The sequence below is a fragment of the Rhinolophus sinicus genome, linkage group LG02 (assembly GCF_036562045.2).
Source record: "Rhinolophus sinicus isolate RSC01 linkage group LG02, ASM3656204v1, whole genome shotgun sequence".
Classification (NCBI taxonomy): domain Eukaryota; kingdom Metazoa; phylum Chordata; class Mammalia; order Chiroptera; family Rhinolophidae; genus Rhinolophus; species Rhinolophus sinicus.
The window spans coordinates 150743263-150810754 of NC_133752.1; the positions used below are offsets into that span (position 1 = coordinate 150743263).

The 67492-nt window shown below is 49.7% G+C and overlaps 5 protein-coding genes and 1 pseudogene across 10 annotated transcripts; 4 read left to right on the forward strand and 2 right to left on the reverse strand.

The window, feature by feature from the left end:
- Positions 1-4038: 4038 nt before the first annotated feature.
- On the reverse strand, positions 4039-9223 carry WNT1 (Wnt family member 1). The gene is made up of 4 exons (XM_019724381.2): positions 8695-9223; positions 7724-7977; positions 6774-7039; positions 4039-6246 (listed from the first exon to the last, which is right to left on the reverse strand). Exons 1-4 carry the CDS (start codon positions 8796-8798, stop codon positions 5758-5760), a joined length of 1113 nt encoding a protein of 370 aa, XP_019579940.1. The 5' UTR covers positions 8799-9223; the 3' UTR covers positions 4039-5757.
- Positions 9224-14918: 5695 nt separating this feature from the next.
- Positions 14919-21385, forward strand: WNT10B (Wnt family member 10B). Of its 2 annotated transcripts, XM_019724675.2 has the most exons (6): positions 14919-15504; positions 15763-15972; positions 16890-17009; positions 17139-17401; positions 19172-19545; positions 20195-21385. In XM_019724675.2, exons 3-6 carry the CDS (start codon positions 16936-16938, stop codon positions 20651-20653), a joined length of 1170 nt encoding a protein of 389 aa, XP_019580234.1. In that variant the 5' UTR covers positions 14919-15504; positions 15763-15972; positions 16890-16935; the 3' UTR covers positions 20654-21385. The 2 variants fall into 2 exon arrangements, with proteins under 2 accessions (XP_019580234.1, XP_074181854.1); XM_074325753.1 differs by lacking the exons at positions 14919-15504; positions 15763-15972 and adding an exon at positions 16217-16473.
- Positions 21386-24826: 3441 nt separating this feature from the next.
- ARF3 (ARF GTPase 3) lies at positions 24827-42013 on the forward strand. Of its 3 annotated transcripts, XM_074325756.1 has the most exons (6): positions 24912-25058; positions 25833-25903; positions 36865-37105; positions 37922-38032; positions 38265-38389; positions 39118-42013. In XM_074325756.1, the coding sequence occupies exons 3-6, from the start codon at positions 36958-36960 to the stop codon at positions 39277-39279; spliced, it is 546 nt and encodes a 181-aa protein (XP_074181857.1). In that variant the 5' UTR covers positions 24912-25058; positions 25833-25903; positions 36865-36957; the 3' UTR covers positions 39280-42013. The 3 variants fall into 3 exon arrangements, with proteins under 3 accessions (XP_019580239.1, XP_074181857.1, XP_074181858.1); XM_019724680.2 differs by lacking the exon at positions 25833-25903 and having other exon boundaries at positions 24827-25058; XM_074325757.1 differs by lacking the exons at positions 24912-25058; positions 25833-25903 and adding an exon at positions 25072-25335.
- A 6759-nt stretch (positions 42014-48772) lies between these two features.
- Positions 48773-52326, forward strand: FKBP11 (FKBP prolyl isomerase 11). 3 transcript variants are annotated; one of them, XM_019724678.2, is made up of 7 exons: positions 48773-48912; positions 49124-49332; positions 49513-49578; positions 49963-50050; positions 50355-50388; positions 50762-50832; positions 52076-52326. In XM_019724678.2, exons 2-7 carry the CDS (start codon positions 49204-49206, stop codon positions 52291-52293), a joined length of 606 nt encoding a protein of 201 aa, XP_019580237.1. In that variant the 5' UTR covers positions 48773-48912; positions 49124-49203; the 3' UTR covers positions 52294-52326. The 3 variants fall into 3 exon arrangements, with proteins under 3 accessions (XP_019580237.1, XP_019580238.1, XP_074181856.1); XM_019724679.2 differs by lacking the exon at positions 48773-48912 and having other exon boundaries at positions 49199-49332; positions 49454-49578; positions 50320-50388; XM_074325755.1 differs by lacking the exon at positions 48773-48912 and having other exon boundaries at positions 49199-49332; positions 49454-49578.
- Positions 52327-52677: 351 nt separating this feature from the next.
- Positions 52678-60466, reverse strand: DRC2 (dynein regulatory complex subunit 2). Its single transcript, XM_019724676.2, has 8 exons — positions 60130-60466; positions 59400-59567; positions 55804-55973; positions 55147-55285; positions 54138-54335; positions 53731-53949; positions 53215-53367; positions 52678-53101 (listed from the first exon to the last, which is right to left on the reverse strand). Exons 1-8 carry the CDS (start codon positions 60259-60261, stop codon positions 52784-52786), a joined length of 1497 nt encoding a protein of 498 aa, XP_019580235.2. The 5' UTR covers positions 60262-60466; the 3' UTR covers positions 52678-52783.
- A 1742-nt stretch (positions 60467-62208) lies between these two features.
- Positions 62209-62435, forward strand: LOC141568675 (thymosin beta-4-like; annotated as a pseudogene).
- Positions 62436-67492: the final 5057 nt, after the last annotated feature.

Consider the following 67492-nt stretch of genomic DNA (forward strand, 5'->3'; position numbering starts at 1 on the left):
GTTCCTTCATGGCCACATTAGTGTGACCTCTGGATGCTCTTTCCTTCAATTGCTCTTCTTGCCCTTCCCCTGAGCTCCCTGACAAACCCTTTTCTATTCTCTCCCCAACCTCCACCATCATACTCATAGCCACTCTGCTAGCACTGGTAGCTTTAGGGACCTCCCCAGAGTATGCCTTGTCTGGGTTGGGGCCTCCCAACACCCTAGAACTCTGGAGGCTAGAGGGTCATAAGGGCAGATCCACAGAAGGGCCTCATGAGACCCTTGCACCACCAGCCCAGAGATGAGGAGTTAGAAAGTCCAGAAAACCAAAGACCTCAGACACATGCACCTTTGGGGCCTGAGGGCTCTGCCAGTCAAACCTGTCCCCAGACAGGCTGCCTTCTTTTCTCATGTATTTTGAGGGGACCCGGCCTCTCCTTAGCTGCTGCTCCACAGTGGTGGCTGTGGGAGACACTAGTTGGGAGGTGAAGCGTTGTGGGACATTGTCCACTTTCCCGACATGCTCCAGGGCCCAACTTAGCCCTTGGTGCGTTTGGGAGAGGAGGGAGGGTTGGTGCTGAGAGTGGGAGCCAGGCACTTCGAGGTCCCAGGAGTGAATGCCGCATTGTTGGCCAGGCCAGAGTCACAGATAATTACCTCAATTAGTGACAATGGGAGAGTAATAAATACAGGCTTAGTGTCTCCTACCCCACCAGGGCTCCAAAGATTAATCCAGGCTGACGGGCGGGCCCTGAAAGACGTGATGGACAATTCATTAAACTCCCCAAATGCCGCACAACCTGGGCGTGAAGGCTGAGTTAGCCCCCTGGGGGCTGTGCCTTTGTCCCAATTGTGTGTCTCCGCCACAGCAGAGCCGGGCAGCCCCCAGAGATCGGGGAGGTGAGTGGGGCTCCCTCAGCCGGGCCAGGCGGCAGGGGGATTAGGCCTCAGTCCGGCCCTGGTTGCCCTGGCACAGCAGCCCAGCCGGGCTGGAATGTCCGTGGGGGGGAGCAGGCCGAGCGGAGGGGCGGGGCCGACAAGGTGGGGTAAGGGGGGCACACAAAACCGGGGGCAGGAGGAGTTAATTAGACGCCAGGCCAGGAGGGTGAGGGGCCACAATAGGGGCCTCACTTCCGAGGATTAATAAGAAGGAGGGAGAAAGGAGGGGTTCAATCCTGGGGGAGGAGAGCTGGAAGCTTCCCAGGGTGGCACTGCCCTCTTTTGCCCAGCTTGGCACCTACTTGGCAAGTGGCTGGGAGGCAGGAGGCTCTGGCAGCCTGGGCAGGTGCCCCTCAACATCCCACAGAGTGGCTCTTTTTTGCCTCGCATGGTACCTACGTTGGGAAGATGATTGGGCAGGGAGGAGAGAAAGGACTCTCATTTATTAGGAAGTAGTGGAAGCAGGAATGTTTAAGGGCCCTGTTCTCAACCTCCCACCCCAACCCTTATTCTGAGGCAGAACCAGGAGCCCGAAGTTTTACCCTTCCTGATGAAGCTGCCAGGTTAAAGCCAACGAGTCCCTAGCAAGGGCGGGAGCTGGTGTAAACACATGGCAGAGGGGGCCGCTACATGTGTGCACAATTGCACGTGCAGGTATGCTTAAGCACAGGGTCTGGCCTGCAGCAGGCCCTCGGGAAATGCCGGCTGAATGAATGGATAAACTTGGGTTTTGCTGAGAGTAGATGGGCCTGGCCTGCACCATGACACAAAGCAAGTGGCCTTGGGCCCTTTCATTCTGAGCTCCCAGCCATGGCCCAGGAAGGACTGGGACCCTACCTCTGAGCAGATGAGCAAATGTCCAGGAAAAATGAAGTGGCAGTTGTTCCTTCCCTTTGAAAAGGGAAAAAAAAAAAAATGCAGTAGCCTCTTGGAAGCCCCACTTCCTCCTGTGCCCCAGGGAGCAGGGCAGCCCTGGCTCCTCCCTAGGAGCCACCCCACCCTATCCCCTCCCAGGGGATGACAAGGGAGCGAGTTGGCGGCAGTTCCCTGGGCATATTTATAACCTGCTGCTCGCTCACCAGCGTCTGCTTTTAGCCCAGACGGGGGAGGGGGCAGAGGGGTGGTCTGTCTCATGCTGGGCGCCCCGGCTGGGTGTGGAAAGAGTGAGTAAGGGTGAGTGGTGGGCAGCTCTGCATGGATATTCCTGCTCACACCACAGCCAAACAGCTTATTTTCTCCTCATTTTGTTATTTTTCTCCCTCTGGCCTGGAGAGGAGGACTGAACCAGCCTGAGGTGTGTGTGTGGGGGGTGCTGGACCCTGGGGTATTTGCAGCCCCACTGACAGGGTTTTTCCAGGGTGCATGTGGCAGGGTGTGTGTGGTGCCGGCTTGCTGACCCCCCAGGGACAGTGCAGTCCTGCCATCTCTGTCCTCTCAGGTTTTCCGCTCTCCCCCCCCCCAACCAGGATATTTCAGGACCAGCACCTCCCTCATTTGCTGAGGCCAACCATGTGTTGGGGTCCCTGGCAGCCTCAGACTCCCCTGAGTGTGTGGCACCTGGCACCTGAAGATCAGAGGTGGGTGGGAGGATAGCCTGGGTGGAGAGGGCAGGGCTTAGGCGTCAGGCCCATTCCTGATAGCCCTTTCCTATGTAGAACCCCCTGAGCTGCTCTGGGCCCTGAGACCTTAGTGAGGCCTCGCTCCAGGCACAGGTGCCTTTCTTCCCAGGATTTACCTGTTCTCGCTCTGCGTGAGGTTGGCATAGATGATCATAAAAAATAATTAGCTCCTATGTGGTACTTTGCAGAACCTACAGCCCCTTCACATGCTTTGTTCATTTTCTTAGTGCATGTCCCATCGAGAGTCAGTGCTCATTCTGCACTGCCCTACCGCCCCCTCAAAGTCCTGCCCCCCTGGAAGTAAGGGGCCTAAATGCTGAGGACTTGACTCTGGGAGTCTGTCCTTAAACCTCATGTATGTGCAGAGGGCGTTACACTTCCCTGAGCCTCCATTGGACTCCCCCCATCATACTGACAATAGCTGTTGATGTGCTTGACTCCCTGGCCAGACCACAAACTCCTCCAAGCAGGCACTACAGTGGTACAACACTGTATCTCCAGCATTTGGCATATGCCTGGCACAGAAGAGGTGTCAGCAAGTGTTCAAATGACCTGAGCTTTCAGGTATGTGATTGCCTCTGAACATCATCACCTTCCTGAAGAAGACTAAGTACCCATAACTGTCCCTGTTTAATAGACAAGACAACTGTTGCTGGGAAAGCAAGAGATTTGTTGAAAATCTAGTTTGGGTCAGAATAGGATTCACCGCTTCCTCTTGCTCTTCTTTCAGCTCCTACAGCTCCTACGTGTGGGCTCATCCCAGGGCCAGTTAGGAGTTAGGGAGAGTGGTTGAAGCCAGCTGCCAGCACTTTGACTCCTTACCCTGCTCAATCCCCAACTCTGGGCAGTGTTCAGCGGGAGTCCAAGTCTCATCTCCTGCCTCTGGCAGCCCATTAACTTCTTGCTTTAGGAGCTGTTCATTAGATTACAGATTGGGCGTTCTCTGCAGGGAGTTCTTTACTGGAAACCCAAGGCCTGTCAGGTGCCTCCTACTCTGATCAATAAGGTTTCTATTCTCCTCCTGACTGCCCATCAGAGTTGAGCTGGTGCTAGCTTGGTGGATGGAGAGAAAGGGAAAGGGATGGCGTTGCAGGGTTTAGCAGCTCCTGGCTCCTGGCTCCTTATCCAAAAGGCCAGCTGGGGTCAGAGTTCACACATCCAGGGAAAGGTGGGAGGCAGCAACAACAGCAAAAGAGTCCTGGGGAGAGGGGGATATTCTCCAGTCCGGATCAGTTGTTGCCCTTGGGGGTGGGGTGCTTCATAGTTCACCCTGCCCTTCAGGTCTTCCCCTAGGGGGAAGTGTTGGGATTAGGGACAGGCATTAGAGTTGAGGAAGGGGTTAGTGTTCATCAGAAGTTAGGGTTAAGGTTAAGGTCACACTTAGAAGGGGAGGGGAGGAGGATTTAGAGTTAGAGGTTAGAGATAGGTATAGGGCTGTGGGCAGGGTTAGTACTCCACCGACTCTGGGGAAAGCACACACAGAGATGTCAGTGTTTATTAGTGACAGAATCATCAATGGGCTCTTTATGGGAATGGCTAGCTTCATGGTTTGGTTATGGGCCACACTTGGGTGTCTTTTCGGTTATATTGGTTTAAGTCTAGGTTGTATTTGGATTCTAGCCCTCCTGCATCTTTCTTCTTCCCCACCATCATCTCTGAGCTTCTGGGTCTGGGACTACTGGGGTCCTAATAAGGTGTTTCCTTAGTTTTTTGGAGGGTGCCTTCCCCATTGCGCACTGCGCTGACCACAGCTGAAGCAAATACACATAGACTTCAGGGACACACTGGGGGGAGTAACATCCTTTCTGTTTCGGTTTCTCTTTCTTTGGTTTCTTTTCAGAATGCAGTCATGGCTATCATTCAATTGTAGCTATTTTCACACCGACTCTTCCAGCTAGGAAAGGCAGGCTCAGAGTTTGTTTCATCCCCATTCAGCAAGGAAAGAAAGTGACACGGCCATGCACTTGCCCAATATGACATAACCAGTTGGTGTTCAAATAGGAAAAAGAACCCTGCAGGCTCTTTGGGCTACTGACGAGGTTCTTCTGGAGACCTGGATCCCCAGTGGCCTTATTAAGGTCATCCCAGGGTTGGAATCTTAGGATTCTCTTGCAGGGCCAGGAAATCAGCCCCCCAACAATGTATCCTATTTGTTTAAGAGAGGTCAGCAATGATGTGTTCTGGATTCAAGGAAAAGCCATCAAATCATTGATAAAAATAGAGATTTTATTCTGGAGAGGAAGGTGCTACATCGGTGGGGGCAAGCAGCCACTAATAGCTACAGTGGAAGGAAATACTGATTCCAGGAGGCAAAGGCATCTTTGAAAAATTGAGGAGGGGGGAAGAGGGAGAAGAAATGGCTAGAGGGCAAAAGGAGAGAATGGAAAGGGATTGGGTGGGGTGGAAGTGGTCTCTGCAAACCAGGCTGGAACCCAGCACAATAAATAGTTTTATTTACAACAACCAAACTCGTGGCTTTGTATCCACGTTTCAGTGCAAATTATTTACACACTGATGAGGAGGCAGGACAGGAAAGGGTAGGAGGTGACCGAGGGAGGCATGGCTCACAGCTGTTCAATGGCTCCACGACAGAGGCTGGGAGAATGGGGATATTTCTGCTGGGTCCCCCAACCTCATTTTCCACATCACCACAGCTGCAGCTGCCCTTTCACCCTGGAATCTCCCGCTTCAGCTGTAGGCGGGGAGGAGAAAGACCCTGAGCCCAGGTGTGTGTTCAGGGTCTGCACGCTTGGCAGGAGAACGGGAAAGGGCATGTGGGGACCTGGAGAAAACAGAGGAAAAGGGGGAGGGAGGGAGAGAGGCAGAAAGGTCGCTGGCCCGGTGGCAGAGGTTGAGCAACACTATCTAGAGCTGATCCCTCAGGAGAGAGGGGACGAATCCATTTCTCACCTCCTGGCCAAGCAGGGGGCAGTGCAACGGGGTCTCCCGCGGAGAGGAAGGGAGGTAGGTCCGGGCAGGTCCATCAGGATGGCAAGAGGGTTCGTGCTGCCCCAGGCAAGTGGTTGCGGGAGTCCCCAGGTAGGAGAAGGTGGGAGAAATGATCGGATGCGTGTGAATCGCTGGGAGTGTGGCTGAACGGACTGGGTGTGCGCATAGCAGGGTCTTAGGTACCAGCGAATCTGCCGGGGGGTGGGGGGGCGGTGTGGGGGGGAGGGGCTTGAGGAGAACGCTCCTGAGGGCGAGTCCGCATAGCGCTTCACAGACACTCGTGCAGTACGCGCGTGTGCGTGCAGTTACGGCAGCTGACGTGACAGCACCAGTGGAAGGTGCAGTTGCAGCGCTCGGTGACGCGTTGCGTGCGCGTGCGGTGGCCGCGGCCACAGCAGAGCAGCTCGCAGCCGTCCAGCGCGGGCGACGAGCTGTTGCAGGCGCGCCCTGCCGTGCCCGCTGTACCCAGGCGTCCACTGTATGTGCAGAAGTTGGGCGATTTCTCGAAGTAGACGAGATCTTGGGGAGAGGGCGGCTTGTGCGCAGGGTCTTCCGGCTCCAGGCGGAGCAGTTCGGCTCGCGAGGCGCGGTTGCTGCCGCGGTTGCCGTAGAGGACACGAGAGGCGCCGTCGAAGCGGTCACGCAGCACGTCTCCCACGGCACGCAGCGTGGGCAGCCGCATCCAGCACGTGCGAACCGTGCACGAGCCGGACATCCCGTGGCACTTGCACTCCTGGCGCATCTCGGAGAACACGGTCTGGGGGGAAGGGAAAAGAAAGGCTATCTCACCGCACTTCCAAAGAGAGCCACCGTCCCTGATACCGCCCCCTCCCGGACGCCGCCGGGACCTCAGCAAAGGTCCAGGCCTAGCTGAGCCCAGGGATGAGAGGCAGGAATACCTCGCAGAGATTTAGACACCAGGACCGACTCTGCTCCGCACGGGAGAATCTGTCATGGTCTCTCAGCCTCTTTTATTTATTTATTTTGCCTTATTCTTTGAATCTGTACAATGGAGGGGCTGTAGGCAATATGTTCTATGGGTTGCATGACTTCTAACCTCTTCTAACCTATTCCTCAGTGCAGGAATCCCTTTGCCCCCAGCCACTATGTCTTACATTCTCTGGCTTCCTTCCAAGCTTCCCGCTCCCTTAGGACGCCCTCTCCTGGTTCCCTACCCTAACCCCTGGCCTTATCACGGACCGTTACTTTCCAAGTCCGAGGTTAGCCCGTGCGCAGATCCCTGCCACTCCGCTTCGGGTGCGGAGCCCCTCACAGCCCGCTCACCGTGCGGCCCGCCTCGTTGTTGTGAAGGTTCATGAGGAAGCGCAGGTCCCGCCCCTTTTCCCCGGAATCCACAAACTCTCGGCCGAAGAGGCGGCCGAAATCGATGTTGTCGCTGCAGCCTCCCCAGTGCCAATCGGGGCCCCCAGGGCCGCGCCGACGATAGTCGCACGTGCAGGACTCGATGGAGCCCTCGGAGCAGGAGCGCGCCACCGAATGGGTAACACCGGCGGAGGTGATGGCGAAGATAAATGCTGTTTCCCGACAGCCTGTGGGGGAAGACACCGGGGATCAGCGAGGGGACACGCGGGGTGCGGCCAGCACCCTCAGCGGAGGGCTTGGGACCCTTGAGTCCCACGCCCCGCCTCCGCCCTTGGAGTCCTGTGAGCCAGGCGGCGGGCTGTGTTGGGAAGCTGGTCTCACAGGGAAAGCACGTGCGTGGGCATGCAACCACGTCCACGCTTTAATCACGCGTTACTGAGACCGAGGGCGCTTCAATAGAAGTAGGACAGCTCCAGAGAGAAAAACTGAAAAGAGGGGAGCGAAAGAACTCTGCAACGCTAAGACCTCTCCGCAGCTCAAATACCGCCCATGTCAGCGATGCAAGCCTTCCTGGGCGCGAGGCAAGACGCACGCCTGCAGAGAGCAGCTTCCCAGGCACCTTTGAGGAGGTTGGGGGGGAAGCGGTCGCCGGCCAGCGTCCACGACTCAGAGCTCCCTTTCTATGAGGCAGTGGCTCAGGAAAGTTAAGCTTCGTGCCCAGGGTGCCCGGCTTGAAAGCATCTGGTAGACCGAGTCTGGTCCAGAGCTGGCGCTGAGCATAAAGTTCCTGGCCGGTTGATCGCGTGACCCTGCAGGAGCCTGGGATATCTTCCCTGCATTCGCCCACCCATGCCCTGAGGGTGACCCCGCGTTCCCCTGGTCCCGGAAGCGTCGCCTTCCAGGGTACCCACCTCGGTTGACGATCTTGCCGAAGAGGTGGGGCCCCGAAGCGGTGGGGCAGTTCCAGCGGCGGTTCCGGAACTGCCACTTGCACTCTCGAACAGCGCTCTGCAGACCCCCGCTCACACTGTGCAGGATCCCCGGGTTCTGGCGGATCAGCCGCCGCTGTTTGCGGCTCAGCAGCTGCAGACTGGGTTCCAGCACCAGTTGCAGACTCTTGGAGTCGGTCAGTAGGTTCGTGGAGGAGGCTACGTTCACGATGCCCCTGGTGAGACCCATGATAACTCAGGCTCTGGAAGGGGACTTGCACCCTAACCAAAAAGGTCGTGCCCACCCTGCTCTCTCCCTGTGGCTATTGGTCCCGAAAGAGTGGCAAGTCATAAGGTAATGACTTCGAGCTCCCGGGCTCACTAGATTGAAAGGACTGGTCGTCCAGACTTTTGTGTGCCCAGGAGTCCTAGGGCTGGTCGGGGCCCTGGGTCCGGGGACTGGACAGGGGAGACATGAGGGCTCCGGAGATTAGATGCCCACCTTGGCTCTCAGAGCCCGCTTCCCGGCAGCCTAGGGAAGAAATCCTGGCCCGCAGTTCATGCCCACCCAAGGAGTGATGAGATGCTTAGGAGTCCCACCCTCTTCTTGCCTTCTAAGCGCACGCCTGACCCTTGGCTTCCCGAAGCAGGGGCACCTGTGATGTGGCTACCGCTGTGAGGCGGGGTTTGGGGCTCAAGGAAGAAGGGCGGTGGGAGTGGGCTCCCTGCCTGGAGTACAGTGGACTACCGCGGCCGGACCATTCACCCCACTTCAGCAGAGCTGGATTCTCTGGAGCAACTCCGCTCCAGAGCGCCCCTTGGTGTCTCGGAAGGAAGTCCGAGCGCTGGAGGGAGCCTGCCTGAAGACGGAGCCCAGAGCGTGGGAGCTGGATAGGGCTGGCCTCTGGCTCTGCGCCCCGGGACAAGTGGCGACCCCGCACCAGCTCACTTACCACCATCGGCCACTGCTGTTAGCGGCCAGGGCTGCAGGCAGAGCGGCCAGCGCCAGCAACAGGGTAGCAGAAACCCAGCCAGGCAGCAGCGCCCAGTGCCCCATGGCCTGCCCGGCCTTGCCTGCTCTGTGCTGCAGTTGGGGCGGCTTTGGCTGCTGCCCGCGACGGTGGGACGGGACGCGGCGGTGGCGGCAGTGGCGAGAGTTCGCAGTCTGGCTCTAACAGCCCTGGGGGCGGGCGGCGGGCTGCATGGCTCGCGGTCCCAGCTGGTGGGCTGAGGCAGCCACTGCGGGCGGCACCGCCTCTTATAGTTGCGGCGCTGGCTGAAGTGACGATGGGAGGCTGCCCCGCCGGGCCTCACTGTGGCACCAGGGCGCACCGGTCAGGGGCGCAGACAATGGGCAGCGAGCCGGCCGTGGCTCCCGCCCGTCTGAGCCGAGAGCTGACGGGCTGGCCGTCGGGGCTCACCCCCGCCCCCTGCACGGTGACTCCCGCCTCCGGGCCTGCACTGGCCGCCGACCCCTCCCCTTAGGACGCCCTCCCACGCGCGCCCGCCTCACTCCTCTTCGCGTCCGGAGCCCGTCGGGGACTAGCGTCCGCCAGGGGGCGCGGCGACAATGTGCTCTGGTTTTTCTTGAGAATCCGTGGGAGCCCAGCTGCTTTGCCTCCCTCCTTGGGGCTGTCCCCTCGACGTCACCCCTGGCCCCGCCGGCGTCCCCTCTCTCCCCCATCCTAAGTGGAGGAAGGAAAGCTGTGGTTCTGGGCAGCGACTCCGGGAGACGCCTCCCCTCCCAGGAACCCCCATGGCTGCATAGAGAAGGAAAAGGGGGAGACAGGGGGTGGAGGTGGGGCTGTGGTCAGGGAAATCCCGGGGGTGGGTTGGGGGGTGAGCTGACCAAACAGAGCCTGGCCATGAAGAGAAACCTGAGGAAACAGCAGTTTGTGCTTATGGGCCAGAAGGCGCACACTAGTGGCTGTGTCTGTGTGGTGTGTGTATGTAAGTGGGACAGTGCAAATGTGAGTGCATGGGGGGAATGTGTGTGAATGTGTTGTGAGTGTACACACTCATATGTGTCCTCATGTGCAGAAACTCCATGTTTTGAGGAGGGATGTTAGAAACCATTTTAAAGAATCTTGGAATTTGGCTCAGGTCAGAAGGGATCAAGTCATCTTGTCACAGCCACCACCCGGGGCAGTGCATCATCTCTGTGTGGGAAGGAGGTGGCAGCTACTGTCAGGAGAGACCCAGTTGACTGAGGTATAGAGAATGTCTGGGACTGAGTGGAGGTGGGTGGATGGGTAGATGAGTATGTGCGTGGGGAGATTAAATATGCATATGTGTGTCACTCTTGTCCTGTGTACCTTACATCATTCTATGGTGTGTCACCCTGTAGCATGTGTCAACCTGTGCATGTCACTGGGAGAGGAGGCTGAGCCAGCAGCCAAGGTGAAGAAGACCCCGAACGGTTGAATCTCCGAGGAATAGGCTCAGAAAGAAAGGGCAGTGGAGTAGATGTCAGTTGTGTGTAGGGTGGGAGAGGACTGAGAAGAGAAGGGCTGCTGGCTACACTGAACCCATAATAGGGAACTTGTGCCTCCATGTGTTTGATTCTTTTGGGATTTTTCTGCCAAGTTTCTGTCTTCCCCCCAAAATCTGGATCTCTCCACTCTCACTATGCTGGGATACCCAGAGCACCTGCAACCATCCCCTCTGTTGTATGCTGTTCTCTTCCCTCCCGGGGATTCCAGCTCAGCTTCAAAGCCAGCTTGGCCTCCTATTGAAGAAGTGGCTGCTGTTGCCTATTCAGGGTATAGCACTGCCAGCCTGGTTATTATGCCCCACTAGCACACACAAATGGCCCCTGGAAGGAGGGAGGATCTCCTCCTTTACATTTTCCCCCCCATTTTACAGAGAATAAACTAGATTAGATAGTTATCCAAGGTCCACAGAGCTGATAAATGATTTAATGGCAGAGCCAGGCTAAAACCCAGACCATTTGGACTCAAAGCCCATGCCCTTCCTTTCCACCTGACCAGCTACTTGTGAGTGTGCAGCAATAGCAGTTGGGGGCTTCCCAAAATTGACAGAAAAAAATGATCCCCAGCATCATCCTGCCTCCCTTTTAGATCCTCTCTTTTTCATGTCCCTTGCTTTTAGGATTCTTTCTGAGTAATGTACCCAGGCCTGATCCTAAAGAGTTCCAAGTCCCATAAATGACCTCCCCTCCAAGGAATAGGTGTCTGATAAATTTAATTAATCTTCCTGGGGCACTTGCATTTTAAATGAGATACATATTAACCCAAATGGATCCTGATGGCGGTTATTTTGGAAGGGAATGTCCTTCCCAGGCCTTTTGCCCAGTCCATTGTACCTTGCTTTTCTAAGAATTCAACCCAGAGAGACAATGTGTACTGGCCCAGCATCCTCCACAGGTCCAAAAACCAGTAGTCTCTGCAGAGGGCACCCAGCACAGATGGCTCGAATAAATAGACAATGGACCACAGGCAGCTTGTCCTTTATCCTTAGATGTTTCTTCTCACGGTGGCTAGGTCAAGAAGTCTTTTGGCCTGGTGGATTGATAAAACCCCAGGGAAGTGGGAGATGGGCCAAAAGACAGAGAAGACTTGTTTGTGACCACTGGTGACAAGCAGAGGTGGGATGAGAAAAGGAGGAGCCAGTATCCTTTGTTCCATCATTCCACCCACCAGTAGTGGGGAAGAGCGGAAGGGCTCTGGGTCTGGGTCACGCTATGTATGACCTGGCCCAAATTTCTATTTGGGGCAAATCATCACTCTAGTAATTGTCCTCTGTTTCTTTCCTGCGTCATCAACTTACTTCTTTATTGGATCACACCGTCAGCGTATAAATTAGCTGTAATATCTTCTGTCTAAAAAAAATCCAAAAACTTTATTTCATTCCACACTACTACCCAATATTGTCCCATTTGTCTGTTCTCTTTCACTGCAAAACTCAAAAGGTTGCTTTAATCACTAGCGCCAATTTCTTTTCTTTATTCTCTCTTTCTACCCTAATCACACCTTTGAACCCATCCCACCTCCTTAGCAAAATCATCCATGACCTCTGTGTTGCTCTACAGTTGCATCTCAGGGCTCATCCTAAATAGCGGACAGAATTGAACACTCCCTCCTTCTTGAAATAGTCTCACTTGTTTTCTGGAGCATCATTCCTACCTCCCGGGCTGCTCACCTTCTCAGTCTCCTTAATCTGGTTCCACCTTGTATACTCAATATACCCTCTAAACTAAATTGGGACTGTGCCACCAATTCAATCTGGAGCTTCTTCTTAGTCTATACCCACTCCTTTGGGGAACTAGCCAGTCTCATGCTCCCTAATTTATTTCTCTAGCCCCGAACTCTGTACTTGCCCATCTTACACTGGAATAAGCATCTCAAAATGCACATGTACAAAACTGAACTCCTGAGCCTTCCCTCAGCCTAACCTGCTCTGTGATCAGTCATCCCCATCTCAGTAAATGGCAACTCCATCCTTTAGTTGCTCAGGAAAAGAATATTAGAGTCATTTTTGACTCATCTGTTTTCTTATCCTGCACCATCAAATCATTCAACAAATCCTGTCCTTCTGTCTTCAAAATATATGCAGAATCGGATCCATTCTTACCACCCTACTGCTACAACACTGGTCAGAGCCACCATTACCTCTCTCCTGTATTATGGCAATAGCCTCCTAACAACTCTCCCTGCTTCTGCCCTTACTCCCCCCAGTCTATTCTCCACCCAATAGCCAGATCCATTCTTTCCAAAATGAAAGTCAGATTATTTCATTCCCCTGCTCAGAATTTCCCAGTGATTCCTCATCTTACTCAAAGGAAAATGCAAAATCCTGACAGCGGCCTACAAAACCTGATATGACCTCACCCTTCTCCTTCCTGTCCTCTAACCTCATTGTCTGCTGCTCTCTCCCTGGTGGATTCCTCCCTCCAGCTACACTGTCCTCCTTGCTAATCCCTTAACTATACCAAGCAAGCTCCTGTCTCAGGATCTTTGCACTTGCTTTCCTGTCTTCTGGAATGCCCTTCCACAGATATCTCCATGGGTTTGTTCCCTCAGTTCCTCTTCCCTCCCGTATGTAAAATGGAATCCCACTACCTATCTTTTTCACTCTGCTGTATTTTTCTCTGTATCACTTTTGACAACGGATAAACTTAAAAGCTTGAAGTAGAAAATCAGTAGCTAACCACCAGCTCCCTAGGATGGAAACAGAAGAGAGTGATGTCAGAGGGGAAAAGCGTTTTACCTTGATCTTGGGGTCTGGGGAGAAAGCAGGAAACTATAAAGCTGAGTTTGCCGGCAGAGGAGCCTACTTTCCTTTGAAGCACCAGCAGGCGGCACTGCCTCCTTGGACTGGGAAGGCGTCAGCCTCTGGTAGAGAAGGGGGCAAAGTTCTGTCTAGAGTAATCCCACAGACTTTTTAGGGCCATCTGCTGAATGAGGGGGTGCTTTCTGAGAATCCAGCGCCGTCAGTCTGCGGACGCTTTGGTGCCTCCAGGTGGTGGCCTGTGGTGCTGCAGCAGAAGGAGTGAGAAGCGGAGGGTGGGCAGCGCAGCTGAGCTCACCGCTGCGGGCGCATCCATCCCTCCCGGGCCTATAATTTGGGTTCCCCGGGCCTGGCCGCCCCTATCAGCGGCTCAGCAATAGATGACTCACCCGGGACCCTGGGCCAAGGCAAACACAGCGGGAGGAGGAGAAGGAGGTTCCCAAGGCTGCTCTCGCCTTTAGCCACCGCCTCACTTGCTGGATCCCCCAATCTCCAGGGGCACCCACGATTTTCTTTGACCCCCGCCCTCCAGGGCCTCAGTGTTCTTCCCAGATTTCTCCCACTACACCCTCCATCCCTATAATAGGAAGGCAGCCCTCCACTCTTCTCATCAAGGGGAAGGGGGACCAGCTTGTTCCCACTTGCTCCCTCAAGTAATGACAACCCCTCACTTTCCCGAGTCATGGCCCCAACCCTTGTCAAGGTCTCTCTGGTTCCCGCCCCGCCCCTTTCCTGGAGCTGGCCGCGTGCTTGGGGTATTAGGCAATGGGTGTGTACCCACAGCCCTCTCCAGGCCCCGCCTGCCCCACCACCCTCCAGTCGCCTGCCTGCCTGCGGGTCAGTGCTCAGGCCAGCCGGTCGGGCTGAGGGCACTGGGGGCCAGCTCAGGCCACCCAGTCTGCCTGCCTGTGGCCTCCTGTCCCAGAGCTAGGCTTCTACGGGGTGAGGGAGCAAGAGTGAGGGTCTTTGGATGTGGGACAGGCCAGGTTGGGGAGCCCTGGGGTCACTGAGAAGTTAGAATCCATAGTTCTGACCCTGGCTCTTCCTTGGCACCTGACTATGCTGCAGCTCAACAAGGGTAGGATCAGAAGAAACAATCCCAAACCTGAGGGAGACCCAGAGACACATAAATGTCCAAGCAGTCCCCATGGGAGAAGAGGGGCATAGGAAACCTCGCCCCCCTCTTTAGGTGTAGACCTGGGTGTAGTTCCAGGCTGACATGCAGGAAGAGGAGAAGGACACTGGCAAGGATCACCAAATCCAGGTGGAAGGACGAACGCTACTGACACAGGGTTTGGGGATTATGGTGTCCTCAAAATCCACACATAGTTTGGTTCTTGGCTCCTAAACAGGAAGGATGAGGCAAAGACTCCAGGGTTCCTTCCCTCCCTCTCCTGCCCCATCCCCACTCAGGTGGGAAAGTGAAGAAAAGCAACCTTCTGTGGTCACAGCTGTCCAGTGTCAGGAACCATGGCACATTCACCTCCCCATCCTGCTCAAGGTCTGGCAAATAAATATGGTCAATAAATATCCCAGTAGATGAAAATCACTGATCTCTCTCAGAGGGCTCTGCCCCCTAGACAACAGTGCCCCCTACAGCATGGGGCAGGACTAGCAGCAGCACAGGCGGGAAGCTGGCTGCCCAGCGAGCTGCATGGTCACCACCAAGGAAGAGATGACTGTGGCTGTGGGTTTCAGCCCCGTGGCTCTGCTTCCCTGGGGGGCCTGTCTCTGAGTCAACGTGCCAGCCTTGGGCTTGCAGGGCCAGCCGTGCCTTGGGCTGCGGTCTGGCAGGGGCGGGAGGGGGGGCGGCTGGGAAGCCTGGGGCCCCTCTCTGGCAAAAATAGCCCAAAGTGGTTAGAGCTGGGAGGGTGAGTCAGGCAAAAGTGCAGTGGTGCCTAACCCCTTCGCTGCCACCGGAGCTCCCTAAGGTGGTTTGGCTCCGTCTGTGCTCCCCAAGATCAGGCTCTTTCCCTGCTCTCCTAGGGCTGGACTCAGTTTGGGATCCTGAGGCCCTCCTCTTTCCATGTGAAACAAGTCTGCGAGCCTGGAGCAGGAATATGGGCCACCCAAAGTGCGGATCCTGGATCCCAGGAAGGGCAGGAGACCTCTGCCAGCAAGGATGCCTGCAAGCCAAAGGAAGGACAGGAGCAGGCTGAATATCTTTGGGGTTACCCCAGCCTCTGCTAGGGCCAAACTCTGAGGCCAAAGCTGACCCCTCCCAAGGGGCAGGCACAGGGCTCAGAGGTGGGTGGAAGCCAAGCCACCCAGAAGGGAAGTTCTCCCACTGGCTCCCAGTGCCCTGCGGTGCGCTCTTGCTGAGGGCTCAACACGCAACTGTCCAACGAGGAAGTCAGTTAGCTCCGTTTACATCCTGTCAAAGGCACCCTCCAGACATTCAGCGCTCTGTGGAGGAAACTGAGGCAAAGAGAAATGACCACTTGGGACCAGGGTCCTGGCTGCCTAGTCTGGGTCACTACACCCTCCTTGCAGCCTTGGCGACTCCAGAGCAGGTGAGAGGAACTCTGGTCACCTCCTCCTTCAGTGGTGCCAAGCCTGAACCCGGGCGTCGGGGGAGAGGGTGTGTGTGTACGCTGGGAGGAGGGGGAGCGACTGCGCGCTCGGGGTCAAGGCGGGGGGTGCAGAGGAGCCGGGTGGGGATGCCCCGGGCTCGGGGAGGGGCCGCAGCTCTGTCAGCCACAGCAGAGCCGTCCGTGAGCTCCGCGCGATTAGAGCCAGAGCCCCCTGTTCTTTGCTCGCCCGCTCGCTAGCTTTCTCGATCACTCCCTCCCTTCCTCCCTCCCTTCCTCCCGGCGGCCGCGGCGGCGCTGGGAAAGCGGCGAAGAGGAGTGGCCCTGCCCTGGAAGAATGCGGCTCTGCCGAGGGGGCAGAACCCGACGCAGTCTCCCCACTGTTTGAGCAGCCCGAGCCCAGGCGACCCGATCCCGCCGGTCGCGGACCCTGCACCAGAGCAGCTGGAGGTAATCGGAACTGGGAAAGCAGGGAGGGCAGGGACACGCACACCGGGATGAGACAGGCACTCGGATAGTCAGACAGACAGACATGCATCCTCCCACAGGGGCACAGAGATGCAGAGAGAGCCAGAGATATTGCCAGAAATAAAGACCCAGCAAATAAAGGAGTGCCCCCGGATTTGGAGGGCAATGAACGCGAAAGCAAAGGGGTGGGTACTGAGGCTGGGACCTGTGAGGACCAGATGGGCGACGCGGAGGCGGAGAACATGTAGTTGGGAAAGGTGACAGACGAGGAAGAGGACTGAACCTGCTCCACGGTCCCTTCCAGGAGGGAACCAGGTCCCCTCCCTGTCCTGGCCGCACCTGGAGCCTTCCCTCTCTCCCTACTGCGGGCGGAGGACTAGGATAGAGCCGGCGGGGAGCCCATTGCTCCACGCTTCTCACGGAGGCTGCCTGCCCTCGACGGCACCTGGAGGCGACACTTCCCCCACCCCCACCCGGCTGGCTGTAGGTGGTGGGGAACCCCCTCCCAATCCCGCCCTCTAGCCCTGTGAGGGCGTGAAGCTGTGTAGGGTGGGGGAAGCGAGTCGTGAGGCCCTCGAAGAGGGAGCAGTGGGCGAGGTGGTGGAGTGGCGTTTGTGAGTCTGTATGTCTGAGTTTGAACGTGAGTGTGTGCCTGTGTGCCTGGCGTCGTGTCTGGCTGGGTTCGCTCCCGGGGAGCTCGAATAAGTCCCAGTTGCGGGGCGAGGATTCTTCCTCCAGGGCCCAGGAACTCTGGAAACCAAGGGGGTGATTCTTAGTGTATCGTTTGGGGAGGGACGAGAAGGATTAGCGGGGTGACGTTGGTGAGTTAGGAGCTCCCTTCGGTTGGCCGGGCGAGCCACCCTCTTCCGGAGCCGTCCTTAAGTCTCCCTGTCCCGCAGGCTCTGATCAATTTGCCCACCGGCGCCTTCGGGCCCGGGCTTCGACATGCCGGAGGAGCCCCGGCCGCGGCCTCCGCCCTGGGGCTTCGTGGGTCTCCTGTTCCTGGCCTTGTGCAGTCGGTGAGCAGTTTTCCCTCTCACCCAGCCCTGGAGAGAAAGCCTGGGCTACAAGCACACCCCGGGGCGGGAGGAGTCGGAGGGGACGCGAGGCCTGGACCACAGACCCTTAAACGCCTTCTCCGTTCCCAGGGCTCTAAGCAATGAGATTCTGGGCCTGAAGTTGCCCGGCGAGCCGCCGCTGACCGCCAACACCGTGTGCCTGACGCTGTCGGGCCTGAGCAAGCGGCAGCTAGGCCTGTGCCTGCGCAGCCCCGACGTGACAGCGTCCGCGCTTCAGGGCCTGCACATTGCTGTCCACGAGTGTCAGCACCAGCTGCGCGACCAGCGCTGGAACTGCTCGGCGCTCGAGGGCGGCGGCCGCCTGCCGCACCACAGCGCTGTCCTCAAGCGCGGTAAGCCTGGCGGGGCGAGTTTGTGCCGCCTCAGGGGCGGGGGGTGGGGGCAGGCCGAGGCGAGAGGAGGAGGGAAGGGATGGGTTCACGACTGGGAGAGGGGCCTCTCTGGGAATTCCCCCCGGGAGCCTCGCAGAGCTGGGTCTGGCCACCCGTCTGGGCCCCTGCGCTTCTGACTTCCACCTGCTCGCTGCGGGCAAGGCAGCTGGGTCCCTGCTCCCCTACCCGAAGGCCCCCTTTCCTGCCTCCACCCAGCTCGATCTGGGTTGCACCTGTGAGCAAGAGATGCCCCCAGCCCTGGAAGCTTCAAACGCCCCCCTCATTTCCTCCCCCAATTTTCACCCCCTCCCTCTCCGAGGGACAAGCCCAGGCTGGTGTCCCCAGAGCTTCAGCGGAGGTGGGGTGCCGCCCCCAACTGTTTAAGGGTTAAACCTACTCCCCTAATTGCTGGGGTTCCCAGGAGCTGAGGCTGGGAACAAAGACCCTGATGGCTTTGAAGCAGGGGCGCAGCCTCCTCCTCTGTGCGTGGGGGCCCCAGGTGGCTCACCTGAGCAGGTGAGGAAGGCTGGAGAGGTGGAGAACAGGTCACTGCTGGCCTGGTCTGGGAGGCATTGCTGCCTCTTTCCAGACCATGCTGGAGTTTACTCCATGGAGGAGTAAAGATCCATCCTGGGCTGAGCCCAAGGGTGGGGGCAGTACTTCGGGGACTACAGGGTTAATAGGCAGCTGCCATCTGCGGGGGAATTCCCAAGACGTGTGCAAACAGCTTCACCCCTGGAGGCTTGGGGTTGGGGGGAATCGGGAGGCTGAGCTAGGAGCCCTGCATCCTGGGGTGGGAAAAGCCTGGCCCTTAAGGAGGTGCTGTTTCTCATCCTCTCTGTGTTCCAGAGAGCCCCTGCCTAAAAGGAAGTGAGCGACCCCCTCTTTCTCCACAGGACATGGTATAGGGGAAGGCTTTGATGCCCAAATAAGAAGCATATATACCTAAGCCTGGGAAAGGCTTGTCATCCTGAGCCTCTGTGACCCCTAAAACAAAACAAAGGAGCCAATATTTTAAGAGGGCCTTAGGGAAAATCACCGCCACCTCTCTCCCCTTCCCAGCGTTTTATAGAGTAATAGCAGGTTAGGATAAACATAAAGGGCAGTTTTAAGGACAAATATAAAACTAGAAACTGGAAAAGGGAAAGACAGCTCCACAGCTCCAGTGCTTTGGGGGGTTTTGGGGTGGTGTAGGGTAGGTTGGTTAAAAGACTGATTAAAATAACCCTGAAAAAGAAAGAGGAAGAGGAGAAGGAGAAAGAGAGAAGGAAGAAGAAAAGAACCCCAAGGGCCTCTGCTTCCACCCCACTCGAGCTCCCTGCAGGGCTGGGGAATTTCTGAAGCTTTCAGATGTAGAACTCAGTGAACACATCTTCAAAGACCACAGGGACTCCCTCTTAGTCATCTCGCACCCCCCAGGGATCTTTCCCTCTAGGCTAGCTCTCTCATCCACACCTGAACATCCCAGATTCTGGAGCCAGAATAGGCCTCAGAGATCAATCTTCTCAACCCATCCTCTCACTTTATAGATGAGGAAACTGAGGCTCTGCATTTTCTGTTCCTTCCTTCTCCTGTGATTTCTCCCAAATTACTCAGCTAGTAATGGCAGGGTCAGGATTCAGTTAGGAATTTCTGGAATCGGAGGGTGGCTGTTTGTTTATTTCTTTCTGCCTTCCTACTTTCAGCTGCCTGTCAACCTCACCCCCACCATCACACCCTTTTCATCCCCAGGTTTCCGTGAGAGTGCTTTTTCCTTCTCCATGCTGGCTGCTGGGGTCATGCACGCGGTGGCCACAGCCTGCAGCCTGGGCAAGCTGGTGAGCTGCGGCTGTGGCTGGAAGGGCAGTGGTGAGCAGGATCGGCTGAGAGCCAAACTGCTGCAGCTGCAGGCGTTGTCCCGGGGCAAGAGTTTTCCCCACTCCTTGCCCAGCCCAGGCCCTGGCTCAGGCCCCAGCCCTAGCCCCCAGGACACATGGGAATGGGGTGGCTGTAACCATGACATGGACTTTGGAGAGAAGTTCTCTCGGGATTTCTTGGATTCCAGGGAAGCTCCCCGGGACATCCAGGCACGAATGCGAATCCACAACAACAGGGTGGGGCGCCAGGTACGTGTGTGCAACTTGTCCTGGGTCTTCCAAGCTTTCCAGGCCTGGTTAGAGTTTGAGAGACACGGCAGACTAAGAGGATGAGGTGTAGTGGGTGGTTGTCACCATCTGGGTGGTCTCTAGCATGTCACTTAACCTCAGTTTTGCATCTGTAAAGTGAGTCTGAGGATACCTCCCTGACAATGTCATTAAGACTGGGCTAGCAAATAGAGGCCCTAGCTGAGTGCCTCCATCTTTGGCAGGTGTTCATGACACAGTAGCTATGATTACAGCTGCCTTCCCTACAGAATTTAGGGGTGCTCTGGGCCAGACTCCCCATTTTAGCAGTGCTTATTCGGGAAAGAGCACTGGATTGGGAGTCAGGATGACTGGAGTTGAGTTCAGTTACCAGCTAATTACCAGCTGAGTCTCTGTTACCAGCTAGTGATTAAACGTGGGCAAATCCCTCTGCTCTGGCTTCAGTTCTCCAACCATAAAATGAGGGAGTTAGGCTATCAGCCAGCCTCACAGTGCCCTTTCTTTTCTGATATTCCACAGTCATTGGTTATTCTTACCTCCTTGAACTCTCTGTTCCCTCCCCTCTCCTGTGCCTCTGTGCTCTATCCATTTGCTGCTCTTTCCTTTACCTCTTTCCCGTCTGATGCTCTAGGTGGTGAATGAAAATCTGAAGCGGAAATGCAAATGCCACGGCACGTCAGGCAGCTGCCAGTTCAAGACCTGCTGGAGGGCCGCCCCGGAGTTCCGGGCAGTGGGAGCAGCATTGAGGGAGCGTCTGGGTCGGGCCATCTTCATTGATACGCACAACCGCAACTCTGGAGCCTTCCAGCCTCGCCTGCGTCCCCGTCGCCTCTCAGGAGAGCTGGTTTACTTTGAGAAGTCTCCTGACTTCTGTGAGCGAGACCCCACTGTGGGCTCCCCAGGCACGCGGGGCCGGGCCTGCAACAAGACCAGCCGCCTGCTGGATGGCTGTGGCAGCCTGTGTTGTGGCCGTGGGCACAACGTACTCCGGCAGACACGAGTTGAGCGCTGTCATTGCCGCTTCCACTGGTGCTGCTATGTGCTGTGTGATGAATGCAAGGTCACAGAGTGGGTCAACGTGTGTAAGTGAGGGGCCTCTCACCGCAGGCTGGGGGAAGGGAAGGGCACTGCTCAGCTTTTTGCTCTGATTTCTGTCCAAGTTCAATCTTGTCCCCCGGAAGCTCAAAGTGTCTACCTAGAAAGAGCTTTGTGGGGGCTGCGGGTCAGATGGAGTCTGTGATGTGTGGCCGTCTTCCCCACAGTCGGAGGGCCTTGAGGGGAAGATGTCACCCCTCTTCTCCTTAAACACCTGAATGGACTAAGATGAAATGCACTGTATTGCCCCCCTCTTCCCAACCCGGGGCTCCCTTTAACTCTGACTCATACTCCTTTTGGGAGTCCCTGTAGTTTGACCACGCTTCTCCTTTGAGGGCTAGCCCCAGGCATTGTGTGGAGCCATGAGACCTGTATCCAGAGAGACCACTCACTCCATTTGCTGTTCCCAAACTCCTCTACTGCAGCCTGAGCCCCCTCTTGTGGGGTAATGGGAGACAGTCATAGAGAGGTTTTTCTTAGGGAAGGAACAGAGTGCGAGGGGTACTCTCCCTTGAGTCCTCAGAGTCCTCTGTTCAGGCCTTTAGAGAAGCTGTCTTCCCTCATTCAGATGGTAAAGGGGACCCTTCAAAGGAAGAGTATTACCTACAACTCTCTGAGCCTCTTTTTCTTTCTTCAGCAGGAGGGGTGGGAATAGATAATTTATTGTACTGAGACTTGTTCTTGGTTCCTGTTTGTAACTAAAATAAATTAAGTTTCTGGAACAGTGGACGCAGATGGTGATATTTCTGCCCACACTTGGGATCCCAGTCCATGGCTTATTTTCCAGGTGAATTCTCTTACTCTCTTACACTCAATGACTTTATTTACATATAGAGGCCTGTTTCCACAAAGGATTTGAAATGGTCCTCAGTGACTTAGTTAGCAACTTTGAATGTGAAAAACCAGGGGAGGCTTCTAGGTGTAAGGGGCTAGAGATCCAAACATAGGCTGTATTTACTCTCTATGTGCCTCAACTCCAGATTTTGCATTGGTCACTGCCCTAGAACAAGGACTGGCTTTTTTTTTTCCTTGTAAAGGTCTTGATAGTAAACATACTAGGTTTGTGGGCTTTGTCTCAACTACTCAACTCTGCAATAATTACTCAACTCTGCTGTTGTAGATCAAATGCAGCCATAGACCAGACATAACCCAATGGATGTCCAATAAAATTTAATTCACAAAAACGGACTGTAGGACCAGATTTGGTCCTCTGGCTGTAGTTTGTTGACCCCGCCCTACACCATGAGGTCACCTCTGTTCTGGGGTTTTCAAGTCCTGAAGGTATCCCAACTTTGAACCTGGACCCAAAAGAGCAGGTGCTTTTCTCTCTGGCTCCAAATCAGAGAACTTGCAAAGTAGATACAAGACTAATGGGAAACATATAAAAGGGATTCCTATGCTCCAAAAGGGAGTTTTTTTCCCTCCCCTCTGGAAACCTGCAAAACCAGCATGTTCTCCCACTGAATTATCTGCATATGTATTTTGTCCTTCCTTATTCAGAGCTCTTCTGCATTTAATCTTAGTGAAATAATTCCTTTATCTTTTAGGAGATAACCATAACTAAAGAAAATAATTTATTTCATTCCAATCTTTATATTCCTAGCCCTATATCTTTGAAACCAAACCATTATCTTTCAGTTAGAAAAGGGACATGCACCACACATTTAGAACTTTACAAGTGACTGTTTATGGGTTTGTAAGATGCTGACTCTTAACAGGTCATCTCCTTGGGCAGGGAATGTAGAACTATGTAGTTCTCTCTATGCCTTTAGGCAATAGATATATCTGCTCCCCAAATTACTCTCAAAATCAGGTGAAATGATGGTAGCACCGGGGTAGAGAGGACATTTCAATGAATGTTGTGTCAGGGCAGTACTTTATGGCAAAATTTTATGTCCCAAATATCCACTTGAGCACTGAGAATTCTGGGTTTCAAAATTTGATAGAGGCAGGAAGGTATCTCATCCTTATTTCAGGTACAGACTGAGTCTAGTGTGGGAGAGAGGGAGGCAGCTAGAATGGACATAGGATATGAGAGAGAATAATGCTAAGAAATATCCAGAAATTTCACACACTTAGGAAGAGCAAGGAGAATCTCCAATGGAGACTATTTCAGCTTTTTCCTGTTTCCTTCCTCTGTACTCCCTTTGGCTCCTTCTCTCTTTCTAGCTCTCATCTTTCGTCAGACACACTCTGTGGCAAACTTAAGCCCCAACCACAACCTTGAGAAATTCCAAATGGATTTTGTCAGCAAGGCCAACACCCCACCCCCCCACCCCTGCTCCAGGCACAAGAGCTGGGCTCAGGCCCAGGCCCAGGCCTGGGGTCAGTGGCGGGAGTGGGAGTGTGCAACCCACAGAGCAGGGTGGCTACAATTTCAGCTTTTACTTAGCTCCACTGGAAGCCAGAGGGAGGGAGAAAGACAGATGAATTGTAAGTCAGGCCTCTTTGCCTCCTCAGCTCCAGATGAGCTCTTCTCCCTTAGCCTTTCAAGTGGTTGGGAAGCTGGGGAGTGGCAGTGGCTGGCTAATTTCCAGTTGGGCAGCACTCCTCCTGTCTTTGCTCCTGTTTGTTCCATGGGAAACACTCAGTGATGCTACAACAGATACTTTCCTCTCAAGACTCTACAGTGGTGAAGGACAGAAGGGCTGGGAGAGTCTCCAGTTCCATTCATCAGTTCTGACTCAAATACTATGGTACTTGCCGCTAACCGTATTAGGCTGACACCATTTCCATCCTTCTGTCACACCTGGAACCCAACCACTAGAGGACCTGAAGTCTTGGGCTGGAACACTGACGGAGTCCCTCAAGGCATGTTGGTATGTTGGTATGGCTGGGTACTTAGGAAGGGGGCTTGTAAAGTTTAATGTTTGTGATCAGTGTGGGGGCATCACCTGGTGCTGTAGTCCTAGAAACTTCTAGGAAAAGAAATGGAAAGAGTAAAGTAATCATGTGGCGGTATCACAGGGCCCAGTCTAGGAGTCTGGAATAACACTGGAGGAATCTTCTGCCATTTAAAACACAGAGCTTAGCAGGGCAAACGCCCTTCATGGCAACAGCCTAGGACAGATACCATTGTTATAAACATGCTTCTTGTCATCCATCGCATTCCTCACCATCTGAAGTTAGGGTCCTCCTGGCTTCACATCCTTGGGCCATGTTATTTTCCTGGTTAAAATATGAGAAAACAGACTGGGATAAGAGGAAGAGACTGGTGAACGCATACACCAGGGATTGAAGGGGTAGACATAGTGTGGATATCTACCAGTCTAGTTCTCGGAAGGAGACAAGAAACAAGGCAAAAAAAAAAAAAAAAAAAAAAATTCAGAAAAGCAACAATTTTGGTTGAGGCCTTAGGGAATCATGTGTTCCCTTGTACTGCTGTAAATGTAGAAAGAGGGCACTTAAAGAATCTTCTTCTGTTCTCAGCATTACAGGTGCCTTCTTCTACCACAGCCATACTATTCTAAAGTGGCTTTGCATGTCTAGACCAGGTACAGAAATGAGTGTGAGGGAAGTGGGGGTGGGCAGGAATAGAGAAACATGGGGGCAAAGTCTTTCATTTTCCTTGGGATACTAAAATTCATAACTATCTAAGTACACTTCCTCAAACCACACCTCTGAATATGAGGCTTCAACCATTTGTCTTTCACATTCCAACCTCTTAATTGGCCCAGAGTTCAGTCTCCTTCAGTCTCTTAAATTCAGCACTCTCCCTTCTCTTCCCTACAGAAAAGGATCTCTTGATTCAGACCCTTGAGTAACCTAGTCTTAGATTAGGCGTGGTAAGCAGCGACACTGGTGTAGGAGGGCTCTCCGGGATGCTGCGAGCTTTGGTTAAGAAATAAAGATGAGGTCTGGAGGACCTAGATTTGCCCAAGGAGCCCCCAGGCCTCTCAGCCCAACCCCAGTCTCCAGTGTGGCCAGCACGTGGCCCCAGTCCTTAAATTCTAGGTATGACCCTGGAGCTTGGTATTGTCACTTCAGTCCTCACTGATTCACCCCTATTCCCTGGCTCTCGCCTCCGCCGCCCGCAGACTCCAACCCCCACATCGGACCCCGCCCGGGGTTCAGCTCTAGCACCCGGCTGCCTCTGCTGCAGCCGCTGCCATGGTGATAGATCTCGCGAGAACTGCCGCTCGCTGCTGCGCAGCTCTCGCGTGACTGGGGAGGTGGGAAGTATCTCAGTCTGGGGGTGGGGGTGCGCCGCACAGCTCCTGTCGCCGTCGCGGCTTCCGGTGCTAGGTAGAGGGAAGGAAGGAGGGAGTCAGGGAGCGGGGCCAGGGGAGCAGCCGCGCTGAAATCGGCTGGGGGAGCCGGAGGGAACAGAGCAAGAGCCAAGCGGAACCTGCGGGGGCGGAGGCGGCGGCCGCAGCGGCGAAGCTTGAGAACAGGAACAGGTGAGGGGTTGGGGAGGGAAGGCGGATCCCGGTAGAGGAGAGGCTCGGGGTGGGGGCTGAGGAGATAGAGCCCCCCTGTCCGGCAGTGCCAGGCCTGGGGCGGTGTGGTCCTTCCCACCCGGGAGCTTGGAAAGGGGCGCCGGGCCAGCCTCACTCCTGCCCCCGCATTTGAAGGACGCGAAGCTGGGGTGGGGGTGGGGGGCGCACACAGATTTGTCCTCCGCCTCGCACAAGGGGGCGACCTGGGCTTCAGTTAGGTTCCCTTCGCCTGCAGAAGGTGGGCTTTCGAGGGGTCAGGGTTAAGGGGGAGGAAAGCAGTCCAGGCAGAGGTGATGCGGGGGCGGTGATGGCTGTTTGTATCCTTTTCCTGTTAAAGGGCTAGAATGCTGCTTTTTCCTTACCCCATCTTCCTCTCCACCTTAGTAATAGGAGACCAGAGAGAAGCCTTGCTGTTGTGACACCTCCTCCCCCTATCATGGGGCAGGGGTGTGTAGGGGGTTTAGGGAGTAACCGGCAGGGCAGGCTAGTGGGGCACCCCAGGGGCACTATTCTGGTGGAGGTTGCGCGTTCGGGTCTTGGGAACCGCACGTTAGGAAGAGGGCAGCAGGTGGGGAGCGGGGGGAGAGGAGACAGAAAGGGGAGGGGGATTTGATTTTGCCTGGAGAAGAGGTGGTGCCATTCTCCCCCAGGCGAAGCGGGGGCGGTCTCACAGGAGGAGGGAGCATCGTGTCGCTGGCTCTGAGTTTTGTCTTCCAATCCGCTTTCTTTCTTTAGGAAGTACCAGGATTCCCGGAACAGAAAATGGAACCATTTCTTACACCAGTGTTTGCGGAAAGGAGGGGGAGGTGGAGTTCCCTGATCAAACGGGCCGCTTGATTAACAAAGTGGTAGCTCCTCTTTTGGGGGAGTTCCCTTCTTTCTGGGTTGTATTACTGCCAGTCTCCCTCTGGCCTGGCCAGGAGGAGTGTGGTATGTGGTCAGGAGTGAGAAGAAATAGTGAGGTCATCTGGGTGAGGGAGAAGTGTAACTTAAAACCTGTCTCTGCTGCTGTTGGATTGGGTCACCGCTGGTATATGGCATGAAAGTTTTATTGGTAGGAGATCTGCTGCAGGAGTCTGAATACTTGGGTCAGTGCAACAGGACAGAATCTAGTCTCTGCATACTTCCTTACCTGTTTCTAATTTGCTGCCATTTTGTCTTGAGCTTGTTGTTGGGGTGTCTCCACTTGCTATGACTGGAGTGGGGTAGTGAATTGGTCATTGCACATTAGACCTGAGTTTGAATAACAAGTCTGTAAAAGCTCATTCTAAGAAAGAAACTGATCCATTGAGCTCACCTTTTCACAGAATGAATCATTGACCTTGGATTCAGCCGGGAAGGGGCCCCATGTGTTACAGGTTCACGTGCCTCTTGCCTCCTAGCTTAGAATGATTACTTTGCATAGTCAAAATTTTTATGCGCATGTCTTGCTTTTCTAAAGAGACTAAGCTTTTTGAATGCAGGAATTGGAACTCATTGCCTGTCTCCCACAATGCCTGTGCACACAGTAGGCGCTCATGATGAATACAGAATGTGACTGGATAGAACTCAAGTTTTTTGACTATGGTTTAAGGAGGGAGAAAGAGATGGCTTGGCTGTCAGGGAGAGTGACTGGAGATAGCTGAGCGGGAGTACAAAGGCCCTTAGCCTTTGTATTAGGTTGGTGCAAAAGTAATTGTGGTTTTTGCCTTTATTTTTAACCTTTTAAACTGCAATTACTTTTGCACCAACCTAATAATTAAGAAGTCTTGGTCTCTCCTCCATCCTAAAAGGCACAAAACACACATGGATAATGGAAACTAAGATCCAAAAATAAAACTGTTACTAGAACACAGTCATTATTTATCTGAAATCCTAGTTCTTCTGCTTCCTCTTTGTGGGCAAAGGAGTCCGTCCATTAGCTCTAAGTCCTTCAGCATGTTGTCTGCAAATGGGGATCCTGGAGATTATGGAGGAGAGAGCCGATATATATATGCGGTGCCTGGTACAGAATTGGTGCCAGTGAATGGTAGCTGCTATTATTAAATTGAATGGAAGTATAAAGGAAGGCAGACAGCAGGCTGGGAAGAATGTAAGTGAAGTCTTAAGTGCACAAAGAATCATACTGTGTGTGTGTTCATCTCTGCTGCTCTCTTCGACTGGAGTCATAATAAGGGGAAATGGATTCAGAGGACAGTGGGTGGGATTTGTTGGTTAGAAGAAGGAACTTCTTTAAAATCAGCTTTGTTAAAGCCGAGTAAATAACTGAGGGAAATTGTGGAATCTGCTTCCCTATATACTTTTAGACATGGATGCCAAGAGGCCTGAGACTCAAAGCACATTACTGTGTTTGGCTCTCCTCCTCATTTTTGTTGCAGGTGCATTTAGAGGCAAAGTGGTATAGTAATTAAGAGTGTGGACCTTGGAATCATAAAATTGGGTTCAAATCCTGTCTCTACTATTACTAGTTGTGTGATTTTGGTGAGATTACTTGCTCTCTTTTAACCTCATTTTCCTCATCTGTAAAGAGTATGATAACAATAGTACCTATTTCATAGTACTGGCTTGAGAATCAAATGAGATAATACACATAAAGCACTACTATTGTACAAAGCACATACCGTGTTTCCCCAAAAATATGACCTAGCTGGACAGTCAGTTCTAATACGTCTTTTGGAGCAACAATTAATATAAGACCCAGTCTTATTTTACTATCATGTAAGACTGGGTCTTATATAAGACCGGGTCTTGTGTTAATTGTTGCTCCAAAAGACGCATTAGAGCTGATTGTCTGGCTAGGTCTTATTTTCGGGGAAGCACGGTAGTGAGCCCCAAGTAAATATTAGCTGCTATTGATCATCATCATTGCAATAGTCATAATAATATGAGCACTCAGGCCTACCTTAAAGGCTCACAAAAGAAGAACTTGCAGCCTGAGGCGCCTGTGTGAAGGGATGCTTGTTACCATGACTTTCTGTGCTGGTTGTAGGCTTATGAGCAGTGAAATCTTTTTTCAGCCTCTGCCTCACAGAGGCAGCTCCTGCTGCCTGAGTGGGAGGTGAAGCTGGAGCAAGGCAGGGGCCCTGAACCATCAGCTTGGATGTAGGGTGAGAATGTGGGGGCTCAACAATAGTGTTCATGTTTAAAACAGTCAGCATGACTCGGATGACTCTTCCATGAAGGTGCACCCTGATTGACCTAGGTCAGGATTTAGATTCCTGGGCCCCATTATTTTACGTCTCAATGAGCATTTCAACATCTTCCATTTCCTGGGCGACTCTTTTCGTTTAGTCACATCTCCTTTAAATGTCTGCCTCTGAGTATGTTTCAAAATGTACTATATTAAGGTCCAGAGTAATTCTGTCTACCTTTTCTAACATCTGTCACAAATATAGATAGCTTTTTGATAATGAAAAGGCCTGGGAAGCATTTGGAAAGCGTTCCACAAATGTTTGAACGTTTTGTATTGTAGTGTGGGAAAGAGCTGGGGTAGGGATTCCATGAATGTGTTAGAGCTTTGTCGTGGACTTCTGCAAAGGATCTGCTGTGTAGCGTATGGACCAGAAATAAGGAAATGGCTGAGATTTCAGGTAGCCACCATTATCACTGTATTCCTGAAGGTGAGATGACTAGGTGTGGCAGGTTTCATGGTACCTTTTAGCTCTGCCGTTACTGGTGAGAGCCCGGCATAATCCTTCCTTTATGTGGTTATACATAAGAATGTCCAGCATGAATGTTTAAACTTCAGCATGATTTAGCATGCGGTAGAACATTTGTCCTTTGTTGCAGTGGTTTTTGCCCTCTCCCCCTTTTAAAGCAATCGAACCTTACCTTATTAAAATCTTATTTGAAGTTTAATACATAAAACGGATGAAAGTGGAGCTGCTCTGTAAAGGGTGGTGGGGGAGAGTTGGTGAGCATAACTGGAGCCTCTCATGGTTTCTCCTTTCCCCCAGGAAGCCTCTGAATCCCATCCAAGGAACCCTTGAGCTCTGAGAACATAGAAACCACTTCTCCAGTTTGTCAGATGCAGGAAAAGGATTGGGGATTACCCAAAGAATAATGTCTTAACCTCACAAATGTTTTGCTACTATCAGTAGTACTGTGCTTCTCAACAGCAAGTATGTGTAATCTAGCTACAGATTGTACTGCTGGAAGCGGGGGACATGAAACATGAATAAGGCATGGTCCCTGCTGGCAAGGGGCTCATAGTCTGGGGAAGTACTTCCCCAACTTTTCCCCATCAGGGCATACACAGAAAATGGTGATAGTGAGACATAGCTGCTTGCAACCCAAGATGTCGAGCCCAAGGGCTCTAGCCACTTTAAGTACTGATGGGATCCGTATCTCCAGCTGCCCTGTAATGCGTTAAAGGCATATTATTTGGGAAGTTCCAGCTCTAGAAACTGAAACAGACAAACGTGAATAAAACATACTGTGGTAATTCCTAGAGTAGAAGTGTGTTTGAGGTGATAAGGGATCACAAACAGCTTATTCCCGAAGGTAGGCAGTTCCCTGTCTTCCGTATCCTTAGGGTGCTCTGTCCAAATCCTGGCTTCTTTCTTCATCTGTTTGCTGGCAGCTCCATCTTGACCTGCACAGTGGGACCAGATTGGGGGGCAAAGGTTTATTAGGGCTTTAGGCTGACTAATGGAATTTCAGTGATTTTGTAATTAGGAGAGTATAGTGTTCTCAGTATTCAAGGCTACAGGTGGGAGCAATGGAGCAGCCGTAGAATATCAGGAGATGGAGCAGTTTAAACTGGTCAGATTCTAAGAAGAGGGCAAACGGAAAGCTTTGGTTAGAGAGCAGTGCCACAGAAACAAATGAATCTAGTTTTTATCTGGTCACTGTCTCATATGGCTAAGCCATGTGTTCTGAAACAGACCTGTTGCTGTGTTCTGACTCCCTTGCTGAGGGCTGTCCATGGAAAAAGCCAGACCCTTCCCTGGTGTTTGGGTCTCTATTGGACGTGGTGATTTAGGATCCTTCTCTGCTTGTAGTGGGGCCTTCTTCAGGTTGTCTTGTGCTGGAGTCATCTTGGACTAGAAGGAAAGCGGGCATCATGTTTCTGACCTGAGCCTAAACACTGCTAGTTGAGTTAAGTGGAGCCTAATTTTAACTCGATATGTTTTCATTTATAACAAGGTCATCCTTGATTGCCTAGTAGCTAAAGTCAACAGGTATCTTTCAGGCCTTATTTATTTCTTTATGCCTAACTTAGTGTGGACACCCAATCAGCATAGGGCATTACAGACCAGAACTCCTGGGCTTAAGCAATCCGCCTGCCTCAGCCTCCTGAGTAGCTAGGGCTACAGGTATGCGCCGCCTCGCCCAGCAGGCCTTATCTTAAATTGATCTCTCTACAGCCTTTGACCTTCCTTTTTTAAATGTTTGGTTTTTTCCCCTCTCATTGGTGTCTATGATGTCTTACTTTTTAGATTTCCTCTCTACCCCTCAAGTTGCTTCTTACTCTCTTTCCTGGCCTCCTTTTCTGCCCACTGCTTTAAATATTGATGTGCCCCAGGTTTCTGCCTTTGGGCTTTTCTCCTGTCCCACCGTACGTACTCTCCCTAGGTATATCAGTTAGGATGTATCAGTTGGCAACAGACAGAAAACATACCTGTGACTCAAACAATAAGAGGATTTATTACAGCATATAGCAAGAAGTCTAGGTGAAATAAGCCAGACATAAAAGGACACATATTATGTGGTTCCACTTACATGAGGTACCTAGAATAGTTAAATTATAGAGACAGAAAGTAGAATGGTGGTTGCCAGGGGCTGGGAGGAGGGGGGAATAAGAGTTACTGTTTAATAGGTAAAAAGTCAGTTTGAAAAGATGAAAAAGTTCTGGAGATGGATGATGGTGATAGTTGCACAACAAGTGAATATTTATGCTGCTGAATTGTACATTTAAAAATGGTTGAAATGGTAAATTTTATGTTATGTATTTTTTTTACCCCACACTCATACAAAGTTGTTTAGATATAGAGGACTTTCTTGTTTGTTTGTTTGTTTGTTTTTAATCCACCAGCTTGCCAGTGGTAATAAGGACCCACATTTTCTCAGTTTTTCTGCTCTGATATTGTAGAGTTCTTAGGTCTGTCCCTTCATGGTCTCAAGATTACTCCAGCATCTCATGTTTCTACGTCAACATCCAAAGACTGAACAAGAGAACATTGCCACATGTCCTTTTTTACGGTTGAGGAAAACTTTCCCAGATGCTCCCAGAGGACTTCCCTCACATTTTTTTTGGCTCGAATTAGGATACGGTCATTCGTAACTCATTCACTGGCAAGGAAAATGAAATGCCCACACCCTTCAGGCTGATAAGTTTTTATACCCGAGGGCTAGGGAAGGGTATCTTATACCTTGCTGCCCCAACATCTGAACAGATTAGAGTTTGTTAGAAGAAAGAAGGGAAAGAATGACTGTTGGGTAGGCAGCCAGGAACTGCTGCCATCCTGGATCGTCTTGGTTCCTCCATGGCTTCGTTTCCCATCTGCGCGGGTGATTACCAAGTATCCAGTCCAGACTCCTCTGCTGCACTTCAGACCTTAGCACCTCAAAATCAACATTTAATCTAAAATCAAACATCTTTACTCTCAGATCTGTTTTTCTTGTTATTTTCCATCTAAAGAACTGCCATTGAATCACCCAGGCCAGAAACCAAGACTCATCTTTGAGCCTTCTGTTCTCCTCGCTACGTTTAATCCGTCATTAAATCCTGCAGATTCTCCAATTTGATGTTTCCAATCTGCCCTATCCTCTCTATTGCCACCTCTAGTCGAGAGCTTCTGATTTCTTATCTGCATGACTGTACCTCCCCAGTTTTCTCTCTGCTTCCAGTCTCTCCCCTTTTAATTTATTCCCTAAACTGCTGCCAGAATGGTGTTTCTAAAGCACATATCTGATCACATGTCTTTGAGGCCCTTCGTGATCTAATCCTTGCTTCTCTCTCCAGCCTCGTCACTTCTTTGTATTCACCGTGCTGCGTCTCAATAAACTACTTCCCAGTTGCACATGGCTTTGGCTAATGGAAATTGCTCTCTCTGACGCAAGTTTTAATGCCTTTGCAGACACTGTTCCTTCTGCCCCATTCCCTTTCCTTTATTTGCTGGTTACTTCCCACTTTTCCTTCAGGAGTCAGCTCAGGTGTGACGTGAGAATCCTGTCTGGGAATCGTCCTGTACCGTTTAGTCTTGATGAACTGCCTGGCATCCTTTCCCCATAATGCTATGTGCTTACCCCACTCTTATCCTCACAGTTTTGTAATCCTCTGTTTATGAGTCTTTGTCTCCCATTGACTTGAGTTTCATGAAGGCAGAAACTGTCTTCCTTTCTGTATCCCTAGTTCAGTATACTCAATAAATGTTTAATGAATGGATGGAAGCTGACATCAGAAGCTGATTCTTGGCTGTGGGAAATCTTTGAGTCCAGTAGAAGTTGTTGAGGTACTAACCTAATAGTTCTTATGTGCTGACGATTACAGTGCTCTTGAGACAAAAACTTAGAAAGTTTACAGAGGTCATAAGCCAGCTGCACTAAGCAAACTAAATACAGGCATACCCTGCTTTTGTTTACTTAAATTTTATTGGTCTGCTCCATTGACTGTGCTAAAAATAGCATCTCTGTTAGTGATATCTCAGCTTGAAAATTATCTGGAAACAAAGCTGCTTTTTAGTGCACCCTTCTTGGCAGCAGAGGGTTTGGGAGACTCTTGTCTTCTCTGGACCTATGCCACCTGAAGAGGCAGAGGCCCTGCCAGATCAGGAGTCTCCTCAGAGGTGTCTCAAGACCTGCACTGGAGCCAGTCGCTTGAGTCAGGTCGGGGGAGTGTACATGGCAGGTTGAGCTGTGATCTCAGCATCAACCTGGAGAGTGAGGCAGGCGTATTCCTGCAACACACATAAGTCAAGATGGCTGAGTGACGGCAACAGCCTGCCTCTCCTGGGAGAGGGAAGGATGGGATTGGGGACGGAATGGTCCTCAGTGAGGACATCCTGAGATGGGGCTTAAATCAGCCAATGCACTTGATTGAACTCCTGCAATGTCCCACACAGATTTTACTGGAACACATTTTTAGAACTCCTATTGTTATTTTTACCAGTGATAACAAAGTGACTATAAAACAGAATGTTGAGATACCCGCTTTGTTAATAGAAGTACTACTGTATTCCATTTTTCATCTTGAGCCACTCACCTTCAGTTTTAACTGCTGATTCTTGGTTTCCACCAGCCCATGGAGCCCTGGCATTTTGCCCTATCCACACAGGAGTGCCATCTGTGTTAAAGAGAGTAAATAATAGGCTCTACAGTATGTAGGGAAACAATCCAGCGTTTTTTGTATTTTATTTATTTATTTATTTTTTGCCATTCTGCTTCCCAGAGCTTTTTATAGGAATGCTTTATGGTGAAAGTGAGAATTGGCTATATAGCCAAAGATTCATGTTCATGGCACGAAGCTGAAAGTTACTGCCATCCTGGTGGTAGGGTAGCATGCTCCCTGGTAATAGACAGGGACAGAGAAAGCCAAGACGAGAAAGCCAACATCCCCTTTAGAACGCTCATCTGAATCAAGCTCCTGATTATATTAGAGTCATAGTGTCCATTAATTTCAAGGCCCTGGGCTGCCCCAGGGAACACAGAGTAACTACTTGGATATTTCATCAGTTCCATCAGCCCCATTGCTTATTAAATGGCAGGAGAGAATTCCACCAGTTTTAGTCTTCCAGTCCTTTCATGTTGTTCCCAATCCAGTCCCAGGGTTAGATATGTGTGGAAAATGGCCAAGAATCGACAGGATATCTAAGCAACCATCTGTGCATTACATAGTGATAGCAAGTACTGCTAGGACAGAAGAAATGATACAAGGACATACTCAGATGAGGCTTAAATCCGTGCTTGATAGAACTCCTATGGTGGGTTTGGCGCTGGGAGTGAGGATAGGTACAAAATAAAGTAGGCATAGTCCTTCCCCCTGGAGAATACAGTTAAATTCAAGAGATAGTCAATGTACAGACTTAGCAAAGCAGGAAATAGCTCCAGAAGGTGATAAGTGCCACATGAGTGGCTCAGATAATTCAGGGACCTTGATGTGGCATGCCAGGAAATAAAATAAGTGTAACGCTGGGATCAGCTTTTGAACCAAGACTTTAACATGATAGCTTAGCAAAGAAGCAAACCAAAGGACAGCGTATGCATGTTCGGGGCCAAGAGGTATTTTTCAGCCACTGCTGTACTCACGGTTGATAATCATTTAATCAGCAATAGTTCCCATCATAAAGGACAGCAAGATAAATGTGTAGTATAAATTCAGCTCAGAATCTCAGCCAAAGCCTATTACCTAACCTTTAAAGCAAAGTATCATTTGGAGCTGAAGGAAGGGCTACCTGAGCAGGAGAAAAGATGAAAGCTAGGAAGACTTTACTGAAAGGTTTAAATTTCTGAAGGTGATGGTAGCAGAACCAGCAGTCTGACTACCACAGATTGCCAAGGTTGGTGGGATCTGATCTTACTAGCTGGGCCAGTATCCCTACCTGCTCCAGGGATCCTTGAGAATCTGTGTACCTGGGTGGGTTGAGGCAGGATGGGCAGGGAGGATGGCCAGTGGGCGACTTGGCTGAAGTTGAGCCCTAAGGTTGAGCCAGCTCCTCTCCCTGGGGTGTGAGCCCTCTGGGTCAGGGGCAGGGCGCATCTGGGGAACCTACAGGGAGCACCACGCCTGGTTCATTAGTGGATGTCTGGGGAAGCCTTTGAAGATGAAACATTCCATAAGCACTCATTGTTTCTGTTTTTTGGACAAACTAGTACTTTGGTCTCCAGGGGCTGTTGATCTGGCCCCTTTGTACTAGTATGGAATTTGCTGCAAACTGAGGAGACTAAGAAAAAAACAAACAAACAAACCTGACATAGTTTTTGCAAAAACAGCTAAATTCCCACCAAACCCCCAAGCTTTAGCTTGTAAATTGGATTCCTCCCCATCCACTTTTCACATTCTTGGGTTTGAGTGCACTCTGTCTTGACCTGTTCCTTCGCCTGCTGGGTTTGGGGTGTGTGTGTATCTCTGGTTCCCAGACTCCATAGAGAATGCCAGCAGCTGGCATATGGTGATCACTGAATAAGCTGCCCGCTGATGCCTGTCTCCTGCAGGCACAGAGAACTGGCTGGCACGGGCGATTCTGAACCCCCATTTCATTGTTGTTTTAAAGATGCGTTTCTGTGGCTGTCCTGTGCCATAGGGAGGGGAAGGAAGAAGAGAGGGAATAGATGACTCTCTGATCCTGTCTGTTGGTGGGCAATGGTTGGAGTGGGCATTTTGTCTCCTTATAGTGGTTCTTACTGCTCCCTTCATTTTTTTCAGCAGGTGTTTGGTAAGGGCCTATTATGTATCAGGCATACACATCTGATCTGAGTAAGCTGCTAGGGAGGGCAGTAGAGACCCTGAGAGTTAGTTCAGTTATTCAACTGCTATGGGCCAGGCATTCTTCAAGGGCCCAGGAACACAGCAGTGAACAAAATAGGCACGGAGCCTACGGACATAGTAGGTAGACATAGTAGGAGGAGAAAAACAATACAGCAAGAAACAAATATGTGATGTGTCAGATGGTGATAAGTACTATGAAGAAAAGTAAAGTGGGATAAATGGGGTAGAGAGTGGTGGCGGTGGTGGTGGTGTGTGAGTGTGTTTTGGAGGTGGCTATGGAAAGCCTCTTTGATATCGTGACACTCAGACACCTGCAGGAAGTGAGGGAGTACTCATGAAGGTTGTCTGGCAGAGGAAGCATTTGAGGCAGAATAAATAGCAAGTACAAAAGGTTTGAGGCAGGAAAGTGTTGGGGAATTGAAGTGGAGGAAGCAAAGGGGAGATATGATGAGAGAAACGGGGAGAATGCAAGTTGTGTAAGACCTTACAGGCTTTGGGTTTTACTGAAGGGAGATAGGAAGCCAAGAGAGGGTTTTGAACAGAGGAGCGACATGACCTGATTTTGGTTTTAAACTCAGTCTGGCTGTGGAGAGTAGACTGAAGGGGGTTAGAGAAGAAGCAGGGAACGAAAGCCTCATTGCAGGTGACCGTGTGGAGCCGCTGTCCTTGGATGGGCCGTGGCAAGTCTAGGATTTACCTGGCTGAGGAATGAGGAGTAGCCTCTTCCCACACCTCCTGCCAACTCTCAGCATACTGGTGTATGAACAGGGCACAGTTTAGCAGCCAGCTTTTCACAGAACAGAAAGGATCAGCATCTTAGGCATGCTGCTTTCTTATTTTATCCCCATTAATTTTGGTATGTAGAAGGAAGGTATTGCAGAAATAGAGGAAGGGAAGAAGCAGTCTTTTGAGTAAAGCAAAGAGCATGAACCTGCGGAACCTGGCAAGCCTTGTTGGGAGTCACAGAGAGCCACTCCTCATTCCACTCCCTCCTCTCTCACCCTTTCCAGAAGTCTTAGGGTAGTGTTGGGGGAGGGAGGGAGGGGCATTAATGATGTCGCAACACCTTCAAGTATAGTGTAGATTGTCGGAATGGAAGGAACTTTAGAAATCTAGTTCAGCACCCCTCCATTTACAGTGGAGCTATGGGCAGGTGAAAGGACTCCCCAGTCATATAGGTAGATTGCTGGCAGAGCAGGGGTCCTGAGTGTTCACTGCTTTGTCTCCACTCCCAAAGGTTCAGATGTGTCTGAGTGGGTCTCAGTCTGCATAGTCCTCCAGCCATGACTTTGACAAATCCCATTTACACAAGATCCTGACAAGCAGATGGCAGTGACGAGCTTACATTTCTTTGCCTAGGATCAAGTTCTCCGTACCAGGGACCAGGTGAAAACCAGACTGCCACCGCCCCCACTTGGGCCCTGCTGTCCTCAGAAAGCAGCTGCTGTGATCATGGGCAACATCTTTGGGAACCTTCTCAAGAGCCTGATTGGGAAGAAGGAGATGCGTATCCTGATGGTGGGCCTGGATGCTGCCGGGAAGACCACCATCCTGTATAAGCTGAAACTGGGGGAGATTGTCACCACCATCCCCACCATTGGTAAGGGCACAGCTCGCATGCAGGCTTTCATGCCAGCAGCTGAGCCAGGCAGGGGGCCTATTCCTAGATTCCCCACCCGGCCACCAGGCAAGTCCATGCAATTTGTGGGGTTCAGGGAAGGATGGTTATTTAGCTCACTAGCAGGTGTTGGGGCTGCCGTTTGCCCACCTACCCTGGCCTTCTCTGATGCGGGAACTTCTGCAGCCTGGCACTCAACAGTTGCCCTCAGGTACTGAGCTGGTTTGTTCTCTGTGCTGTTTGGAAAGCAGGTGACGGCCTTTGATGTTCTTGCCAGAGGCCTGGAGTTGCTTCAGTTTAGATCCTTGGTGGCCCTGATCCTGGTTAAGACCTGCTTGTGGGAGGGAGAACATTTGCCTGATGGATGGGACTCCGGATTATCATTCGTAGCTGGTTCTGCATTTGGGGCTCCAGACTATAGCTCACTTTTTTTTCTTCACTCTGCTTCGCAGGCCCCAGTTCTTAGCTGAGACAGACTCTGGTGACCACAGTACAGGAGTGGGGCCGAGTCACTTCTTTGTAGGAGGGAGCGCCAAAGGCTGGGAGAATGAGTTGGGAAGGTTGGCTCCCATTACCCAGGCAGTTGTGAACCTCCCGGTTGGCCTTCCTCATCCTCTTCCACTTCTCTTAGTTTTTCTTTTTGGCCTTTGGGCAATGAGGGCAAGACATGCCAGTTCTGAGGAAGCCCTAGTTTTCTTTCCTTTGCTGGGGTCATGGCCGAGGCTTGGGGAAACCGAGACCCACCCACTGGGGCATTGTTGGAGGCCAAGTGGCCCAATTACCTGTTTTTTTCCAAAGGGTTCAATGTGGAGACAGTGGAGTACAAGAACATCAGCTTCACAGTTTGGGATGTTGGTGGCCAGGACAAGATTCGGCCTCTCTGGAGACACTACTTCCAGAACACCCAAGGTACAGCCTGTGAATCGCCCAGGGACTGCCGTGGGTTGTTGGGTGTGAGCTGAGAGTGTGGCTGTTGCTCTTGGTTATGGGCAGCCAACTGGCCCTGCTGCAGCTCCTAGGGGTGGGAGAAGAGGAGCAAAGGGAGCAGATATTTGGAGGGTATAAGGAAGGGGGCACCTTTCGGTGGTGAGGGAGGGAAGTTCGCGTGTCATTCTGTGCAGCCCGTGCTCTGCCTCCCTAGGGCTGATATTTGTGGTGGACAGCAATGATCGGGAGCGAGTGAATGAGGCCCGGGAGGAGCTGATGAGGATGCTGGCAGAGGACGAGCTCCGGGATGCAGTGCTCCTCGTCTTCGCAAACAAACAGGTGGGATGTCTCCCCGCCCCTGGATTAGAGAGAGGGCAACCTGGCTGCAGAAATCAGCGGCCTTGGAGCTCATTGTGTGGAAAGCCCTGGGACTATGTTCTCAATTTTGGTAATGTGGGAAATGGGATTTTTTGGCTTCTTTTTTCTTTTTCATTGGGGAATACTGGGGAGCAGTGTGTTTTTCCAGGATGTCGAGTCGTTGTTTTTCAGTCTAGTTGTGGAGGGCATGGCTCACGGGCCCATGTGGGACTCGAACCGGCGACCTTAGTGTTATGAGCACTGCGCTCTAACCACTGAGCCAACCAACTGCCCTTCTGTGGCTTCTTTATGCTCCTCTTGTCCCCTACTCTGGCTTTAATTAACAACATTTCATCTTCAGGGATTGGTGTCATAGAAAACATCACCTCAAATCCCTCTTTCATCTTACCTATTGTCTACTTCAGTGGAACTGCTCTCACTCCTACGGTCAAATAGACTCGATTCTTTGCCCAGTCTGAATCACTTCTCCCATATTTGGTTTCCACCAACCAAGTGGAATGACTTCTAATGCCTTGGATCTGGCGTTCTGGGATGACTAAATCCAAAGCTGCTCTTTAGGCTCTTGTTCTGAGTCCCTATGGTGGAGGAGGAAAGGGTACTGGTATACATCTGTTGGTACGTAGATGAGTGCTCTAGAAGCCTTAGAAAGATCCTCAGGCTCCTTTTTGTGTGTTTTCATCTCGCTCCAGGATTTGCCTAATGCTATGAATGCTGCTGAGATCACAGACAAGTTGGGCCTGCATTCCCTGCGTCATCGCAACTGGTACATTCAGGCCACCTGTGCCACCAGCGGGGACGGGCTGTACGAAGGCCTGGACTGGCTGGCCAATCAGCTCAAAAACAAGAAGTGAGAGCCAGGCAGCCCTGTCCACCCACCCCACCCACCCGTGACATGCCTACTGTCTCCCTGCCCCAGCCCTACCCCTTCCTTCCTGTTGCCAGTATGGTCAGGGCCCTGGGTATCATGTCCGCATGCCCAACAGGAGCCTTGCCTCTCCTTCATGCCCTCCTTTCCCCTGTCCATGACCAGTACCCAATTGCTGTCCTAATGATGAATCATTCCAATTTACCAGATTTAAAACAAAAACAAGGTTGTTAATGGTTTCATGGGGTGCCCCCCCAATCCTCTGAGGTTCGGGAGGGGGTGGGGTAGTCTCTCTGTTTGCTTCGTTTGGCTCTGGTTGCTGTGCTCTTGGCATCTGAGTCCCTCTTCCTACAGGCAGGCCCCTCTCCTACCGTCTTCCTTTCCTTCGCCACCGTCTCCCAGTTCTACATGGAAATTGCACGGGCCTCTCTGTGTGCCTGCATGTGTGCGCATGTATATACATGTATAGAGAGATATATATGTGGGGGCCAGGGAGAAGGGTGGAGGGGGTGGAGTGCAGCTCAGGGCTTGGAGCCAGGACGCTGCCCACTCTAGCCTGTCACTTGTCCCTCTCATGTTGCTGAGATAAAGGGAAGTAGGTGGAGGGAAGGCTGCCCCAGTCTTGCACTGGTTCCTCTCCTCTGTGCAGGTAGGTTTTCCTGGATGATAGGCTAGATGATGGATTTTCCACCGCCATCTTCCTCGTACCCCTCTCTCCACCCTGCTTAGGACAGGGGTGTGGCATTTATCTCTAGATGACTGTTCCCAAGGAGAGGCCGTTCTTCCCTGCCTCGTTAGTGGGCAGGAGAGAGGAACCCACTCGCTCGTATCAGCCCAGTGTTAACTGATTCTCCCCCTCATCCTAGGTCTGTTCCTCAGGAGCCTGAGGGGGAGGTGGAGTTAGCAAGATCACGGGGTGTGTTTGGGACCCAGAGTATTGGGGGGAGGGCCTTAGGTTTTCCATCTTCATCCTCTTTTGTTTTTAGGAGAAGGTGAGGCATGGATCAGTCCTATTTCTGCTTTCCCTCCCCTGCACCCCCACCCCTCCCAGTCTTTTGATCTTGGGGGCTGAGTGGCTTACCTGTCCTTTTTCAGAAGTTTCCTCACCCTAGTAGTCCTGCAGCCTGAGTGGCTGGGTGGCTGAGGGGGAGTGGGGGTGATATGGCAGACCTCAATATCAATTCCCCTATTCTTCAGTTCTGTTTTTCTGGAAAGTCCATGATGTGCTGAAGGATGGAAATTTTCTCTTCTGTTTCCAGACCCTCAGATGGTCCTACTGTGCCTCCCACCTCCATCCCAACAGCTCTCCCCTGCCCTCTTCACCCACTCGAATAAATGGATATGGGTGTTGGAGTGAAGGAAATAGAACTCTGAAGTGGTTGTTGGTGCTGGTGGGATGCAGGGGTCTTCAGGGTCCTCCCCCTATTACCATGTAGTTGTTCAGAAGCTGCTGCTACTGCGTCTCTCTGTCGACAGGGGGCGCTTGTCCCTGAGGTCCTGACTTCTGCGGTTTCTGTGAAGCCGTGCCTTTTCTGTGGGCTCCTGTGTGTGCTGGCTGCGCCCTGAGCTCCAAGACGGCTGCCCATACCTTTCTGCTAAGGTCAGGACCCAGGGCCCCCCATAGCATGGCTGAGGGACACCTTCCCAGAAGGGCTGTCCCAAACCCCAGTCCCTGGGTCCAGGCTTCCTGCCACCTTTGTCTATAACACATAAATCAATACCCTTTACCCCACCCCAGACTGAACTGTGAAAGAGAGGTTCCAGGGGTGTCTCCCTCAGTGCCAGTTCCTTAGTGATGTTTTACTTACCCAAGATGCAGTGGGTGTGTGCAGGTCTCTTGCTCTCTAGGCCTTTGTGTGTATGTGTGTGTGTGTGGTGGTGGAGGGAGGGCGGGGTGCTGGAGCTTCTATTTCATTTTAACATGTATTCATTCCCTGACCCCACAGATGCTTCCCTCCACGCTTTTTTTTTTTCCGCCTCTGTCTCTATTCCTGAGATTTCTTTGCTCCTGCTGCCTCTCTCCCTGACCTCTTTCCTTTGCCTTCTAACTCATTCAGTGCTGTTGCCTGTTTGTCATCCCTTTCCTTGTCTCTTTCCTACTTAGGATCCCCCACTCTATTTAATCTTTGTGGTCGGTGAGAACTTTGCCTCTTCTCCCGTCTCACTCCCTCTCTGACCCTCCCTAGTTAGATGCCAGTCCCAAATAGGTTTTCCTTATTTCAGGCCCACCCCCACTCGTTTTGGGGGGCTCCCGGGACCAAGGGGCTAAAGGTGTTAGGAAACAGCCTTGGAGGTTGTTGGGTGCTGCTCCAGATCTGTCCAGCAGGGGGCAGTAAGTGATCTTCTAGTGTATCCCTGGCTGCTAGACCCTTGGCAGGGGTGGACCTTTCTACATTCCCATTCACCTACAAGTTCTTTTGGGATTGGGTGTTTCATTCCATTTTTGCCCACTCCCTCCCTCACTCTGCTCTGGTAGGTTTAATTTTATGCTTTCCTTTATTCCAGCCTTTCTTCTCCTTGGGGATTCTCCCACTTCTCCCCCAAAATTTGTTTGTGGTGTTATAGTGGTAACTGCAGTTCTGAACTGATTTTTCTCTTCTTTTTTCCTCCTCTGGAATGTAGACTGTGTATGTTTAATAACTCACCTTCTCTCTCCTTGCTCAAAATGTGGGATACGCGATGACTGTGACCCTGGTTGGAAATTAAACTTGTTTTATGCAGCTTTGGAGCAGACCTTCATCCTTGCTGTGCAGCAGCCATTGGACAGTTGTTTAATGGTGAGGGGAGTTCTGCCTCTCGTCCCTCTCTCCAGACTGCTCCTGTCAGCAGAGGGGTAAAGGGCACTTGACTTGGAGGTTATGGAGGAACGGGGGCTCATCTGCACACTGCTTGTTACTCCCTCCCATTATACCACAGACGGAGGCCTGAGTGTGGTGGGCGCCAGAGTGCGAGGGCCTTGTGACTTTGCTCCTCTAGTTCTAAAGGGTTTAACCCTGAACTTAGCTAATTTATCACCTGTTGTCCACTTGAGAGACTTCAATGTCTAGAGGACCCTGAACTCTGAGTGCCCCATACTGCCTTTATTCTCAGACGTCCCAGCCCTGTGCATAGGTGCTTCTAGTGGGAAGAGGGTCCCCTCATCCACAGATTGGCGTCCCCTCACTCATTTGGTTCTGCGCTTTGGCAGTGAGTAAGCCAAAGTTTGGGTAATGTAATGATCTTGATCCTCCTTGCAACTGATGGCCCTGTGTCCCCTCTGCTTTAAGCACGCAGTTCCCTGTGGTCAGTATGCCAGCCTCATCCAGATATTCCACAAACATCTTGGGGAAAAGACCATTTTCATAAAGCTTCCGTCCTCCCATCTCCCACCACTACTCTCTTCCTCTCCTGCTACCATTGTCTGGCTCCAGGCAAAGAAAGGGACGGTGCTATCCTTGGGGTGGGTGAGGTCGGAGTGAGCCAGGCAGGCTTTCCCGACTCTTAACCATTTTCTTAGGCTTTGGGGACAGAGGTCCTTCCACCCTGTTCTGTGGGGAAGGGAAAGTATTAGGCATATATAAGTTTGAGAGCCCCAAGTACCAGTACATCATTTATATTCAGTTACCTTCCTGTTCCCTTCCCAATTTTCCTTTTCAGCCCCTCTCCTGTTATTAAAGTAAGCCATCACCCTCAAGGATCAGTGCTTCTGTCCTTATGAAACTCTTAAACTACAACCAGACATCCCTCTATCAACTCTGTGAACTTTGAACATTACCCACTTACCCTTCAAAATCAGATGAAACTTTCTTCCTTCTAGGCTCCTCAAAAGTCCCGCTTGGTGATTGAGGTTATAAGCAGTTAGGCGCTCCTTTCCCAAGTTCTTCATTTGTATACTAATAAATAGATACGTTCTAGAGCTACAGCCTCTCAGAAGATAATGATAATGGAGAGGACTTCAACCGGACGGCAGGCCAGTGGTGGTCTTTTGACCCCTGAACAAACTTGGGAAAGAGGATGACCTAGTCCCTTCTGACCCTTAGCACTCGGTTTAGAATGCCGGGAAGGGGGTGGAGGGAGCCCTCTTGTGGCAGTTACTTAAACCTTCCAGCTTTTTTTTGGGGGGGTTATGGGGGGACGAGAGGGGAGACTTAACCTGGAAGTTATATGCTTAGCACCCAACTCTTAGGGCAGACAGCAACCCCATCTTCCCAGAACGTGAGTAGTTCTTTAGTCATGACTTGTCAGGGGACCTGGGCCCAGGGTCCACTTCAGGATTATCTGGGCAAGGGATTTGAGCCTGGAGAAAACCAGTGGAAGGCCTTGGATTGGTCCAGGTGAGATGGAGATTCATTCCAGAGTATGGGGACAGCCATGGGGAGAATGAGTGTGGGTATCTATGAAATTCTCAGACTAGTGGTGTAAGGTTTAAAGGTTCTGGGCGTTCACTGCATCACTTCCAGTTCAAGTGCCTAGATTGGTCAGAGCAGAAAATGGGCAGATACTTAGTACCTTGTGTGTTTCCAGACCTGTGCTAAGAATGAAGTCAAACCACTGTACTGAGGGAGATACCTGGGAATCCATTTCTGGAATGCTCTGGAATCCTTTGGGATAACCATAGTGCACCATGTGGGATAGTGACAGTTGGGGAATCACTGTGTAGGGGTTCCTTTTCCTTTGCTGCTGCCCGGTGCAGAGAGGGGGGTCTTTGGGCAGGCAGTCGTAATACTAAGCACAGCTTCTTTTCCAGTTCTCTACTTTCTAATCTGGTAACTGGAGGGATGGTGTATCACGCTGGTTGCTGGGGAGTGACAGGATCCAGATACCTTCCTTCCTCTGCAGGTTTTTCATTCTAATTGGGTTTCCTGTCCCTGGTTGCTGTGATGGGTAACGATGACCCTGAGTTCCTGAGCAAAGGGTTAGGTGTGAGGAAATCCCAGGCTTGAGTATGGTAAAGGGGACAGTGCCACTGGAGGAAGTGGTTGGAGGTCTGGAAGTGAGGAACTTGAATTGGGACCGTTCACCATCAAGGCTTGAAGGTGAGTGTCTGCTTTTGTGTCACTTTGGCCACGGCCTGTACAAGAGTGTCCGGGCTCTAGGAGCAAATCTGGCTTCTGAACTGAACATGATGGAGTGGAAAGGATGCTCAAGACTTGCTCTGCCCAGAGCTGAACAGTTCCACTCATGTACCCTTCCTCCCAACACTTCTTCCAAACCAGGTATTGAGAGCTGTCTCTTAGGAGGTCCGTGCAGGCCATGGAGGAGACTTGAGAATGAACTTGTTCACCTGGCACCCCCTCCTGCCCACCTCTACCTCTCCATCCCATACGTTGTTAGGAACCATCTTAGGACAGGATTGAGTACAAGGCCTTTTAAGGGTTGGGGGGCTTATCCTGACACTCTGAACCACAGAGATTTGGATGCTAGCTTCTGAGTTCTGAATATAGGAAAGAGGTGCTTTCTTGGTTTTAGGTAATAGGTGATGGGGAATCTCTGTTTTTGTCTATGCCAGATCTTGCATTGATGGGATGATATTATAGCTCCCTGGCTACAATAGCCATGGCAATAGGGTGGGGGGGAGAAGGAGAGCACATAACACTCATTCTTGGATGAACGAGTGCATAACCATACCTGAAAAGAAAACAGTCAGGGTATGCATGCCCTTAAAAATACGGCATTTTGAACCCAGATGTGCATATACTGACTTACAGGCTTTTTATTAACAATCTGTTAAAAATAAACATTCAAAACATTTAAAAAGCTGTGCCCTGCTTACTGTGTATGTGGCACATAATAGGCAGTCATGCTTGATGAGTAAATAAACATCATCGTCCTTAACCAAGCTGGGCATGGTGGGTACCCCATTAGTTTTAGAAGCCAGGGGCTGTGGTCAGGTTTCTCATACTTGCCGACAGAGATCCCTTTGAGGGTGGAAGCCTTTCCAGGAGCGGTCCTCTGATTAAGTTACCCTTCCAGTCAGGGTTGGGCCAGCTCGCCTACCTTTCCTAGAACCATCTCACCTTTCTGTGTCCTTCAGGTGCCTCCTAACTTGATCCAAGGAGACAGCACCTTCCTCTGTGGTGCCTCCTGGGTCCAAGTGGGCTTGTGCTGCCCTCTGTGGGTGATCTTGTTATCTTAGTTTTGCCCTTTCCATTCCTACTACCACCCTCTTCACTTCACCCCCACTTCCTCTTCCCCTTCCCATCAGATTCCCAGACAACCTCAGACCTGGAGAGTCGTCTTCCACCTTCACGACGCCGTTCCAGTCAGCTCATGCATCAGGAGTATGCATTATCATCCCTTGCTCAGAAACTTCCATGAACTCCTGCTGCCTCAGTCTGACATTCAAGGCTCTCCACAACCAGCTCTTACCTCTACTCTCCTGGCTAAATCCCTTAGTTGAGTCAAACTGGTCCAATCATTTTCCCCAAATATCTGGCCCTCTGCCTTTATCCCCTTTCTCATTTTTTAGGAAATACCACTTTCCTTTAAGATACACAAAGCTGCCTGTGACCTCTCTGATCACAATGACTTTTTCCCCCCTAGTCTGGCTCCTTTAGTTTTGTTAACACAACTCATTCAACACCTCCCACATGTTCTGTTGTATTTCTCTACAGTCACGTGCCACTTAATAGGCTCTATGGTACAGCCTATTGCTCCTAGGCGACAAGCCTGTGCGGCATGTTACTGCACAAAACAGCACGAGATGAAATCAAACAGAAAATAATGCAATCAAGAGACCCGATAAGCAGGAGGTGTGTGAGGCTGCTGCTGGTGGAACACGGCGTACTGTTGTTACAGCAAACTTGTATAAGTAGAAAGAGCACACTCTAAAATAACGATAAAAAGTAGAGTAGGTAGATAAACCAGTAACATAGGCATTTCTTACCAAGCGTTCTGTACTGTACATAATGGTATGTGCTGCGCTGTTTCACGCTGGCAGTGCGGTTTGTTTACACCAGCATCTCCACAAGCGTGAGGAATGCATTGGGCTGTGACATTAGGACAGCTCTGATGTCTACGGCGTCACTAGGCGATAGGAAATTTTCAGCTCCATTACAATTTTATGGGACCACTATCAGATGCAGTCCGTTGCTGACTTAAATATGATGTGGCACAGGACCATATATCATGTTCATTTAATATTCAATTTTAAAGTTGTTTTGTAACCAAAGTCATTTTTATTGTGAAAGATTCAAACAACACATGAATATACAAAACAATATGTGGAACCTGTTCCCCTCTATTCTCCCATCTCCCACCCTCAGCTATTTGGTGTGCATCTTTCTAGTTCCTTTTCTAAATATACTGCACACATTTGGGGGAAAATTCAAATGTAAAAGGGCTCATCACATGTCTTCTTTTTTACACTTAAGAATATATGCATTTGTCTTAGAGATTTTCCATACTAATGTAGTTAGATCTTCCTTTTTAGTGGTTTCTTAGTATTGCATGGCATAGTTATTCAAAATAAAACATTTGTCTAAATCTTATATGGAGGGTACTGTGCAGCTAGTACCTGAGAGACTCCAGACGTGATCACGACCTTGCCTTGCCAGTGAGCTGGCTCTTTCAAGGAGATGGGGAGGGAAGAGTGGGGCATACAAAAATAACCAACACAAGGAAAAACGCAATAATGTCCCCAAGTGTATGCCTGAAGTTCAGAAATAAAGGAAGTCCCTTCTAGCTCAGAGAATCAGTGATATTTGAGCTTGGCCTAGAGGGAGCTTGACGGGTGAAAGAAGAGCATGAGCCTGGGCTCAGAGATGAACACACTTGATAACAGTTCATCTGATGCCACACCACAATCCATGAGCAGGAAAGGGATTTGGTTGAATTCGTAAACATTTATCGAACATCTATGTGTCAGATAATGTTCTAGACACTGAAAATAGAGAAATGAGAAAGATGAGATTCCTTTAAAGGACTCTCAGTTGAATGGAATAAAAGCCAAGTTTGGAAAGGCAGATTAAGACCAGATGAAAGCTTTCCATTGGCATGTTGGGGAGTCTGAATTTTATTCATTGGGCAATGAGCCAGGGCAGGCTTTTCCGTGGGCAGGTGACGTGACTCAAGTTGAGCAGATGCAGTTGTGTACAGAACGGGCTAGAGTAGGGAGAGGCTGGGGATGAGGAGTTTACTACCCTTTTTCTTTTAATAAGTTAATTTCTGTCTTAGCAGGTGTTTGGTGGTAGGCAGTCCAGGACTGGTATGGTGGCTCTACAGTTGTCAGGGACATAGGCTTTTATTTTTTCCCTTCAAGATCCTGGCACATAGCTTCCATCCTCATGGTCACCTCATGGTCTAATATGGCTGCGAGAGCATAATTCATTTCATCTGCATTCCAGGAAGGAGATGGGGGAAGGAGAAGGAGCACATAACGACACACTTGTTAGCTAAATTAACTCCCTTTAAGGAGCCTTCCTGGAAGTCCTGGACACCATTTCCAACATGTTTGTGTCTTATTGGCCAGAACTTTGTCACATGGCCTTATCCAGCTTTAAGGGAGACTTGGAAGTGTAGTTTGTGCTTATTTTTTAAAGTTTTCCCCCTTTTTAAAAAATTGAGGTATAATCTGCATGCAGTGTTATGCAACGACCTTAAACATAGTTTGAAACCTAAAGGAGATATGAGGGCTTAATTAGGGTGGCAGTCTTGGGAATGGAAAGAAAGCTGGAGAGGCTGTGGAGGGAGAATCCAAAGGAGACTGGATATGGAAGATGAGAGAAGAAATCAGAATGCTGACGGCAGAGCCACTAATAGAAACAGGAAGTTGGGAATGAAGTCTAGATTGTTGCAGATAAGATGGAAGGAGAAAAAGGGATGAGGAATATATTGGGTGTGTTGACTTGAGGTGCTGGTCAGACATCCAGGTAGAGATACCCAGTAGGCAATTCTGTCTAAAGCTTGGGAGGGCAGTCAGAGCTCAGTGGCATCAAATACCAGACAGATGCTAAAGAGGACAGGGGCCAAGAAATGACCCAGGAATTTGGTGACTGAGCTCACTGATGACTTTTGAGGGAGCAGAATCCAGATGCCGAGGTCTGAGTGGGCAGTGAGGGTTTAAATCTTGCAGAATGGGAACTGGTAGCGTCACCTGAAATAATGTTAAATCCTTTGTAAAAACTGAAGTCCTCGTACAAACGTAATGGGGCTATTTGTAGCTGCACATTAGAGAAGTTTTGATGAAAAAAGAAAGGAAATGGTAGTGTCAGGAAAAGATCAGGGATTCACGCCCTCCTGACCTGGAAATAGCCCTTTGCTCTTTTTCAATGAGCTTTCTAAAGGACAGGGGGATGGGACGGCTCCCTGTTTTCTTTTGGATATATGACCTCCAGAAATTCAAGTTGAAGGCGTGGCTGTGGGAGAGGGGTGCTGCCTTTGACAACTGCTGGGGTGGGATGGGCCAGCCAGACGCTGCCAGAATAGGTGTGAGGAGGCGCGGCTCTTTCAGGCAAGAGCAGAGAGCAAGTACGTTGGACTCTGGCAGTCGGGTTTGAATCCCGTCCCTGTCACCACCTGGCTAGATGACCTTGGGCGAGTTACCCTGAGCATCCAGTTACTCATCTGTACAATGGAGACAATTATGCCTGCCTTTCAGGGTGGTTTGGAGGAGTACAGGCAAGTGCCCGCCACGCAGGAGGTAATCATAAATGGGTGCCGTTATGTGACCTAGCCTCTCGCTGTGGAACGGCCCGCAGAGGGGCTGACGGGATCCGCGACCTCCCTCTCTGAGAGGCTGGGAGGGGGGCTCCCCGCAGCCTCCTCCCTACAGGAGGTGGGGACAAGGTGGAGGAAGGGCTGCAGGAGGAGGAGCCGGTGCGTTGCGACCCGCCCCGTCCAATCTGGCCTAGGCACCGAGGGATCCGCTGTCCTAGACACCGCCACCAGAGCAGCCTGTGCTGGTGCCGCGCGCCCTGCCCCGTGTCCAGTCATGACCCTGCACCCGTCACTACTCCCGCTCTGTCTGCTGCCGCTGCTGCTGCTCAGTGGTGTGGTGTGCCAGGCTGAGACCGGGTTCGAAACCGAAAGTCCTGTCCGGACCCTCCAAGTGGAGACCCTGGTGAGGAGACGGTCCGGGTCTGCGGGGGGGCCAGGCCTTGTGCAGGAATGTGGGTTGAAAGGAACCTGCGAGCAGGGAGGAGAGGAAGTACGGGAACTGAGTTGGGGGGTGCCGGGTCTAGGGACAAGAACGGAATCTTTGGAGGATCTTCCGTGACTCCTGTAGTCGGATCGATCATAGGTGGAGCCCCCCGAACCGTGTGCGGAGCCCGCTGCCTTTGGAGACACGCTTCACATACACTACACGGTGAGGGGTCTGGGGGCCGGGGCGGGGACTGGGAGGGGGCGGGGCCCTGATGAAACACGTCAGCTTTGGCTTGGACACGTGGCAAGTAGTTTGGGAGTAACTCAGGGCTCTGGGGTCTTCGAGCACGTGGTGGGGGAGGGGCGCTCGTCCCTGCGCGTTTCCCCTCCCTGCTTTTCCTCCAGTTCCTCCTGGGCACTGAGAAGTGAAAGGTGGAGAGATCTCCGAGAAGTGCCAACCCTTTGGGGCTTCCTGTTCCCTTCTGCCCGGAGGGGAGCGCTAGGCTGCAGCTGCTAGCGGGTTGCCCCGCCCAGCAGCCCAGGTGTGTGTTGCCCGGCTGGGAGTGAGAAGTACTAGGTGTGCGCTCTGGATGCTCTCTCTCCCCAGGGCAGCTTGGTAGATGGACGCGTGATTGACACTTCCCTAACCAGAGACCCTCTGGTTATAGAACTTGGCCAAAAGCAGGTGATCCCAGGTATGTGGCCCTTCCCTCCCTTTCCTCTTCTTCTCAGCCAGAAGTGCTTTCTTAACCTCTTCAACCCTTAAGCTACCTTGGAAATGCACCTGGGGAATTAGTAAGACCCCCCCAGGTCTCTACCAGCCACCTCCTGAGGTTCAAATCCCACCTCTAATACTCCTCTTGCCCCATACCCTACTTGAAGCCAGAGATTTGAGAAGTAGGTTGCTCAACCAAGGGTCAAAGGGGAGCCTTTGATCTCCTCTCCTGGGATTTGGGGAATGTAGGTAGCTTCCTGTTCAGTGGTGTCTTCTTCCTCAAGGTCTGGAGCAGAGCCTTCTTGACATGTGTGTGGGGTGAGTATCTGGGCAAGGGCGGGCTTGGGTACCTGCTTTGCATGGGTTGAGGCTTTCTCTGCTATCCCTACTCCTAGAGGAGGCAAGAGTAGGTGGGATAAAGGGCCCTGGCTTTGCACTGGGCAGGTCCAGGTCACTGGGCCCTGAGGGCATCCAAAGCCTCTGCGCCTCTCTGACTGTGGGTTTTGTTGGAGGAATGGAGGCATGTGGGGGGATGGACATCTTTGCTGGTCCACCTGTTTGGTGCCAGGTGGGAAAGTTCGTGTTTTGGGTGTGAATATTCCGAGGATATCGCTGGTGGGGCTTCTGATGGACTGAGGCTGCTGGCCCACCTGGTCCCACCTCTGGCTGTGACTTACATTCTTTCCCTCAGAGAGAAGCGCAGGGCAATCATTCCTTCTCACTTGGCCTATGGAAAACGGGGCTTTCCACCGTCTATCCCAGGTAATCTGACTAGACATCTCTCTCAGACCATCAAAATACCTAGTCCCTAAGAGCTACAAGGAGCTACACAACTTGTCTGGAGCTTGAGAAGGTCTAAACTCAGTTTGCTAAAAGGAATGGCTAGGGCCTCCTAAAGGACCACGTTTTCCTCCTTAGGTTACCACAGGGACTAGACACACAGAACCGGTTAAGGCCACCTGGCTGACCCTCTGGCAGCCAGCAGCTTTTTAGGGGGGAGACACCTGCCTGTGCCACCCTTCCCAGAACTCTGGACTTCTTTCCTGCCTTTTTCCTACAGTTCCACTGTCATTTGTGCAGATGGCATGACTTCTCACCACATCTCCACTCTTCCTTTCAGCCTTCAGAGAAGAGATAGTAAAAATGGTCACAGTCAAGTAATTCAAAACAAAATGAAACAAAAACCAGCAACTTTTAAAAGTCATGCCCACCCCATAACTTTAAAAGCCCTCACAGATTACTGTTGATACCTACCCTTAAAGGCCTGAGACTGGATAGATTTCCCAAGATGCGTATCTCTTGCTTTTGGTTATAATAAATGTTCTATTAGCTAAAATGTGTTGTACTTCAGAGTATTGGGGTAAAAGTTCTTATCCTAGTTCCAGGGAGACTTTGGAAGAGGGTAGGGGAACTAAAGAGAAACAGTCTTACCCAAAGCACTATTACCTCCCTCTTTCCAGTGCTGCTTCTGTCTGCATTTCTTCCCCCCCCCTCCACTCATTCCCCCGCCCCTACTTTTGTAAGACACATCCTTCTTCCTTTCCAGCTCATATGTTGAAACACCTGTCTTTTTTAACAGTCGTATTGCGTGTGTTTATTGGTTGGTGGAATTTTTAAAAGTCTAGTTTAAATCCAATTAATTTCAGCCCTGCAAAGATTGTCTCCATGTGGCTATTTGGAAATGGAGTACAGTTAGAACCGAGGTTTCTCCCGCTTATAAATGGAGAACAGCATGTACATTTCAGGTCCACAGAAAGTTTTCCTGTGCTGTTAAAGACCTATCATGGAACACAAGCCACACTTGTGTTATCTGGGGTAAACATGACTATCACTAGACTCTGCTCAAACCCATTTCTGTCTTTGTCTAAGGGAACTCAACCTCACATTTAAATCTTGCCAGTTGCATAGTTGTTGCTCTGGTGTGGCCTGCCCTCTTGTTTTCGTTCAGATTCAGAGTCCTGGGTAAACTCAGAGATCCTAACCTTCACCTCCTCTCTGCCTCCAGCGGATGCAGTGCTGCAGTTCGACGTGGAGCTGATTGCACTGATCCGAGCCAACTACTGGCAAAAGCTGGTGAAGGGCATTTTGCCTCTGGTAGGCATGGCCATGGTGCCAGCCCTTCTGAGCCTCATTGGGTATCACCTATACAAAAAGGCCAACAGGCCCAAAGTCTCCAAAAAGAAGCTCAAGGAAGAGAAACGAAACAAGAACAAAAAGAAGTAATAAATAATAATAATTAAAAAAACACAAAACTTCTTTGCATTCTTCACCTGATCCTTTCTGAGGCTACTTTTGTAAGTGGGAATGAGGAAAAGGACTGGGGAAAGGCACCCTGAGGTGGATCTTCCCTGGCATGAGGGTGGTTGGAGGATTTAGATCACCTCTTCCTCCAGCCTTCTGTTCCTGTCCTGACTCCAAGGACCAGGTCTAGAATCTTCTCATAAGATCTCTAGGTTCCGAAGGTATGGGTTTGGGCTCCCATGGTGCCCTGACTCCAGGAGCAATTTGTCATTGAGGAATAAGCCTCCTGGTAGTTGCCTAGTTATTCTTTCCACATCCTGGGGCTGCTATATTCCTAGTGTCCTCAAAGTAGACTGCTCTGTCCAATATGGCAAAGATATAAGGAGCTCACGAACTCCACGGGCATTTTTAATAGCAAAGTCCTCAGGGGTCTCAAAAAATCCTCTGGGGGTTGAAAAGAGATTTTCTTGTGTCACAGGATATGGGAGATCACGTGGGCTGCTTCAATGATGTTGTACGTGGTTGGAGGTTTTTTGTCACCTGGCTGGGTTGCAGGTGTGGACAAGGGCTGGGTTAAGTTGCTTCGATGGTTGACGATGAACAGTGGGTTGAGCTGGCTCAGCACTTCATCACTCACTGAGATGCCATCCAAGTACTGCTTGAGCATCTCCCGCAGCTTCCCGTTGATTTCTAACAACTCGGCATGTCTATGTTGGAGGCTCAGTTGCTCCAGTTTCACTTTGTTGTACCTTTTCCAGAAATTCTCCATCCCTATGTAGTCTGCTATCACCTGGGAGTTGAGTTTAAGGGAGAAGGTGTGTGGTGGGGCCCATTAGCAAATACAGCCCAGTGCCCTGTCCTCCCCAACTCTGAGCCATGGCCTCTGGGCCCTAGGAACTTTACCTTTGCCAGCTCCTCAGTAAGGTCCTCTGGCTGAATTTCCTCTATCTCCTCCTGCTCCTCGGGAGTCAATGTTGGTGAATAAAAAGGCAGGACTTTTTCTTCCTCTGTCTCAAATTTCCTACATATTTCAGCAAGTTTAAGGATCTTTTCACCCTATTGGAAAGAGGAAGAGACCTTTTATTAGGAAAGGGAGTGGGGAGGGGGAATAGTAGAGCTGGTTCCCCTGTTTGAACCAAGGGAGGTACCCATCCAAGTGGGAGACGAGGAATATATACATTTACCACGAGTGCTTACTGCGTGCCAAGCATTATTCCAAGTATTTTATGTTTTTATAAAATTCATTATCAATGTAATTTAAAATGTGGCATGGGAGGGAACATGGAATAAAAAAATGTATTCCAAGTGTCCACTCAGGCAGAAAACAGGAGAAAGCCTCCTCTACCACTCTCAAACCCCTTTCACTTCACAGGGAGCCTGGCCCCTTGGTTTTGTTTGGACCACCCCCACCCCTGTTACCTTATCGACAATCTTTCTCAGGGCTTTGATGGCGGCATTACTTTCCAGAGTGAGCTTGACTAAGTTCTCCTGTGATATTTCCCGGGCCTGAGTCCTTTGGGCCTTAAGTTTCCGCAGTTGTACAAGGATCAGCTCCTTGTCATCACGAATGTACTGGTTCTGCTCTTCACTCTCACGGCTGTGCACCATGATCTTGCCTTTTACAATACTTATGGAATCCTGGAGAAACAGAAGAGGAAACAGTTGACCAGCTGAGGGTCTAAAGAGAGACAGATAAAAGGACTGTCTGGAGACTGAAATCAAAGTTTATCCCAACCCTTTGTGAGGCCCGGCGTAACCTGGGGGAAGATGAACAGAGGATAACGGAGCGGTTAAAGCCGTGGGTATTTCTGGTTGGCTGCACTAACCTGGAGTCTCTGTATTTTTTTCATCTGCACTTCAATCTCTTTGGAGCTCTTCTCATCCTTCACCCTCAGGGTCTCGAAGGCAACCTTTCGATCCTCTGTGGCATCAGTGTAATTCTTGAGGGCATCCTGGAACTTTCTCCACAGATCTTCTACTACATTCTCCAGTTGCAGTCTTAGAAAGTGCTTCTCTTCTAAATTCTAGGAAGTGGCCCCAAAATAGCCAGTGCCTGTCCTGTTAGTGCCCTTTCACTCCCACCAGCAACCTCACCCTCTTGCACTATTTATAGCACAGTATAGTGCAGGGGTCACCAATGAAAATGCCTACAAAGACGAGGCAGATGATATAAATAAGTGCTGTGGGTTAGATGGGGTCTGTGGTGAATCAGAGGAAACGCTCTTTTGGGCGGGGCGTGGAGGGGGCACAGCTGCTTGGCCCCACATGAATGTCTCCATTTGGAAATATGGCCCAGTATCAGCAGATCTTTAAAATTTTCAAAGGAAGGTAAAATTTGGATTTTTATGTGAAATGTCCCAATTTTAAATGTAGGAACTTTATTAAATTTTTTACAAAACACTGAGGCACAATAAAAACAAAGAACCCCATACCCAAACCCAGGTCTACAGGCTGTCTAAGTTTGCAACCTCCAGGATGGTGGAAAGAAAGCACCAAGGGGCAGGGGTTTGGATTCTCCTCCTGGCCCTACCACAAACCAGCAGCATGACTTGCACAGGTCATTACTTTTGGGAGCCTTAGGTTCTTCATCTACAAGTCACAGGAGTGAAGCCAGATGATCTCTTTGTTGCTTTTTAGCTCTAAAATGCATCTCCTTGACATTTCAGAAGGGTCCTCCCTCTGACCAATTCTCACAAAAGTACAAAAGGCAGTAGGGGGACCTACAGTAGCAACAGGCGTTTTATTGATTTTGTTGGTTAAAGGGATCTCTTCTAGCTCTACTAGCCTTGAGCATTTTTCTCTCCCAGTTCTTGCCCATCTGCTCTCCCTCTGTACCTTGTTTTTAAGATCGTCCCACATGCTCTGGAACTCCAGCTTGCCTTCATACTCAGAATCTATGTAGTTCTGTTCCATGGCCATGAAGACATCTTGTAGGTAGCGAATCTCTTTTTCATGTTGGTCAATAATTGTTTTTCTGTAGGAGATAAGATACTGTCCCTGCTCTGAGGGATAAAGCATATGGATCAAAAAATGACAACTCAAAGCAATTTGTAATGAAATTATAAGAATGGTAGAAACTCTTATGTACTGAAAGAGAACAGAGTGAAGGCAGGCTCCATTCTTTTTAGAGCCAAAAAGAATGAATAAGATTATTTTATTCTGATTTTTGAATAGGTAATATATTCCCATGATGTAAAAATCACAAAGTACAAAGGGTTATAGTGAGAAGTCTCCTTCCCATCCCTATCCCCTGCCATATGGGTAGGATTTTGATAGTTGAAAAGGGGTGTCGGTGTTTCAGATAGGGACCTGGCACGGGCAAAGGGAAGTTAAGGCTACAGGCTTAAACCTGAGTTCGTTTAGAAGGAACTCAGGATCTTTTCTACTGGGGGGGTCGTGTCGTAATCAAGATGGGAGGCTCCAGGGTGCTGGCCACCCGCTTACAGGCAGCTCCTTGACATAGGACACGCCCCTGGACTCAAGCCCCCATACCTTTCTGTCTCGAACTCCTTGGTTAGGGTCTCCAGCTCCATGTTGTAACTTTCCTCTAGGAGGTTGAGTCGACACCTCTGCAGGGCCAATAGCTGATCAACACTGTGCAAGTGGCTGCGCAGAGCCTGGGCGTACTGTTCCTCGGCTTCTGACAGGTCCTTAGCTAAAGACTGGGTAGGAAACAGAGTTACCATTTTGGCTGGACGGCTTCTGTGAGAGAATAGAACAATGTGTGCAGCTGGCTAGCTGGATAACATGAATGACATTTTCCCTTAGTTCCTAATGCCAATTCTTTGGCTCTGAGAGTGCTGGTTCTCCCACTCTTGAATGTAAAATAAGAGGGACATCAGGGAAACCCATGTAGCCACCAGGGTCCTAGGGACAACAAACATTTACAACAATGTGGCTACCACTAAAAGGAACCAGGAATTCTTGGAGCAATGGCTGCTTGGAGGTCTGAGGCAAAAATAAACAAGTTGAACCGAGGGTGTCTTGTTAGGTAAGAGAAGGAATCAAGCATTTATCCTGCCTTTCTTATATAAACTGTACCTTTCGGTAATTGAATGGGAAATGATGGGAAGTATTTCTTTATGGAAGTATTCAAGCTAATGAAAAAGGAATGATATCATTAGAAAATCAGCATTTTGCAACCCCCAATGAATTAATGGATATTAACAGCTGCTAACATTACAAAAAGAGAGATAATGGAAGAATACAACACCTCCAAACTTCTAGATCCAATTACCAAGATACAGAAAGTACAGATGACAAAGTAACATATGAAATTACAATGCAGACTACTATACAGTTGTAAAAAAACAAATAAGAAGCTCTTTATGGGCTAATGTGGAATAATCCCCACGATATACTGTGAAGTGAAAAAGGCAAGGGGCAGAGCAATATGTAGTACTACCATTTGTGTTAAAAAAGGTTTACTCATGAAACTAAAATTATTAGGAAGGGCACTGGGTGGCTGAAAGGCACCAGTGGGAGGGAACTTTATATAATTTTTTATCTTTTTAATTTTGAATAATGTGACTATATTATCATATCCCATATGATCCAGACACCATGAGTGCACTCCCTGTAAATGACCACAAGCTCCAGGCAGAGCTAGCTTTCACCTTACATGTTTAGCATGAAAAAGGATCATCTGAAATCGGTTCTGATGATGGAAGGCTATTCACTCTCTCAACAATGTCTACTCAACCTGCTGTGTGCCAGCCCTGTGCTGGAGGTCGAGGATTCGAATTAAAAGACATGCTCACTGCCCTCAAAGGAACTTGCAGTCTTGTGGTAGGAAAAGAGTGACATAAACAGAACATTACAGTAAAACGTGGAAAGTGCTAAGAAGTTAATGATTTACCAGTGACAACATGACATAAAGGACGGAGTGCCAACGTCTAAGCCCTGGGGAAGGCTTCACAGAAGAAATGTCATTTGTATCAGTCTTGAAGGAGGAGTGAGAATTTGCCAGGAAGACTGGGGAGATGCAGAAAAGAAAATTCCAGGTAGAGGGAATAGCAGATGCAAAGGCACAGGTAAGAAACAAGGATGGTTATGTGAAAGGTACAGTAGAGGCCAGATCATGAAGGGCTTTGATGTTCTTCCCATGGAGTTTGGATTTTTTTCCTGTAGAAGAGGGGAGCTACTAAGGAGATTTAAGCAGTAGAGTAACATGATCAGATTTTTTTTTTTTTAGAAAGATAATCTGATAGTTGTGTAGATAACGATCTGGAGGTGGCTGGGCATGAAGGCTGGAATACAGGGGACTATTGCAATAGTCCCTATGAGAGATAATGCCCAGGACTCAACTACAGCAGGGCAGCGGGGGAATAGAGCAGGGGATGGCTTTGAAACATACTTGAGCAGATTTATGTAAGACTTAGTAAAAGAAGTCCCAAAACCAAGGATGAGTCCCAGATTTCTGGGTTAGGTGATGTGGTGAATGGCACCAGCCACCTAAATAGAGAGTATAAGGCAGACCAGATTGTGGAGTATGGGGAATGGGGCTGGCCAGAGAAGGGGAAGCCCAAGAGTTCAGTTGTGAGAAAAGTACAACAGCTAGGAACAGATATGTAGGAAGTTTGAATATAAGGATGTGGAACTTAAGCGAAAAATCCTGGCTGGTGTTACAGACCTAGGAGTCAGTGCATATAAGTGGTATTTAAAGCCAGGGTAACGAGTAAGATGGTCTAGACCTTACACGCCTGGTTAAAGAGTGAGATGTCAGACTCAGAAACCTGGGAAACCCTGACATTCAGGGGATGGAGAAAGGAAGAGGAACTCACAAAGGGGCAGGAGAAAAGCCAGGAAAGAATGGTGTCATGGAAACCAAAGGGGAGTTTAAAGAAGGAGAGCACTGACCAAGAGTGTCAGTGTCATAGAGAAGTCAGGTTAGATGACAACTAAATGATAAAAAAAGCATCCATGATTCGGGCCTGGTGGTCTTTACAAGAGCAGTTTCCTAGTGAAGGGTAGACATCAGATGTGGGATGCAGGATAAATGGGAAGTGAAGAAGTGGAGATAGCAAGCGCATTTAACGTGCAGTTTCGGTTATTCAGGAATGGCCCCGAAGGTGTTTAACATTAGCAATGTGTTATATACCAAAGGCAGGGACTGTAACCATTAGCTGCAAAGCTATTGCGTAGGAAGAAGCTAATTGGCTCAGCAAGTATTTGATAATTCCCAACAAGGGTCTGAAGATGTCACTTAAAAAGCCATGTGGTATCACTGGTGGGGTGAGGAATTATAATGGTTTCGCAAATTTGGGACTCTTAATATGTATCACTCGAAGCTGCCCAAGGTCTACTGAATTTTTTTTCCCTAGAGGTTAGGCTGTGAGGAAAGATGTGTGTTTTCTAGAGGGGGAATGTCAGGTTGACAATGTATATTTTGCTGCTATTGTGGGGTTTTTGACTTAAGATAGAAAAGACTAAGGAGAAGGAGTCAGTAAACAGGTTAAAAATCGAATGAAAGAAGGAATACAGCAAAATTCCTTAGAACAAATGATGGTATGGATTCAAAAGCTTCCCAAGAGCAGAAGCCTGGTTGAGTTAATTGCTTAGAGATTCAGAACTGCTCTTACCCATGGAAATCTTCTCAATCTTATGTAGGGTCACTGGAGTCGAATCAGAGAGGCCAAACAGAATTTGGTTGAAAAAATACTGGAGTGGGAATCCAGAAACCCATGTTTTAGTCCCAGCTCTCTCACTGACTAGCTGTGTGACCTCGGGCAAGCCAGTTCCTCCCTCTGGAACTGAATCTTCTCGCATTGAAATGAAGATATGGTACTAAATCCAAGTCCTTAGGTGATGTCTGCTGTGCCTTATAACTCAAATATTGTGTAGTACCGGTTTGGGGCAGTAGACCACTAAGGAGAATGGCTCCTCTTAGTGAGAGAAAGGAATGACAGCCCAGTGTTCCATTTTTCATTTCAGTGAAAACTGTTATTACCAATAGCCTGGCTTTCTTCACAGCCTGCTTCTTGGGAGGACTTTAAGATTGAGTAATGAATTGATTTTCTAGACACCTTCTATTCAGAGATGAGATCAAGGCAGCCATATTCAAGCGTTTCCTTGGGAAGAGCACCTACCTTGATGACATTGTCCTTGCAGTCCACCACGCGTTCAAATGTTTGGCTGAGGATCTCGATGTCTTTACGAAGGGCTCTGGTCTTGACTTCTCGAAGAACCATTCTCCACTGTGTGTTAATCTTATTAAGGTTCAGAGCACTGTTATGCTCCTCCTTGGCCAGCTTGTCCTGTGCAAGGAATGAGTGCCACCCCCCCTGGGAGGTCAGGGTCTACAGCCCTGATATAACAAAGATCACACTTAGTGTGTCAATTGACACCTCACCCCTTTGTTCTTAAGGACCCAAGCTCCTGATGGCTAACACTCAGGGAGTTCCTGTTCTTGTTTTCAGAGGGTTTCAAGTAAGACAGGAACAGCCCCAGGGCATTTTAAGGAGGGCAAGGCTGAACTTTCTTCAGGGTGAAGGCATCAGAGCAGGATGCTGTTTGTAATGACCCATCTCCAGGGAGAATATCAGAATTTCAAACAGCAGAGACAGCTGACAGCACCTACTGTCCCAGTTCTGGGGCTGAGTTGTGACCGCCAAGCTCTACGTCACTGAAGCGCCCCCCGCCCCATGGTCCACATAGAACTGCCTTTCCTCCCAAACAGTGTTGCCTGAGATCTAAGTACATTTGGGTCTCAAGATTTCCGGAGGAGGGGAGACCAGCATGAAAATGAGGCTGCCACCATGACAGGGCCAGCGCAGGGGGTGGGTGGGGCTGAGCAGGGGTAACACAGAAAGCCATCACCTTCAAGAACTGGCTCAGGAGCCGCTCCTTCTTCTTAATCATCTCCTCCTCTGCCAGCATCTTCTGCTGAAACAGAAGCAGCTGCTCCTCATCGGACAGGTTCCTCTGGGTCTTTTTCCCTTTCTTAGGCATAGCTGGGTAAAGGACTGGATCTGGGCAAGGTTCCTCGATCTGCCACAGCCAGTGCTAGAGGGGGTAAGAGGAAAATGCCCCCCAAAAAAGGCGTTCTGGAACTGCTCCTGAACAGTAGTGGGACCTTAGATCTCAGTCCTGGGGCAAGACAGAGCCTGGCAGAGCAGAGAGGCAGCGCTCTCAAGCCGAAAGACGCATCTCCGTCTCCTAGCAACGGAATCTCGGTAAGATGGCGCTGTGAGAAATTCAGGGGGAGAGGCCCTAGCTTGGAGCGTCCTCTCCCGGCTGGAGGACCTCAGTCTTTTTTTTTTTTTTTTTGAGTGTGTATGAGAGAGAGGGTAGTTTTACCTTTCTCAAAATCCCTAACCTCCTAACTGAACCTTTTAAAACGCTTTTTGTGTGTGTGTGTTTTTCATAGAATGGCTATATTTTAAAATACACATGTTAAATGTTGGAGAAAATATGGAGAAACGGGAATCCTCATACATTGCCAAAGTGCAGCCACTTTGGAGACAGTTAGGCAGTTCCTTCTTTCCCCTTCTTCCTTCCTTCCTTCCTTCCTTCCTTCCTTCCTTCCTTCCTTCCTTCCTTCCTCCCTTCCTCCCTCCCTCCTTCCCTTTCTTCCTTTCTTCTTTTCATTTAATTGGCTTTGTTGAGCAATTCACGAATCGGGCAGCATCCCATTTGGTAAATAGAGTTGCTCCAGCAGTTTCTTAAATTGTTAAGCATACATTTACTATGCAATCCAGATATTTTACTCTTAGATATCAGTCTAAGATATCTAACTACAGATACTTGCTACAATGTGGATAAACCTCAAAAACATGCTCAGTGAAAGAAGCCAAATGTAAGAGACTACCTATTGGAAGTTTCCATTTATATGAAATATCCACACACAAAAATGTAGAAATATTGTGTGCAGAAAAGACAAATGTGTATCCAGAGTAAATATCTATTCTACTCAGAACAAAACACTGCCCCTTCCATGATGGAAGTTGTCCAATGAATCAGCCTGTTCACCCAGGGGAATGTACCATGCAGGAGGCCCAGTTGGTCTCTGTTGCTGGCGGATTGGGCACTCGGCGAATGCCATAGCCAGGTTGGCCTTGGTGAGTGAAAGTCCATGTTGCTGAGTCCATGCATAACCTCCAACCCTACCATGATGGCCGCTTTGTGTATGAGCCCATTGGGCAATGACAGGGGTGGGTAGGCAAAGAGACTGACTGGTTTGTACAGAATGGGTCATCCTATCCACTTGATTATTAAAATCCTCCTCTGCTGAGATAGCCCCATTCATGTGGAACACAAATATCATCACACTTTTGCCCATTCAGAGAAGTCTATCCACATACCTCTTCCTCAAATTTCCTTATCACCAGTTTTCAAATCATGTTACTTCCTAGCCCCTGACCATTCAGCCAAGCCATTGGCCATAGCCCATGAGTTGATATATAATCGCACATCTAGCTACTTCTCCTTCCAAACAAAGTGAATAACCAGGTGCACTGCTAAAAGTTCTGCCCACTGGAAGGTTTTCCCTTCCCTAACATCCTTCAGAGATGTCCCAGAAAGGGGATGTAGGACCACAGCTGTTCACTTTGAGTGGTGCCTGCATGTCATGCAGAACCATCTGTAAACCTGCTTCTTCTCTTCCTCTGTCAGCTGACTGTAGGGCACTCCCTCTGAGGCCTTAGGTGCAGGCTGGGAGAGAGAAATATGGGCATTTGGGCTACTTCTTTATGTACCTTACTTGTGCTTTCAGGGCCTACTTGGCCCCGTCTTGTATATACCATTTCCATTTGATGGAGTGCTGCTGTGCTGCCCAACTTTATGGCATGGTGTGTCAGCTAACACCCAGTTCATGATGGATATTTCAGGTCATACAGTAACATGGTGGCTCATGGTTAAGCATTCAGTCTCTACTAAGACCCAGTAGCAGGCCCAGAGCTACTGAGCCAAGAGTTTCTCAAAAGCGGAGTACTGGACTCAGCAACCACCACTGAGCAGGTCGGACTCCACTCATTCGCAGCCCTTGCAACCATGTCTGACAAACCTGATACGGCTGAGACTGAGAAATTTGATATGTGGAAACTGAAGAAGACAGAAATGCAAGAGAAAAATCCACTGCCTTAAAAGAAATGACTGAACAGGAGAAACAAGCAGGCAAATCATAACGAGGCACACACTGCCAGTATGTGCTGTACGTTCCGCAAGAATTGCCTTCTTATTTTACTTCTTTTAGCTGTTTAACTTTGTAAGATCCAGTTTAAAATGACTGTGCTGCCCCTTTTCATATCAGAGAACTACTGACAACGAAGGCTGCACCTGCCTCTCCCATCTGCCTACTGGCTGGCAGGGAAGGAAAAGCTGGGTGGGATGAGAGTGAAATCTAGAATAAAAACCAAACTCGTCCAACGTGTCCTGCAAGCTGTAAAGTGCAGTTTAATCAGATTGCCATTTTTTTTTGTTCAAATGACTTAAATTATTGGAATATACAATTGTTAAATATGCAAACAAAGTTTTAAAACCTAAAAAAAAGAGGAGTAGTTATCTGTGGAGGACAGCAGGGCTTTTGCTCCAAAATCCTAAGGGCCTGCCCTGGGATTCACTGATAGGGACCTGCTAAAATCCCCACACAGCACCCTGTCTGCCACTGACGCTTCAAGCACTATTGAATCTGGTGGACCATGTGGCCCAAGTGGCAGAGAGGCTTGCACAGCAGCCTGACCTATTGCATAGACTTTTCTTGTTCCGGGCCCCACTCAGAGCTAACAGCTTTTCAGGTTACGTGGTGAATGGGCCAGAGTAACACACCCAAATAAGGAATATGTTGCCTCCAGAATCTAAAGAGGCCCTCTCTTTTGGTTGTAAGAGAGGCCAGATGCCAACAACTTTTCTTTCACTTTGGAAGGGATATCTTCACGTGCCCCACCTCACTAATCCCTTGAAATTTCACTAAACTGGAAAGCCCCTGAACTATGGCTGGATCAGCTTCAATAGTGGGCATTGGTCCCCCATAGCCAGCGGGTTCCTCCTGGAATTCCATGCAGGGCAATTGACCTACACGCACCCCTCTGGTGCCACAATACAAGGACCCCTCCCCCTGCCCCACGGAGTCTGAAATAGTTGCGGGCATGCCTGTGGGCTGCTGATGCACACACTTAAGCGGAACAAAGGAGTACACATTGAGCATGAAATAGGAAAATATATTCCCACAGAAGCTGTTGGGCCCAGCACAGGCTGTGAGGACTATCTCTGGGTAAGAAAGTGTTCCATGCCCAAGGTCCATTCTTACATGGCCAAGCATGGGTGGAAAGATTGTGGGCATGAGACTGACTTTTCCAACAAAAGGTGGTCAAGATCCCTGTGAACTAAATTATGACAGGGTATATGTTTAGTTAATATACCCCGGAGGTAAGATGGTAAAGGTGTAATGCTGGCCTTGCCAGCTGAAAGCAAACTGCTTCCGGTGGTTCTTATGGACAGGGATGGAGAAAAAGGTATTTGTCAGATCAATAGCTGCATACCAGGTACTAGAAGACATGTCATCTTGTTCAAGTAATAAAACCACATCTGGCACAGCAGCTGCAATGGAGTCACCACCTGGTTAAACTTACAATAATCCACTGTCATTCTCCAAGGTCCATCTGCCTTCTGCACAGACCAAATAGATGAGTTGAATGGGGGATGTGGCGGGAATCACAACACCTGTATCTTTCAAATCCTTGGTGATGACACTAATCCCTCTAGGAATATAGTATTGCTTTTGGTTTACTATTTTCCTAGGTAGAGGCAGTTCTAGAGGCTTCCACTTGGCCTTTCCCACCATAATAGCCCTCACGCCCCAAGTCAGAGAACCAGTGTGAGGATTTTGCCAGCTGCTGAGTATGTCTATTTCATTTATGTATTCCAGAATTGGAGAAATAACCACAGGATGGATTAGGGATCCACTGGCCCACTGTGAGACAGAACTGAGCTAAAACTTCATTGATCACCTGACCTCCATAAGCCCCTACACTGACTGGCGGACCACAGTGACATTTTGGGTCTCCTGGAATTAGTGTCAGTTCATAACTAGTGTCCAACAGTCCCTGGAAAGTCTGATAATGTCCTTTTCCCCAGTGCACAGTTACTCTGGTAAAGGGCCATAGTCCCTTTGGGGAAGGCTAGGAGAAAGATTAACAGTATAAAATTTTGGCAATGTACTGGATCTTTTTCTCAAGAGAACCCAACTTCGCCTTCATTGAAGAAATTCTAGGTCTGTAAAGTGGCTCAAGTCTGAGAATTGATTGAGAGACTATTACTCTTTTTATGATTCTGGTTAGAATTCTGATTACTTGAACTAGAACTTTTCTGCTTTTTCAAATCAGGTAAGAATTTAGTAGACTTCCTATCTATTTTACTTCTAGAAACACCATGATCAACTAGCCAATACTATAGTCTTTGTGAATTGAACTAGTCCAATTTCTGCCTTGTCTCTGCTGTCTATTATGGTAATCACAGCTAATTTGTCTTTGGTGGTTGAGTGCTGCCACTTGGCCCCTGCCACTCTGGGATCCAGTTACTCCCACTGCATTTAGGTTTCCCAGTTCAGTGACTGCCGTTCCCACTGTAAGGTCTGACCTACAGAGAATAGTGATCATAGAGCTCTTCAAGGATGCTGAGGCTCCCTTCATAAATTTATTTCTCACAGTAGTGGTGAAAGGTATGCCTTCTGGACTCTCCCAGGGTGGGTGAGTGGTCTTAAATGAAAAGTCCACTTGAACATTTCAATCTCCCTAAGCTTTTGAATCCCTCCCTCTATTAAATCCCTCCCTCCTTGCCATTAAACCAAGGCAAGTCTGGGTCACCTTTTGGTCCAGGTTTCAGCCAACCAACCAGTTAAAATCTTTCTAACTCTCCGAGCTGCAACATTAAATGAGAATCTCAGCTTAATGAGTCCATATCAATAAATTTGGCCTGATTCAACTTTCTGTTCCTTCCATCATTATCCCACATTCTTATTATCTATTCCCACACATGTTTTCTGACATTCTGTGTGTATTAGTTAGAGAACTCAAGTAAGTAATGTCAATGTAAGAACATCCAAACCCTTAGGGAATTTTAATACAAATTTATTTCAGTCAAACAGAGGATTCGCCTAGAAGAAAGATCTCGACAGACTGAGAAAAATGCTTCCAAAAAAATGACAGTTTACAGCTTCTTTTACATATTTGGAATTAAGGAGGGACCTTAAGGTGGAGTACATGAAGGTGGGAGAAAGCAAGGCAGGGATCAGATTACAGGATAGTTAATAAGATTATGTGCTCTCTTGAGGGTGGTTATGCTTTAGAAGGAGGGGTCTGTAAAGAGGTATTTCAAACTTGTGTTACCTAGATGCACAGAAACATTTGACAGAGCTTGCTTACGGCAAAGATAAGCCTTTTACTAAGGAAATTGTACCTGGGGCATGAATACCTACAGTGACCTGTCCAGTTAAGAATTTATGATCTGATCACCCTGTGAGATTACTCTCCATAGAACTCCTTTTTCATCCACAGTATATTGGAGTGTAGCACACATCATCGTGGGTCACACTTTGTACCTCACATTTAGGCGTCTGCTGGAACTTGAGTCTAGTTATAGGTCTGGAAACAGACATGTGGTGGAGTGGCTCCTGAGAAGACCCAGCATTGTTGCACATGGCAACTGCCTCAGAGGAAGCCATTATGGTTTCCTCAGACAATGTAAGGTTAATCCCCTTAGATGTGGGCAGAGAGGCTTCTTGCTGATGAAGAAGACTCATCAGAATTTAGACTGTTAAAGAACAAAGTTAACCCGAGTAAATTTGAAGATCTAATTATCTTTGTTACATGATTCATGAATCAGGCAGCGTCCCATCTAGCAACTAAATGGGCACTCCGAGGAGTTGTTCAAAATGGGGCGTTTTTATAGCCAGAAAGAAGATGAAACAGAAAGTTAAAAGAGAGGATTCTTTCAGGCAGGGTCACCTTCCCTTAGGGGAAGACAGGGAGTCTTATCAGGTGGATAAGCTCCCTAGTGCTGATCAGGATATTCCAGAATGATTGGTTTAAAATTTCACTGCGGGGAGAGGCTGAAACTGAAATCAGTTTAGGTATTAAATCTTGGTAGGTTTTAGCAAAAGTGAGTCCATTTTGGGTCTGTTGTTTCTTGGGCTCAATGTCTCCACCTTCATCAGAGTCTTCCCACATGTCCCCATTCCAATTTTCAAAATTCCGTTCCTTTCCAGGAAATGCCCTCACTTTAAAGACAGTAGACACCCTGTGAGGCTGGGAGTTCAATTTATGTTGTAATTCAGCCACTTGGCAGGATGAGATGCTGCAGTTTGATTTTCAGCAATCTCAGCCCTGCAGCTACAGGTGATAAGGGTCTCCTTGAGGGCAGACATAGAAGCTTTCAGGTCATTTGTGTGGCACATGAACTGAGAATTTGAATTTCTAAGCTCTTTCTTTTCTTTCCTTACTTTGTCCACTAATAATATTATTATTGCTAGTTTACCAAAAATGTTAGCACATAACTTGTACATAGTTGTCAGATTCTTGCTTCTTATAAGTGGTTGACTGGGAGTAGCCAATCGTGCTATTCTGCATATATCTCCTGCCAGATCATGACGTGGACTTCAGTGCTCTCTTTACTACTAGAAATGGAGTTGTAAACATCTTTAAATCATATTAGAGCACCAATTCCAGAAAACTCAGAACCAATTCCAAAAACACATATTCAAAATTCTGTTCATCTAGAACCACTCCCAACCAAAATTTGTATTAGGGTTCTCCAGAACCAATAGGAGACTTTATATACAGAGGGTGCCAAAAAAATGTATACACATTTTAAGAAAGGAAAAAAACTATTAAAATGACACGGATGGTAACCACTTTGAGCACCTCTTGTAATTGCAGAAGTCAAACGTGACTTGTATTCATCTTGTGTTATCAGTATACACTGTGTTTTCCTGAAAATAAGACCTAGCCGACCACCAGCTCTAATGCATCTTTTGGAGCAAAAATTAATATAAGACCCGGTCTTATTTTGCTATAAGACTGGGTCTATATAATATAATATAATGTAATATTATATAATATAATACTGAGTCTTACATTAATTTTTGCTCCAAAAGATGAATTAGAGCTGATGGTCCGGCTAGGTCTTATTTTCAGGGAAACACGGTATTGAATATTACAACTTTAACACAGTTTTTTCCTTTCTTAAA

Excerpts from the sequence above, each read along its gene's own strand:
- WNT1 (XM_019724381.2), bottom strand. The coding sequence starts at position 8,798 with ATGGGGCACTGGGCGCTGCTGCCTGGCTGGGTTTCTGCTACCCTGTTG. Across the intron at positions 7,978-8,694 it reads AACAGCAGTGGCCGATGGTG|GGGCATCGTGAACGTAGCCT; the intron begins GTAAGTGAGCTG and ends GGGTCTCACCAG. Across the intron at positions 7,040-7,723 it reads CGGCAAGATCGTCAACCGAG|GCTGTCGGGAAACAGCATTT; the intron begins GTGGGTACCCTG and ends CTTCCCCCACAG.
- WNT10B (XM_019724675.2), top strand. The coding sequence starts at position 16,936 with ATGCCGGAGGAGCCCCGGCCGCGGCCTCCGCCCTGGGGCTTCGTGGGT. Across the intron at positions 17,010-17,138 it reads TTCCTGGCCTTGTGCAGTCG|GGCTCTAAGCAATGAGATTC; the intron begins GTGAGCAGTTTT and ends CTCCGTTCCCAG. Across the intron at positions 19,546-20,194 it reads ACAACAGGGTGGGGCGCCAG|GTGGTGAATGAAAATCTGAA; the intron begins GTACGTGTGTGC and ends CTGATGCTCTAG.
- ARF3 (XM_019724680.2), top strand. The coding sequence starts at position 36,958 with ATGGGCAACATCTTTGGGAACCTTCTCAAGAGCCTGATTGGGAAGAAG. Across the intron at positions 37,106-37,921 it reads CACCACCATCCCCACCATTG|GGTTCAATGTGGAGACAGTG; the intron begins GTAAGGGCACAG and ends TTTTTTCCAAAG. Across the intron at positions 38,390-39,117 it reads TCGTCTTCGCAAACAAACAG|GATTTGCCTAATGCTATGAA; the intron begins GTGGGATGTCTC and ends ATCTCGCTCCAG.
- FKBP11 (XM_019724678.2), top strand. The coding sequence starts at position 49,204 with ATGACCCTGCACCCGTCACTACTCCCGCTCTGTCTGCTGCCGCTGCTG. Across the intron at positions 49,579-49,962 it reads CGCTTCACATACACTACACG|GGCAGCTTGGTAGATGGACG; the intron begins GTGAGGGGTCTG and ends CTCTCTCCCCAG. Across the intron at positions 50,389-50,761 it reads CTTCTTGACATGTGTGTGGG|AGAGAAGCGCAGGGCAATCA; the intron begins GTGAGTATCTGG and ends TCTTTCCCTCAG.
- DRC2 (XM_019724676.2), bottom strand. The coding sequence starts at position 60,261 with ATGCCTAAGAAAGGGAAAAAGACCCAGAGGAACCTGTCCGATGAGGAG. Across the intron at positions 54,336-55,146 it reads GGGACGATCTTAAAAACAAG|AATTTAGAAGAGAAGCACTT; the intron begins GTACAGAGGGAG and ends GCCACTTCCTAG. Across the intron at positions 53,368-53,730 it reads TGAGAAAGATTGTCGATAAG|GGTGAAAAGATCCTTAAACT; the intron begins GTAACAGGGGTG and ends TCTTTCCAATAG.